This window comes from Nycticebus coucang, chromosome 6 (genome assembly GCF_027406575.1).
Source record: "Nycticebus coucang isolate mNycCou1 chromosome 6, mNycCou1.pri, whole genome shotgun sequence".
In the NCBI taxonomy this organism is placed as follows: domain Eukaryota; kingdom Metazoa; phylum Chordata; class Mammalia; order Primates; family Lorisidae; genus Nycticebus; species Nycticebus coucang.
This window is the reverse complement of record NC_069785.1, coordinates 2,700,958-2,757,779: the sequence shown is the minus strand read 5'-3', so window position 1 is coordinate 2,757,779 and position 56,822 is coordinate 2,700,958. Positions and strand designations below refer to the sequence as shown.

Here is a 56,822-nt window from a genome sequence, read left to right as displayed (position 1 = left end):
CACTTGGCCTGGGTCTGCTAAGCAAAAATAAATAAATAATAATAACTATATCAGCAGATTTCAGATATTTTAACAGTCTTCTGTATAAGAAAGCTATATATTTTTTAGCCTATATATATATATATATTTTTTTTTTTTTTTTTTGTAGAGACAGAGTCTCACTTTACCACCCTCGGTAGAGTGCCATGACATCACACAGCTCACAGCAACCTCCAAGCTTTTGGGCTTACACGATTCTCTTGCCTCAGCCTCCCGAGCAGCTGGGACTACAGGTGCCCGCCACAATGCCCGGCTATTTTTTGGTTGCAGTTTGGCTGAGGCCGGGTCCCAACCCGCTACCCTCGGTATATGGGGCCGGCGCCCTACTCACTGAGCCACAGGCGCCACCCTAACCTATATATTATTTTCAGCCATAAATTTTTTTTTTTTTTTGAGACAGAGTCTCACTTTGTTGCCCTCGGTAGAGTACCGTGGTGTCACAGTTCGCAGCAACCTCCAAGTCTTGGTCTTAAGTGATTCTTTTTTTTTTTTTTTTTTTTGGCCGGGGCTGGGTTTGAACCCGCCACCTCCAGCATATGGGACCGGCACCCTACTCCTTGAGCCACAGGTGCCGCCCTTAAGTGATTCTTTTAAGAATCCCTCAGCCTCCCACGTAACTGGAACTACAGGTGTCCACCACAATGCCTAGCTTTTTTTTTTTTTTTTTGCAGTTTTGGCCAGGGCTGGGTTTGAACCTGCTACCTCTGGCATATGGGGCCGGCGCCCTACTCCTTTGAGCCACAGGCACCGCCCCATGCCTGGCTATTTTTAAGAGATGAGATCTGGCTCTGGCTCAGCCTGATCTTGAACTCATGAGCTCAGGCAATCCTCCTGCTTCAGCCTCCCAAGTGCTGGGATTACAGGCGTGAACCACCTCACCCACCCTTACAGTCAACTATTTTAATTTGCACATGAACTTTATAAACACCCTGTATACAGATGTGTTTAGGACCAAAATCAAAATGAGATAGTATCTATTAAAACAGTGGTGTTCCCGAATAGTGATCACCTTTAAGCAACATTCACATTCCTAAAATGAAGAACATGAGTTCAGAGAACTGAATTGTCCACTGTCTGAATTATAAAGGGTGAAGTCAAGCGCTATAAAGTGGTAAGTCTGTCCCAGTCATCTCTATTACTTGACATTTGTCTTTTCTTGTGTGCAAAAATATCTTTTAAGTTTTGAATTTAAGCACCTGTAGTCCCAGCTACTTGGGAGGCTGGGAAAAGAGAATTGCTTTAGCCCAAGAGTTTTAGGTTGCTGTGAGCTGTGATGCCAGGGCACTCTTCCAAGGGTGACAAAGTGTGACTCTGTCTCAAAAAAAAAAAAGTGTTTAATTTAAGCTACATCAAAAGGTTTTGGGCCTGGAGAGGTGGCTCACAACAGTATTCCTAGCACTCTGGGAGGCCGAGGCCGGTGGATCCCTTGAGCTCAGGAGTTCCAGACCAGCCTGAGCAAGAAGAAGACCTGTCTCCATTAAAAACAGAAAAATTAGCTGGAGGTTGTGGTGGGTGCCCGTAGTCTCAGCTACTCCAGAAGCAAGAGGATTGCTAGAGCCCAGGAGTTGCAGGTTGCTGTGAGCTGTGATGCAACAGCAGTTTACCCAGGATGAGAGACTCTGTCTCAAAAAAAAAAAAAGAAAGAAAGAAATACAGTATTTGGGCATTACAGTTACATATTGTTAATGTGATTCTCTAACAGTACACATTTTCTTTTCTTTTCTTTTTTGCAGTTTTTGGCCGGGGCTGGGTTTGAACCCACCACCTCCGGCATATGGGGCTGGCGCCCTACCCCTTTGAGCCACAGGCGCTGCCCCAATTCTTTTTTTTTTTTTTTTTATTTTTGAGAGTCTCACTTAGTTGCCCTTGGTACAGTGCCTTAGTGTCACAGCTCACAGCAACCTCTGACTCCTGGGCTTAAGCGATTCTCTTGCCTCTTTCTCCCCAGTAGCTGGGACCACAGGCGCCCGCCACAAAGCCTGGCTTTTTCATTGTTGTTGTTTTTGTTTGTGGTGGTGCAGTTTGCCCGGAGCCGGTTTGAACCCGCCACCCTTGGTATATGGGGCCAGCGCCCCACCCACTGAGCCACAGGCACCGCCCCCAGAACACATTTTCTTTCTTTCTTTTTTTTAAGAGACAGAGTCTCATGGGCCGGGCCTGTGGCTCAAAGGAGTAGGGTGCTGGCCCCATATGCCAGAGGTGGCGGGTTCAAGCCCAGCCCCAGCCAAAAAAAAAGAGAGACAGAGTCTCACCCTCTAAGAGTACCTTAGCGTCACAGCTCACAGCAACCTCCAGTTCTTGGGTTTAGGCAATTCTCTTGCCTCAGCGTCCCAAGTAGCTGCGACCACAGGTGCCTGCCACAATGTCCAGCTTTTTGTTGTTGTTGTTGTTGTAGTTTGTCTGGGGCCAGGTTTGAACCCACCACCCTCGGTAATATGGGGCCTGGGCCCTACCCACTGAGCCACAGGCACTGCCCACATTTTCTTCTTCTCATTCATTACACATTAATACTAGCTAGTTCATTTATGTTGCCATAAAGTATTTAATTAAAAACTGAACTCGGCTCGGCGCCTGTGACTCAAGCCACTAAGGCACCAGCCACATACACCTGAGCTGGCGGGTTCGAATCCAGCCTGGGCCCCCCAAACAACAATGATGGCTGCAACCAAAAAATAGCTGAGCGTGGTGGCTGGCGCCTGTAATCCCAGCTACTTGGGAGGCGGAGGCAGGAGAATTGCTTGAGCCCAGAAGTTGGAGGCTGCTGTGAGCTGTGATGTCACAGCCCTCTACCCAGGGCAACAGCTTGACAAGGCTCTGGCTCAAAAAACAAAAAAAAATTGAACTGGTTACTCTGAAAAAAAACTGAGACTCACAGAAAAATGGAAGGAATAATGACATAATTTCCCATATACTCTTTATCTAGATTCACCCATTTTTAGCATTTGCCACATCTGCTCCATTCCCCTCTCCATATATGTGTGTCAAATAACTTTTTAATATTTATACATTAGTATAAATTACTGATATAATCAATATAAATATTTATTTTATATTCCTGTATTTTTGTTAATTTTGTTTAGACTAAACCACTTTCAGTTTGAAAAAAAACAATACTGGCGGCGCCTGTGGCTCAGTGAGTAGGGCATCGGCCCCATATACTGAGGGTGGCGGGTTCAAACCCGGCCCCGGCCAAACTGCAACAAAAAAATAGCTGGGCATTGTGGCGGGTGCCTGTAGTCCCAGCTACTTGGGAGGCTAAGGTAAGAGAATCACCTAAGCCCAAGAGCTGGAGGTTGCTGTGAGCTGTGATGCCACAGCACACTACCGAGGGAGATAAAGTGAGACTCTGTCTCTAAAAAAAAAAAAAAAAGAGGGGCGGCGCCTGTGGCTCAAAGGAGTAGGGCGCCGGCCCCATATGCAGGAGGTGGCGGGTTCAAACCCAGCCCTGGCCAAAAACTGCAAAAAAAAAAAAAGAAAGAAAGAAAACAATACGGAAATACTAGCAAAACTGGTCAGGTAGATGTCCGGCTGGGCGTCCCGCGGGCCCACATAACCCAAAGGAAGGGCAAGGGGAAGGGAGGGCTGCAGTGGGAGGGCTGCCGGCGGGGGGTGGGGTGGGGGCGGAGGGGACCTGGTGAGGCGGGAGGAGCCTGTGGGGTCAGCCCCGGGGCGGGAGGACGACTGCAGGGGGCGGGCTCGGGAGGGCAGTTGGGCTGCAGGGGGTGGGTTAAGGGCGGGGTGCGGGGGTTGGAGGCTTGCCAGGGGCGGTCAGGGTGCGGTCCAGGGGAGGGAGGAGGCTGCGGAGAGGCGGGTTAAGGGGCGGGGCGGGGGAAGGGCAGGCGGGCTGCAGGGGGTGGGTTAAGGACGTGGTGCGAGGGGGAGCTGACAGGGAGCAGTCGAGGGGGCGGGAGGAGACTGCGGGCGGGCGGGTTAAGGGGCAGGAGGGCAGGCGGGCTGCGGAGGCGGGCTGGAGGCCTGCGTGGGGCGGGTCCGGGAGCGGGAGGAGGCTGCGGAGAGGTGGGTTAAAGGATGGAGCGGGAGGGCAGGCGGGCTGCAGGGGTCGGGTCCGGGGGGCGGGAGGAGGCAGCCGAGAGGTGGGTTAAAGGATGGAGCGGGAGGGCAGGCGGGCTGCAGGGGTCGGGAGCGGGAGGAGGCCTGTAGGGGGCGGGTCCGGGGGCGGGAGGAGGCTGCGGGCGGGCGGGTTAAGGGGCGGGAGGGCAGGCGGGCTGCGGAGGCGGGCTGGAGGCCTGCGGGGGGCGGGTCCGGGGGCGGGAGGAGGCTGCGGAGAGGTGGGTTAAAGGATGGAGCGGGAGGGCAGGCCGGCTGCAGGGGGTGGGTTAAGGGGCGGGGTGGAGGAGCAGTGCTGGGAGCGGGTCCGGGGTGGGCCGGGCGCGGGCTGGTGGTCCCCGCCCTGATGAGCTCGGAGCAGGCGGAGGTGCGGAGCCGTGTGGGAGGCGCCGCGGCTTCTTGGGCCGCTCCCCCTCCTCCCTCCAGCCGGGGGGTGCTTCTTCTTGGAAGCGACGTCTCCTCAGCGGGACGCTGTCAGGGGACAGCTGGGGCGCGCCTCTTCCTTGGTAGGAGCGTCTGGCTCCCGGGAGGCACCGCACCAATACGAGGCTGCAGAGCTGAGCCCGCGGCTGCCGTCCCCGCGGACCCCACTTCCGGCGCGGCCCCCCACACTCGCCACAGCCTTGCGGGAAGCGAACGCCGCGAGGGTTTTAAGGGCCCCGGGCTGGGCGGCCCCCCGCGTCCGGAAGCTTTTCCCGCGTTCTCCTGGGCTTCCCGCCTCTTCCCGTGGAGAGCTTCCAGGGCAGGAAGGACCCGCTGCGTCCCGCCGGCTGCCCTCCGCCGCGGGGCCGCCTTTCCCTGGGCTGTCGTGCTCAGCCCCCGGCCCCCTCGTCGTGGCCTGGGCGCGACTGTCCCTCGCGGGGTCAGCCCCCAGCGGCCCCGGCACTGAGGCAGATGGGCCCGGGTTGCGGCCGCGATTGCTGCTGCTCCGCGGGAATTCGGGGCGGGGAGGAGTCCCGCGCCGGCGCAGAGGCCTAGATGGAGCCCGGCTCCGCAAGGCGGTGTCAGCGTAGGAGCTGCGGATACGGGATGCGAACTGTGGTCCCGGGGAACGCGGAGGTTTGGCCCGGCCCAGACGTGGGCTGGGTGGGGGTCGGTGGGCTGTAGCGGGTCCCTCGCCCTGGGGACTCGGCGGCACGTCTCCTGGGTGGCATCTGGGTGTCGGGCGGGCGTGGGGGCGGCGCGGGTTGTGTGTCGAGCTCCGAGGGGGGACGCGAGTATAGACTGGCAGGGTCCCTGCAGACAGACACAGCGGTGGAGTCGGGAGGGTCCCTGAGCAAATGCAGGGGCGGAGCTGTTCCGCCCAGTGAAGAATTGGTTTTGGTGTCTGCCTAGCTCCCCATTCGGCATAGATCAGTCTGATATTTGGCTACCACCCCTCCCCCGAAAGTAGTGGTGGCCTTCCAGCTGTTCTGAAAGAAGTTCCTGTTAGAGGGATTATCTAGGTCTTCCTTCACATCTCAAGATGTTGCTTTTTTGTTGTTTTTGAGACAGTGTCTCACTTCGTCTCCTTTGGTTGAGCGCTGCGGCATCACAGCTCACAGCAACCTCAAGCTCTTGGGCTCAAGTGATCCTGTTGTCTTAGCCTCCTGAGTATCTGCGATTAGAAGCGACTGACACATCGCCCGGCTGTTTTTTAGAGACAGGGGTCTCTGGCTCAGGCTGGTCTCGAACTTACCAGTTCAGGCAAGCCACCTGCCTCGGGCTCCCAGAGCTAGGATTACAGCCCCTCCCCACACACACAGGGTGCTGCATTTATATCATTACTGACTTGAGGAGTTATGCAAGCTCCCTGCCTGTCGGGATTTTACTGCCTTTCCTAAATCTTCCCACCAGAATCATGGGTTGGCTGCAGGGCCCTTGAAGAGAAGTGAGATCCATATAGCCGTGCGGATGAGCTTCCCAGGACCTAGATGATGTAGCAGAGCCATCCTTGGTGTCCCTGAAGTTGATGATGTAGCACCAGCTCATTGTTGGGTGTATTGAGACTGCAGTTTGTCCTGGTTGCTTTTCCCCTTCCGAGATGGAGGGAGTGAGAGAGAGAGAGAGAGAGAGTGTGTGTGTGTGTGTGTGTGTGTATAATTAAGTCTTACTAAACAGCCTTCAGTCCAGTCTTCCAGCATTGAGACTCTTCATATGGGGAGGTACTGCTGTATTTTTCAGAACAAATAACTTGCCTCTCAGATATCCTTTGTCCTTACAACTTATGCAGTCACACCAGCCCAAGATGTTAGATTCCCAAGGGTTATGTTCCTGAGAGGGGTGAGTAATGCAAACGATAAGGTGGGACTTGCAGGTTGTAAGATGTCAACTAGGTGATTGAAATTAGTAGGTTTGACAAGGATTAGACTCTTCTGGGAAGTGATGGCACCTGTGGCCTGTTTCTGTAGAAGGAAGGTACCAGGTACACATCATGCCAAAAAAAAGTATACAAGTAATTTTCCCTGAAATTGATTCATGGTTAATAACTCCTGAATGAGGGCCGGGGATGGTGGCTCACACCTATAATCCCAACATTCTGGAAGGCCGAGGCGGGCGGATTGCCTGAGCTCACGGGTTGGAGACCAACCTGAGGAAGAGCGAGACCTTGTCTCTAAAAATAACTGGGGGTTGTGGCGGGCGCCTGTAGTCCCAGCTACTTGGGAGGCTGAGGCAAAAGAATCACTTGAGCCCAAGAATTTGAGGTAGCTGTGAGCTATGATGCCATGGCACTCTACTGAGGATGACAAAGTGAGTCTCTCTCAAATAAAAAAAAAAAAAAAGTAATTATCTGGATAGTTGAAGTTGAATTATCCTCATTTACCACAAATTTTACATCATTGGAAACAGCCCTGAAATATATATGTTTATATGTCACCCAGAAAAAAAAAAACTATTGTTTTAAGTTACAGGGGAAAAAAAGGAATATTTCTTTGAAAGGAGGGAGTCCCAAATGGGTAAACATATAAATTTACAACAAAATTTAAAGGTTCATTAAATCTTTATGTGAGAACAAGTCTCTGTGCCTTTGCTCAAAATATATTTTTCTCCCTTTCCTTGTCTTTCTTGAAGGCCACTTGGGATGTGCCCTGCCTGAGAAATAGAGTAGTGCCTACGGGGATGACACTTTGGCGAATAATTAAGAGAATCCAAGCCAGGCATGGTGGCTCACGCCTGTCATCCCAGCACTCTGAGAGGCCAAGGTGGGTGGATTGCTTGAGCTCAGGAGTTCAAGACCAGCCTGAGCAAAAGCGAGAAAAACAGGCTCAGTGCTGGTAGCACAGGGGTTACAGCACCATACACATAAACCGAGGCTGGCGGGTTTGGACCCAGCCCAGGCCAGTTAAACAACAAGGACAACTGCAACGAAAAATAGCCGGGGCACAGCGCCTGTAGCTCAGTGAGTAGGGTGCCAGCCACATACACTGAAAGTGGCGGGTTTGCGCCCAGCCTGGGCCTGCTAAACAATGACAACTGCAACCAAAAAAAAAATAGCCCGGCATTGTGGTGAGCTCCTGCAGTCCCAACTACTTGCGAGGCTGAGACAAGAGAATCACTTAAGCCCAAGAGTTTGAGGTTGCAGTGAGCTGTGACGCCATCTCACTCTACCAAGGGCAACACAGTAAGACTGTCTCAAACAAAAAAAAAAGGGAATCCATCCCTAGCCTTTAGCATAATCAATGATTATGGTTATGATGGTGTTTTTCCCAAATACTGTGATCAACACTTAATTTCTTTATTCTCTGACCATAAATTACTCACTGCTTATACCACTTTTTTTTTTTTTTTTTTTTGGTTTTTGGCCAGGGCTAGGTTTGAACCCGCCACCTCTGGCATATGGGACCGGCGCCCTACTCCTTGAGCCACAGGCGCCACCCTATATCACTTTTTTTGTGCTTACTGTGCTATTTTTTTAGACTTTTCTATTTTTTTCTTTTTTTTTTGTAGAGACAGAGTCTCACTGTACCGCCCTCGATAGAGTGCCTTGGCGTCACACGGCTCACAGCAACCTCTAACTCTTGGGCTTCCCCAATTCTCCTGCCTCAGCCTCCCGAGCAGCTGGGACTACAGGTGCCCGCCACAACGTCCGGCTATTTTTTTGTTGCAGTTTGGCTGGGGCTGGGTTTGAACACGCCACCCTCGGCATATGTGGCCGGCGCCCTACTCACTAAGCCACAGGCGCCACCCTAGACTTTTCTATTTTATTCAATTTATTTTTGAGACAGAGTCTCACTGTCACCCTGGGTAGAGTGCTGTGGCATCACAGCTCACAGCAACCTCAAACTCTTGGGCTTAAGTGATTATCTTGCCTCAGCCACCCAAGTAGCTGGAACTACAGGTGCCTGGCTATTTTTGTTGTTGTATTTGTCATTGTTGTTTGGCAGGCCCAGGCTGGATTTGAACCCGCCAGCTCTGATGTATGTGGCTGGCGCCCTAGTCACTGAGGTATAGGCGCCAAGCTGACTTTTCTATTTCAGACGTTATAGTTTTACCTGCATAATAAAAATGTAGGCTCCTTAATATTCAAGGACAGGCAATACAAACTTGTTGGATTGAATTGAAAGTCAACCCATGCTTACTTTACAAACCACATGGTCTTTGTTTATCTTTCCTCAACAGAAAATGAAAGCGTTGGTAGAAAGGAGGAGTATTCCATCTCTTCTCCCACTGAAGCCCTGCAAGAACAGCCTAGAAGCAGCAGGTGAGCACAAGCTTTTGTACACATCTGGAGTGTGCTCAGAACTTTATTAGATGAAGAGTTTTTCACATCACTTTGTGGATGTTGTTTTTTTATTAGCACCAACATTCTCTGTTTAATAATAGAGAATAATAACCTCTGTGCTGAGGTAATTTACAATAGAACCTATTCTTTGTGGGAATCACAAAACCATTTAGAGCTGCTGTATGTGCTCACTTGGTTTAAAACTGAAAAGTGAACCTTGCTGGGTGCAGTGACTCTTACCTGTTATCCCAGCACTCTGGGAGACCGAGGTGGAGGGACTGCTTAAGCTCAGGAGTTTGAGATCAGCCTGAGCAAGAGGGAAACCCTCTGGGTGGTGCCTGTGGCTCAGTGAGTAAGGCACCGGCCCCATATACCGGAGGTGGTGGGTTCAAACCCAGCAAAAAAAAAAAAAAAAGGGAAACCCTCATCTCTAAAAAAATAATACCCAGGCATTGTGGTCAGCGACTATAATCCCAGCTACTCAGGAGGCTGAGACAAGAGGATGGCTTGAGCCTAAGAGTTTGAGATTGCTGTGAGCTGTGATGCCATGGCACTTCAAGGGAGACAGAATAAGACTCTGTCTTCCCCCCCTCAAAAAAAGCAAATCTTACATCACATATTACACGAACGTGCAAAAATGCAAGTTTCACTTTTTACCAAAACTTATTTGTAGAAACAATTAGAAATCAGAATACTGAAAAGTGAAATTTTTTTTTTTTTTTTTTTTTGAGAGAGAGAGCCTCAAGCTGTTGCCCTGGGTAGAGTACCGTGGCATCACAGCTCACAGCAACCTCCAACTCTTGGGCTCAAGAGATTCTCCTGCCTCTGCCTCCCAAGTAGCTGGGACTACAGGCACCTGCCACAACACCCGACTATTTTTTGGTTGCAGCCGTCATTGTTGTTTGGTGGGCCTGGGCTGGATTTGAACCCGCCAGCTCAGGTGTATGTGGCTGGAGCCCTAGCCACCTGAGCCACAGGCACTGAGCCAAAGTGAATGTTTTGTTATGCCCCAAACTTTGCCTATTTTTTATCATAAGGTGATGCCCGTTCATGGGTTAGGTAATTTTTCCAGTTTTAAATATGAAAAAGATTACCAGATTACGATTATAAAAAATGGGGTGACGCCTGTGGCTCAGTGAGTAGGGCCCCGGCCCCATATACCGAGGGTGGCGGGTTCAAACCCAGCCCCGGCTGAACTGCAACCAAAAAATAGCCGAGCGTTGTGGCGGGCGCCTGTAGTCCCAGCTGCTCGGGAGGCTGAGGCAGGAGAATCGCTGAAGCCCAAGAGCTAGAGGTTGCTGTGAGTCCTGTGACATCATGGCACTCTACCGAAGGCGGTAAAGTGAGACTCTGTCTCTACAAAAAAAAGATTATAAAAAATGGAATATTGGTTTCTTTTAGGTATTATTGGTTAAATCAGTGAAATTCATAGGAGAAATAGGCTAAATATTAAAGTGGCCATTTCACCTATTGTGGCTAATTACTGTTTAAGTGGATATTTTAAGAGTCATAATTTGTAGAAACTGAATAGTCATCATTCACTCATTTTTTATTGTTTTGAAAGACAGTCTTGCTTTGTCACCATCGTAGCATCATAGCTCATAGCAAGTTCAAACTCTTGGGCTCACGCGATCCTCTTGACTCAACCTCCTGAGTAGCTGGGATTATAGGCACTCACAACGCCTGGCTATGTGTTTTTAGAGACAGGGTCTCACTCTAGCTTATGCTGGTCTTGAACTTTGAGCTCAAGTGATCTACCCATCTTGGCCTCCCAAAGTGCTAGGATTACAGCCGTGAGCCACCGAGTCTGACCCTCATTTATTTTTAATTGGTATTAAATGGCCCAGGAGTTGGAGGTTGCTGTGATCTGTGTGACGCCACGGCACTCTACCGAGGGCCGTAAAGTGAGACTCTGTCTCTACAAAAAAAAAAAGTGACTATTTTACAGCCATTTGTTGCCATACATGCAGACTCGAGAAATGTAAATTTTTTTTGTTCGTTTGTTTTTCTTGAGACAGAGTCTCAAGCTGTCACCCTGAGTAGAGTACCATGGCACCATAGCTCAGCAACCTCCAACTCAGAATGAAGCAATCCTCTTGCCTCCAGTTTTTCTATTTTTAGTAGACATGGGGTCTTGCTTTTGCTAAAGCTGATTTCAAACCCGGGGAGCTCAAGCAATCCACCTTCCTGGGCCTCCCAGAGTGCTGGGATTATAGGCGTGAGCCACCACGCCCAGCCTCACCAAACGTTTTAAAGGCCTTCTTGGGCCAAGGTAGCCAATTGTGTTACAATTTACTGTGCTAGGCACTGAAGATAAAAACAGCAAATAAGACGTTTATCACAAGTACAAAACCTCTCATAAAATTTAAGAAACAAAATAACAAGAGGTCCTTTGTGGTTTTTAATCTCTCTAGGTATAACAATAACTTTAAGATGAAAAACAAAATTAAATTAACTGGTACGTAGACAGCAGCTGTGTGGATGAGGAGGGAGAAGGCAAGACCCAGGCTGTGAAGCCCTTTGTCCTGGGCTGGCCTACTCAGAACTTTGTGACCACTTTCAGGTAAGAACCACAGTTTGGCCTGTATTTATCTTGTTTAGCTAGTGTGGTAATTTGGAGTATGAGAGAAAAGATTTTATTCCCCAAATTGTTAGAAGGAAAATATTTTATTCTGATTACTTATATAGACGTCAGTAACTCAGGTGGTGCCTGTAGCTCAGTGGGTAGGGTGCCAGCCCTATACACCCAGGCTGGCAGGTTCGAGCCCCGCCTGGGCCAGCTAAAACAACAATGACAACTGCAGGAAAAAAATAGCCAGGTGTTCTGGTGGTCGCCTGTAGTCTCAGCTACTTGGGAGGCTGAGGCAAGAGAACCGCTTAAGCCCAAGAGTTTGAGGTTGCTGTGAGCTGTGATGCCACAGCACTCTACCATGAGGGCAACAAAGTGAGACTGTGTCTGAAAGAAAAAAAAGTCAATAACTCAAACACATACTCAGACACAAACACCCAACCGAGATATTTATGTGGCTTACATTTTTCCCAAAGAGCTTTTATTAAGACATATGAAAATTGGGCGGCGCCTGTGGCTCCGTGAGTAGGGTGCCGACCCCATATACTGAGGGTGGTGGGTTCAAACCCAGTCCTGGCCAAACTGCAACAAAAAATAACCAGGCGTTGTGGCGGGTGCCAGTTTAACTCACTTAAGCCCAAGAGTTTGAGGTTGCTGTGAGCTGTGATGTCACGGCACTCTACCAAGGGTAACAAAGTGAGACTGTCTCAAAAAAAAAAAAAAAAGACATGAAAATTAATGTAACTATTGGGAACTCTTACAGTTGTTTAATTTGGTTTGACTGTTGAGTTTTATAGGGGCTCTACTGACACAATGGGGGGGTGACAGGGGGCGAAGTTCCAGGAACACGGAAGGGGAGTAACTGGTCAGACCCTTAGGACTCCCTCCCCAACATCCCCTTTCCTAGTCCCTAGGTATTTGTTTTACATATCAAACTTTTGCGTCTTACCAAACTACTAAAACAACCTTCATTGAAGCAAATTTTCAATTAAATAATTATTAAATTATTCCAATTAAATAACCTAATTAAGTTTAAACAACTGTTTATACTCCAAAATTTTCTAAAGAAATAGTGTTGTTTTTTTTGTTTTTCGGAGACAGGCTCACTTTGTTATCCTCAGTAGAGTGCTGTAGCATCACAGCTCACAGCAACCTCAAATTCTTGGGCTCAAGCGATTCTTTTGACTCAGCCTTCCAAGCAACTGGGACTACATGCACCTGCCACAAGGCCCAGCTATTTTTAGAGACAGTCTTACTTTCTTTTTTTTGTTGAGACAGGGTCCCACCCTATGCCCCTAAGCAGAGTGCAGTGGGCGTGGTAGCTCAGCGCAACCTCAGACTTGAGCTGCGGATACCCCGCTGCCTCAGCCTCTGGAAGCCGCTGGGATTACAGGCGCTCGCCATGCGCCCGGCTGGGTTTTTTCATTTTTTTAGGAGTTGGGGTCTCACTCTCGCTCAGACGAGTCTCGAACTCCTGAGCTTGAGCAATTCTCTCTCCTCAGCCTCCCACAGTGCTGGGATTGCAGGCGTGAGCCACAGCACCAGGCGAGACAGTCTTACTTTTGCTCAGGCTGGTCTCGAACCTGTGAGCTCAGGCCAGTCCACCCGCCTCAGCCTCCCAGAGTTCTAGGATTGACAAGGGCAAGCCACCTCACCTAGCCCAGGTTTTGATTTTACATCTAGAGATGTGATAATGAAGAGCAAACTTAAGATTTTCAGGAATAGGTTTGGCGCCTGTAGCTCAGCCAGTAGAGAGCCAGCCACATATACTGGGGCTGGTAGGTTCGAACCCAGCCTGGGCCTGCCAAACAATGACAACTACAATCAAAAACTAGCCAGGTGGCAGGCACCTGTAGTCCCAGCTACTTGGGAGCTCTTGGGGGCAAGAGAATCACTTACGCCCAAGAGTTGGAGGTTGCTGTGAGCTGTGACGCAACAGCACTCTACCCAGGGCAACAGCTTGAGACTACCTCAAAATAAAAAGAGATTCAGCGTCTATTACACGCACAGGATGCTCTCACTCTGCTTCGCTGCCCTGTAGCACAAGACTGCTCAGTATCACCCTAAAGCCAGATAACTAAAATTTTCCAAGCTCTTAATCTTCTCTTTTTTTTTTCTTTCTTTCTTTCTGAGACAGTCTCACTTTGTTGCCGTGGGTAAAGTTGCTCATACCAACCTCAAACTCTTGGGCTCAAGCCATCCTTTTGCCTCAGCCTGCCCAATAGCTGGGACTACAAGTGCTTACCACAACTATAGGTGCCCAGGGTGTTTTTAGAGACTGGGTCTTGCTCTGGCTCAGGCTGGTCTCGAACTCCTGAGCTCAGACAATCCTCCCGCCTCAGCCTCCAAGAGTGCAGGCATTATAGGCATGAGCCACTGTGTCGGCTCTTAATTTTTTTTTTTTTTTTTTGTACAGAGTCTCATGTTGTCACCCGCGGTAGAGTGCCCAGGTGTCATAGCTCACAGCAACCTCAAACTCTTGGGCTCGAGTGATTCTCTTGCTTCAGCCTCCAGAGCACCTGTAGTCCCAGCTACTCATGAGGCTGAGGCAAGAGAATTGCTTGAGCCCAAGAGTTTAATGTTGCTGTGAGCTGTGATGCCACAGCACTCTACTGAGGGTTACAATATGAGACTCTGTCTCAGAAAAGAAAGAAAGAAAGGAAGAAAGAAAGATACTGTGATGGTACATACCTGGGACAATAGTATATCTAACAAATGCAAACATTGTAACCTAGTTCTTTGTATCCTCAAATTAACCTGAAATTAAAAAAAAAAAAAAAAAAAAACAGGGAAAGACTGAGATACTGTCATAGATGAATTATTAAGGAGACATAATAATTACATATAATGTGGATTCTGGACTGGCTCCTAGAACAGAAAGGGCATTAGTGGAAAAACCAGTAAGTGGATAAAGTCAAGAGCTTTGTTCATAGTGATGTACAGGCGGTCCTGGAGTTACAGACATCCAACTGGCAACTCACATTCTGAACAGAGGCTATTATAGGTCATAGGTAAATGTCCTTGTTTCAACCAGGTACAAATTCAACTTAAGAACAAACTTGCAGAACCTCTCTCATTCGTAACAGGGGACGGCCTGTACCCGTGTTGGTTTCTTAGCTTTAACAAATGGACCGTGATAACGTAAGAGGATAACATGATAGGAAACTTAAAGTGAGTGAGAGATATACCAGGGCTCTCTGTATTATCTTTGTAAATTTTCTGAAAACCTAAATTTATTTCAAAATTAATATTTTTTTTAAGAAAGTAAGGTGTTGGTTTGGTGCCAGACCACAGTGGTTAGCGCACCAGCCATATACACCGAGACTGGCGGCTTCCAACCCAGCCCAGGCCTGCTAAACAATAATGACAACTGCAACAAAAAATAGCCGGGCATTGTGGCGGGCGCCTGTAATTTGAGGTTGCTGTGAGCTGTGACGCCATTGCAGTCTACTGAGGGTGACGTAGGGAGACTGTCTCAAAAAAAAAAAAAAGGAGAAACTGATAACTGTGAAATCCAAGACTGACAACTGCCAGAATTGAAGAATTCTCAACTGAGCCGAACTGGGAAAGGAGCAAGCAAGCGATGTGAGCTTTCTATGCTTCACTCCTGGAACAGGGCAGATAGTCATGTCTCAAAAAAGGCCAGAGGAGTTTCACGTCTCTGTCACCACCCTTACTCTGATTCACAACCTAGGATTTATGTGCACCAGAGCAATGGGTGCTGCCCCTTGATTTTACTGGTAATTCTGTGACATAGTGGGGACATTGTTTAAAACACATAGGAAATACTTACATCTGATGGTCATCTATCTATTTACAAGAGTAATTAGAAGAATATTTTAGCTTATGTACCTGTTGTGAATCTTAGGCTGTAAATTCAAGTGTACCTATTGATTTAGAGACCAAATTAAGCCTTCATTTTCCCAGGCTAGTGGGAAATCAGATGTTCTTCTTTACCGAGACTCCTGTTTTTTTAAGGGATTATCAAAATACAGAGACTTATGAGACGCCTTCAAAACAGATAAAAGGCTTCTGAAACTTGGTCTACTGTGGTCACTGCTGACAGCATCTTTCTCTGTACCTACAGTTGTCCTTGTACATCCGGAGATGTTCTGCTTCCTTGCCTCGTGTGGTGTGCAAGTGTCTTTGCTGATGTAAACCTTGCTGCCAAGAACTCAGGTTCCCTAGTTGCTCCTTAAAACCTCTTCCTATAGGGCCTTTGTTTCCTTAGGACACCTTAATTGAGTAACATGGTTTCCAGCTCACTCTGAAAGATGACACACCTCTATTCCCCTCATAATGTGAGAGAATCTTCCAATATGCTGTGCCCTTTCTTTTTCTTTAAGATACACTGCTTTGGCTCGGTGCCTGTGGCTCAAGCGGCTAAGGCGCCAGCCACATACACCTGAGCTGGCGGGTTTGAATCCAGCCCGGGCCCGCCAAACAGCAATAATGACTGCAACCAAAAAATAGCTGGGCGTTGTGGTGGGTGCCTGTAGTCCCAGCTACTTGGAAGGTGGAGGCAGGAGACTCGCTTGAGCCCAGGAGTTGGAGGTTGCTGTGAGCTATGATGCCATGGTACTCTACCCAGGGCGACAGCTTGAGGCTCTGTCTCAAAAAAAAAAAAACAAAAACACTGCTTTTAGGCCGGGCACGGTGGCTCACGTCTGTAATCCCAGCATGCTGGGAGGCTGAGGGAGGTGGATCGCCTGAGCTCAGGAGTTTCAGACAAGCCTGAGCAAAAAAAAGAAAGTGAGATCTCGTCTCTAAAAATAGCCAAGTGTTGCGTTCTCAGCAGCAAGGTATTTTGTTGTTGTTTTTTGTTTTTTTGAGTCAGAGTCTCCAGCTGTCACCCTGGGTAGAGTGCTATGGTGTCATAGCTCACAGCAACCTCCAACTCTTGGGCTCAGATGATCCTCTTGCCTCAGTTTTTCTATTTTTAGTAGAGACGAGGTCTCACTTTTGCTCAGGCTGGTCTCCAACTCATGAGCTCAAACAATCCACCACCTCAGCCTCCCAGAGTGCTAGGATAATAAGCGTGAGCTACCTCGCCTGGCCTGGTAGCCAGGTTTCTATATCAGTAAAGATACCTGCACACCACATGTGGAGAGGAAGCAGAAAATCTCTGGATGTAGGGACATCTCATATAGCCTGTAGTCCCAGCTATTGGGAGGCTGAGCAAGAGGATCACTTAAGCCCAAGAGTTTGATTTGATTTGAGTACTCTATATTTGATAGAATAAATACCAAGTCTTTAATCGCAGTTACTATGTATAATTGATGGCTGATATTGTATTACTAAGAGTCAATTTGTTATCAATGATGAATAACATGGAAACTTATGAATATTTTTATGGCCCTATGGACTATCCTACTTCACTGCACCTCTAAAGCACACAAAATTAGTTTTGCTTATAGAAAATGTGTAGGCTCAGCACCCATAGCTCAGTGGTCAGGGCGCCAGCCACATACACCGACCCTGCCCAGGCCTGCTAAACAACAATGACAACTGCAACAACAACAACAAAAATACAGCCAGTGTTGTGGCGGGTGCCTATAGTCCCAGCCACTTCAGAGGCTGAGGAAAGCGAATCACTTAAGCCTAAGAGTTTGAGGTTGCTGTGAGCTGTGACTTAACAGCACTCTACTCAGGACGACATAGTGAGACTATCTCAAAAAAAAAGAAAATGTGTAGTACAAAATGGTTACGTTTGGCCAAAAGCAACAGTTAAGGAAATGTTCCAAGACCTGAATGGCAGATCACTGCTTGAGGGCAATACTCAAATTCTTACGGTATTAAACTACAGAGATCTTCTGTAGCAGAGTAGGAAAAAACCCAAACATGGTTTCTGCTGCCTTTAACTCAGTTGTGTGGCAGTTGTCTGCTCTCAGGATGTTCATGGCCAAGTCCTTGAATGTTCTTAACACTTTCTTCTCAGTGTATGGGAAGTGTGTTCTGAGAAAGGACTAAAGTCCCACTCTAATTTTGGAAAAGACAAAAAGATATTATTGGGTTGGGTGCTCTGCTTGTTTTTGGTTTTGGTTTTTTTCAGAGACAGAGTCTCATTTTGTCGCCCTTCGTAGAGTGCTGTGGTGTCACAGCTCACAGCAACCCCCAACTCCTGGGCTTAGGCAATTCTCTTGCCTCAGCCTCCTGAGTAGCAGGGACCACAGGCGCCTGCCACAACACCAGGCTATTTTTTGTTGCAGTTTGACTGGGGCAGGGTTCAAATGCGCCCCCCCCCACCCTCCGTATATGGGGCCGGTGCCCTACTCACTGAGCCACAGGCGCCGCCCCTGTGCTCTGTTTTTATCACTAGTACCCTGGATAAGTCAAGGATGATTTTTTTTTTTTTTTTTTTTTTTTGAAACAGAGCCTCAAGCTGTCACCCTGGGTAGAGTGCTGTGGCGTCACAGCTCACAGCAACCTTCAACTCCTGGGCTTAAGTGAGTCTCCTGCCTCCACCTCCCAAGTAGCTGGGACTACAGGTGCCCACCACAACGCCCGGCTATTTTTTGGTTGCAGCCGTCATTGTTGTTTGGTGGGCCAGGGCTGGATTCGACTGCGCCAGCTCAGATGTATGTGGATGGCGCCTTAGTCGCTTGAGCCACAGGCACCGAACCAGTCAAGGATGATTTGACATGCTCTGTCCTTTGCTCTCTGAAGCAGATTTCATGGCAGGAATCTCTCTTGGGGAGCCCTGCTTACAGAGTTATTCCCTCAAATAGGAGTATGTGTGGGGGGAATATTATTTTTGCCTTTATTAGCCACAACCTGTTGGTGAACTGTGCCAACATATAACAAAATAGCACATTTTCAGTTTTGTCTGTTTATTTTTTGTTATTTGTTTATTAGTCAAAGAGCTTTATCTGCTAAAATTCATTTGTTTTCCAGAAACGCATACAGAAAAATATGCTTTCTATAATTACAATTTTGAACATATGTGCCTACTACTAAAGAAAGTCATTATCGGGCGGCGCCTGTGGCTCAGTGAGTAGGGCGCCGGCCCCATATACTGAGGGTGGCGGGTTCAGACCCAGCCCCGGCCAAACTGCAAAAACAAAAAAAAATAGCCAGGCATTGTGGCGGGCGCCTGTAGTCCCAGCTACTCTGGAGGCTGAGGCAGGAGAATCGCCTAGGCCCAGGAGTTGGAGGTTGCTGTGAGCTGTGTGACACCACGGCACTCTACCAAGGACGATAAAGTGAAACTCTGTCTCTACAAAAAAAAAAAAAAAAACAAAAAAAGAAAGTCATTATCTTAGAAACCAGGTAATTCAGAGGATAGATTCTTCAATTTTATTTTTTTGAGATTCTTTCATTTTCAATAGAATTGGTACAGTGGCTCATGCCTGTAATCTTAGCACTCTGGGAGGCTGAGGCAGGTAGATCGCCTGAGCTCAGGAGTTTGAAACCAGCCTGAGCAAGAGTGAGACCCCATCTCTACTAAAAATACAAGGGCGGCACCTGTGGCTCAGTGAGTAGGGCGCCGACCCCATATACCGAGGGTGGTGGATTCAAACCCTGCCCCCGCCAAACTGCAACAAAAAATAACCGGGCGTTGTGGCGGGCGCCTGTGGTCCCAGCTACTGGGGAGGCTGAGGCAAGAGAATCACCTAAGCCCAGAAGCTGGAGGTTGCTGTGAGCTGTGATGGTACAGCACTTTACAAAGGGCAATAAAGTGAGACTCTGTCTCTACAAAAAATAAAAAATAAATAGAAAAAAGTAGCCAGGCATCATGGCAGGCAACTGTAGTCCCATCTACTCAGGAGGCTGAGGCAAAAGGATTGCATGAGCTCAAGAATTTGAGATTCCTATGAGCTCTGATGCCATGGCACTCTACCCAGGACAGCAGAGTAAGACTCTGTCTCAAAAAAAGGGGCGGGGGTGGGGGCAGGCCTGGTGGCTCACTCTAGGAGGCTGAGGCAGGTGGATTGCCTGAACTCACAGGTTTGAGACCAGCCTGAGCCAGAGCAAGAGCAAGATCTTATCTCTAAAACATAGCCGGGCATTTTGGCGGCTGCCTGTAGTCTCACTGTGGTGGGTACCTGTAGTCTCAGCTACTTGGGAGGCTGAGGCAAGAGAATCGCTTGAAGCCAAGAGTTTGAGGTTGCTGGGCAGCTCCTGTGGCTCAGTGAGAAGGGCGCCAGCCCCATATACCGAGGGTGGTGGTTCAAACCCCACCCTGGCCAGACTGCAACAAAAAAATAAATAAAGGCTTTGTCTCAAAAAAAAAAAAAAAAAGACTTCATGAGAATGTTTCTTTAAATTAAATGGAAGTGGGCTCAGTGCCTGTAGCTCAGCGGCTAGGACGCCAGCCTCGTACACCAGAGCTGGTGGGTTCAAACGCTGGCCGGGCATTGTGGGGGGCACCTGTAATTCCAGCTCCTTAGGAAGCGGAGGTAGGAGAATCGCATAAGCCCAAGAGTTTGAGGTTGCTGTGAGCTGTGATGCCATGACACTCTATCAAGGGTAACAAAGTGAGACTGTCTCAAAATAATTAAATTAAATAAATTAAATGGAAGTGTTTTTATTTATTTTTTTTGTGACAGTCTCACTATGTCACCCTCTGTAGAGCACTTTGGCGTCACAGCTCACACCAACCTCAAACTGTTGGGCTTAAGGGATTCTTTTGCCTCAGCCTCCCAAGTAGCTGGGACTACAGGTGCCTGCCACACCACCTGGCTAAGGGCCTTCGTTTTTAATCAGAATTTAAAGGCAGGCTTGGTGCCCGTAGTACAGTGGTTACAGCGCCAGCCTAGGGTGGTGAGTTCGAACCTGACCTGGGCCAGCTAGACAACAATGACAGCTACAACAAAAAAAGAAGAAGAAAAGAATTTATAGGCAAGAGCAAAAAATATTACCAACAGATTTATCTGTTCTAGCTTCATTTAAAACAAAATCTTGTTTTATCTTTCCTAGAGGATTGAGCAAAATCTGTATAATTTAGTATTTTTCCTTCAAGTGGGATTTAGAGTTGCTGGGTTATAATTCTACTAGTGAACGATTTTATTGTTTTCCATGACTGGGCCTGCTCTCTAGGTAGAATTCTTATTTTTTCTGTTCCTAGGATTGGAATTACTCAACCTAAAGCTAGTGCAAACTGTGCCACCTACCTATCCCCCAAAGCGTCTTAGTCATTCCTCTCCTGCTCAGAAGCAGCTAAGCTGATAATCAGTTTTTGACATTTACTTTTTCATCTTAGCCACAGCAGTCTTTGTGATTTGTGGCTTTCTGGATAACAAGGTTGTCTTTGCAGGGGCATGTTGGAAGTTAAGTCCAGTATTCTCTGAGAAGTTTGGAGACACTAGCATTAAGTCCAGACTCTAAAGAAGAAATTATTTATTTATTTTGAGATATAGTCTCACTATGTCGCCCTGGGTAGAGTGCTAGGGTGTCACAGCAACTTCCAACTCTTGGGCTTAAGTGATTCTCTTGCCTCAGCCTCCTAAGTAGCTGGGACTACAGGCACCCACCACAAGGCCGGCTATTTTTTTGTTTGTTTTTTATTGTTGTTGCAGTTGTCATTGTTGTTTAGCAGGCATGGGCTGGGTTCGAACTTGCCAGCCCCAGTGTATGTGGCCAGCACCCTAACCAGTGAACTACGGGTACTAACTGAAATTAACCTTTTAGAACCAGGAGGTTTGCTCTTCCTTTGAAAAAAGGGTCTGCCTACAATTTCCCATTCCATGGCTCCCTGTACAGTGGGGCCTGGTTCCACTGCAGCTTGTGGGCCCCCAGCCATCACTGGAGGGAACACACAGGACTTCTGGGGCCTCTGCTGGAGTTCCTCCTCCTCTTTACGCCTGAGATTCCTTTGAGGTGTTTTCCATCTTTGCATTCTCAAGGACAAATTAAATATTAGAAGTTAAACTCCTTCAAGAGAGATTAGCCACCACACGTCCTGAGGCTGTGGCCGCTCTTAATGCGGATACAAGTGCTCATTATTTTTTTAATTGCTTATTTGTCACAATCAATGGTAACATTTTCTTTCTTTCTTTCTTTTTTTTTTAGAGACAGAGTCTCATTCTGTCGCCCTCAGTGGAGTTGACGCGGCATCACAGCTCACAGCAACCTCCAGCTCTTGGGCTTAGACGATTCTCTTGCCTCAGTCTCCTGAGTAGCTGGGACTACAGGCGCCCGCCACAACACCTGGCTATTTTTGTTGCAGTTTGGCTGGGGCCGGGTCCGAACCTACCACCCTCGGTATATGGGGCAGGTGCCCTACTAACTGAGCCACAGGCAATAAATAAATAAAACAGGTTTATTTATTTATTTATTTTTTGAGACAGAGTCTCAAACTGTGGCATGACAGCTCACAGCAACCTCAAACTCTTGGGCTTAAGTGATTCTCTTGCCTTGTCCTCCTGAGTAGCTGCGACCATAGGCGCCCGCTATAACACCCGGCTATTTTGTTGTTGTTATTGCCATCGTCATTGTTGTTTAGCTGGTCTGGGCCAGATTCAAACCTGCCAACCTCAGTGTATGGCTGGCGCCATAACCACTGTGCTGCAGGCGCTGAGCTTAGGAGCCACTTTTAAATGGGAGGAAATGGTTGCTATTCAGGGGAATGAAGTGAAGCGTGTGCCTTGGAGATGTTCCGACAGTGCACTGGAGAGCCCAGATGACTCTGTCCCATGAGTGGCACTCACATGTCCTTGCCAGACAAGGACGACAGTCTATTTTTGAACGCTTCTTTAGTTTTGCACTTTTGACAAACTAAAATCCAGGCAGGAGATGACATTTCCCAGGGGCGGCTCCTGCCCAGTGGTGTGGCAGTTAATGTTTGGGATGGTCAGAGTTAAAGCATCAGTGTGACTGCGGGAAGGCTGAAAGAGGACAGACTGGGCTGGTCTGGTGTCGGGGGGGGGGGGGGGGGGGAGGAAAGGAAGTCACCCGGTGAGGAGGAGCAAACAGAAGGGCTGGTTTAGACAGTGGCATCTGAGGAAATGGACGAGAGACTGGAGATCGCCTGAGACCTATCTTTGGGCCAGTCTCTCAAAGAGGAAGCCAACTCGCAAGGCAGCTCTAGGAGCAGAGCAGAGGGCAGAATGGACAGTGCAAGGAGCCCTTGGTGAGCGCATAGGAAGCACTTCGCCAGGAAGTGCCCTGGCAGGAGGGGGGGAGGTGCCTGCAGTGGGACCTGGGCGGCTGTGGAAGGTGCCTTTCATTCCAAAGCAGGACCTCTTATAATCCACTTTACCCAGATGTCAGAACCCTGTTTAAAAGTCCGCTGGGGGGGCAGCACCTATGGCTCAGTCAGTAGGGTGCCGGCCCCAGCTGAACTGCAAACCAAAAGATAGCTGGGCGTTGTGGTGGGTGCCTGTAGTCCCAGCTACTCGGGAGGCTGAGGCAAGAGAATCGCTTAAGCCCAGGAGTTGGAGGTTGCTGTGAGCTGTGTGACGCCACGGCACTCTACCGAGGTCAATAAAGTGAGACTCTGTCTCTACAAAAAAAAAAGTCCGCTGGGGGCCAGGCACAGTGTGGCTCCCACCTGTAATCCAGCACTCTGGGAGGCTGAGGTAGGTGGATTGCTTGAGGTCAGGAGTTTGAGACCAGCCTGAGCAAGAGTAAGACCCCCATCTCTAGTAAAAAGAGAAAAACTAGCTGGGCATTGTGGCAGGTGCCTGTAGACCCAGCTGTTTGGAAGGCCGAGGCAAAAGGATTGCTTGAACCCAAGAGTTTGAAGTTGCTGTGAGCTGTCACACCATGGCACTCTACCCTAGGCCCAGAGTAAGACTCTGTCTCAAAACAAAACAACAAAAATGAACTGGGAAGCGTGGCCTAGTAACATAGGCATGTGTCATTGACCTGGGCAGCCTGACTTCCACACTCTCATTTTGTGAGCTCGGGACAATAGCTCAACCTCCTAGGCCTGCCCCCGCCCCCCACGAAGTCTAATTGAGAAATAATAGTATCTGATTCTGGGTGCCTAGATGGAGTCCCCTGACCGGCAGGCTGCAGCTTGCTCCGCCCTTTAGACAGAACACGCACCAACCCTCTTCTTGCCCCTCCCCACACAGCCTGGGCACTGAGGTCCTTGAACAGTGTACTTACTCTCCAGCTCTCAGGAGAGGACGCTGCCCAGGAAGTGGAGACTAGGTAAGGAAATTTCCCCGTTTCTAAGGTTGAGAATTCTAGCCTCTGAACCTGCTGTTAGGAGTTGACAGGCCTCTGCCGCTGCCTCTCTGGCCCAGAGCCCTCACAGGTATTCTGGAGAACAGGTGAGAGCAGTGAACTTGGGCCAGAAGCTCCGACAGATGAGGACCCTCCCCTGCCCTTCTTCCCAGACAGGCTGCCCCGGCCTTCACTGCCCCTGCTCCTGTTGGCTGACTGCCTTAAGTTAAGGTTATTTGTCCTTTGTGTCTGTCGGCACCATCCTCCGGAGGATGTAAGCCCCAGGGGACTTGGGACAAAGGTCCCTCTTACTGTATTCCAAGTACTTATAATAGTTCCTGGTACATAGTCCAAGAGAGTATTTTTTTTTTTTAATGATAAACAGGCAGGAGAGACCTAGGAAGGGGTTCACAGTCAAAAGCATTCCTGAGGTGACCCAAGGAGGCCTAGGGATGAGACAGGCAGCAGCTGGGGCAGGTCCTACTGTGGCTGGTCCTGTAGCCCCTCCAGCCCTGCCCTTTGACAAAGAAGACCCAGACCTGGAGGGCAGGGCATGGGTGGCACCAGGGTTCCCAAGCTGGTATGGTTGGTTTCCAACGATGCCTGGAAACCACACAGCAGTGCAGACCGTGCGAGTGGGGGGTGAGTGCTGTGGGCACAGAGGTGATCCTGCCTGGGATGGACCGGGATTAAAAGCTGAAGTGGAAGCCTTGAGCCTTAGTCTGAAGCCTGTGCCACACAGAGAGTCACGTGGCACTTGTGTTTGGATTGCATCCGGGGCCAGAGCAGCCGCTCCAATCAGCAAGGGGTCATGCCACTTGAGCTGCAGCCCTCAGTTCCCACTGCTGGATGCTCGGTGGGTCCAGGTCCCTGGGGAGTGACAGGAAAGCTGGTCCTGAGGGTGGAGGTGAGGGAAACCAGGCCATGTTAGGCATTTTGTTACTTGGCTTTGGTTTAATGCCTTAGTTGATATGTTTTTAGTTCACTTTTGTTGTTTGCCCAGTGGGGCTGATGGGTTGTCAGTTCTGAGGTTCTCATTTTGTCAGCTCCCTGAATACACACAGCCATGGCTTTCAGCTTAGTGATGCTTCTCCTTACCAACTGTGTTGATAAATAGGGGGCTGCATGGAGGTGTCACTGACAAGGACAACTAGGTGTGCTGGCTTCACTGAGGGGCTCTTCCCTGAGCTGGTACCTGGTGTAGTGTCCTGCCTGATCCGCTTTCCCCTCACTTAACCCTCCTCTAGGAGTTATTTGAAAATAGCGGGTGGCGCCTGTGGCTCAGTGAGTAGGGCGCCGGCCCCATATACTGAGGGTGGAGGGTTCAGACCCAGCCCCTGCCGAACTGCAACAAAAACAAAAAAGCTGGGCGTTGTGGCGGGCGCCTGTAGTTCCAGCTGCTCGGGAGGCTGAGGGAGGAGAATCACGGAAGTCCAAGAGCTGGAGGTTGCTGTGAGTCCTGTGATGCCCTGGCACTCTACCAAGGGCGGTAAAGTGAGACTCTGTCTCTACAAAAAAAAAAAAAAGAAAGAAAGAAAATAGCATCCCAGGCTCAGCACCTACAGCTCAACAACTAGGGTGCCAGCTGCATACACCGGAGCTGGTGGGTTCAAACCCACCCTGGGCCTGCCAAACTGTGACAACTACAACCAAAAAATAGCCGGCCGTTGTGGTGGGCACCTCTAGACAAAACTACTCAAGAGGCTGAGGCAAGATAATTGTTTAAGCCCAAGAGTTTGAGGTTGCTGTGAGCTATGACACCACAGCACTCTACCCAGAGCAACATAGTGAGACTGTCTCAAAAAAAGGGGGTGGGGGAATAGCATCCCAGATCCATCTGGAGCAGGAGGCTCCCCTTGCCCCAGGCGCACCCCCTGCGCAGGGCCATGTAGTCCGGGTTGCTCTGGCAGCTTCTGGACTTGCCTGGTGCACCCCGGCCTCTAGCCTGCCTAGAGCTTCAGCTCATCAAGGTGCAAATATTTGAAGATTTGTGTTCCCTCCCTGAATTTTTGTTTCTCCAAGTTAAACTGTTCCAGAACAATACAGGACTTGCCGTCACTCTTCATTCATGTGCTCATGCATTGGCAGGCATATTTGGGGGAATTAAGGTAGGAGAAGCGACCTGGGAGGACCTTTTTGCTGAGCCCTGGAGACACAAAAGTAAAGTCAAGCCCTATGTCACCAAGAAGTGGAGGAGAGGGATGCTGAGGGAAACTGAGATGGGCTTGTGCTGGGTGCAGGGACACCCAGACTCAGGCTGCAGGGAGCCCAGCCTAGGCAGCCTGGTGGCCTGGGGAGGTGGCAAGGTGGCAAGCCTGCACAGTAGACAGGGAAGCAGCAGCACGTGCAGAGGCAGGCGCCAGGGCATTGTAGGGCCACAGGGGCAGGGGCAGCGGCTGGGCCACGAGCTCCTGGGAAGGCTCTATCTTGTCGCCATCCCAATAAGGTATGATTGGAATAATGCACCTCTGTTAAGGGGCCTGAGGTGCCCAAAATTTCATTAGGAGTGACCCAGGGCAGAGCTGTGCTGCTGCCAGACGAAAGCAGACCCTGCCACATAGCAGCCAGGAGGGCCTGGGCCCCAAGGAGCCTGGCATGAGGCTGCCTTTGCTGGCGCCTTCCGGAGCCAGGTCTGCACTGGCTGCCTCCCTCTCCTTTTGGGAGGGAGCTGCCAGCAAGCGTGGGTAGGTGTGAGCACATTCTCAAAGCATCATGCTTCTCGTGGAAGTCAGCTGGGAAGTAGGGCTATGTGCAGGCATGTTTGTGAATACAGCATCCGCAGTCCCGGGAGAGGGGTGATCTGCTGCCTACCCATCAAGTGTCCTGCTCCACCGGCCTCTCCTACTGCAGCCAGCTCCTGCTCACCATCAGCTTGAGGCTCACTTGTCCCTGGGTTTGTGATTCTCACCCCAGCCCACTGCCCACTCCTCCCCTCTGTCCGATGCTGGCCCTCTGCATCCTCTTCCCCCACCTGTGAGCTCCACAGGCCTCCTGAGCATCGCTCAGCCTGGCACAGGGGTGGGAGCGCCTGTACCTGAAGTGGCCAGGCTGTGCATCCCTCTGTCTTGACGTCACTCAGTGTACAGCTGAGTACACTGGGCTGTGTGTCCCTCTGTCTTGACATCACTCAGTGTATAGCCGTGTTGCTGGGCTGTGTGTCCCTCTGTCTTGACGTCACTCAGTGTACAGCCGTGTCGCTGGGCTTTGTGTCCCTTTGTCTTGACGTCACTCAGTGTATAGTCGTGTCGCTGGGCTATGTGTCCCTCTATCTTGACATCACTTGGTGTGCTGGGCCCTGTCGCTGGGCTTTATTTCCTACTACAGAGTGAGTGTCCCTTATCTGAAATGCTTGGGATCAGAAGTGGTGCGGACTTTTGGAACACAGTAGAATCTCCATAGCTGACCACCTCCTTAAGTTGACCTAATCATAGACTGACATGCACATATCAGTACAGTCGGCCTGGTACCTTATATTGACCACCTCCATGTGGTGACCAGTTTGGTACAGTCCTTTGGGAGATCATGTTACAGAGGCTATCCTTCATTTGCATTATACTTACCAGTTGAGCATCTCAAATCCAAAAACCTGAAATTTTCCCATGAGCCTTACATTGGCATGCAAGAAATTTCAGGTTTTGGAGGCCAGGCATGGTGGCTCACGCCTGTAATCCTAGCACTTTGGGAGGCCAAGGCAGGTGGATTGCCTGAGCTTACAGTTTCAACACCAGCCTGAGCAAGAGCAAGACCCCATCTCTAAAAAAAAAAATAGCTGTGCATTGTGGCAGATGCCTGTAGTCCCAGCTACTTGGGAGGCTGAGGCAGAAGAATCACTTTAGTCCAGGAGTTTGAGGTTGCTGTGAGCTCTGACAGCACAGCACTCTACTAAGGGTGACAAAGTGAGACTCTGTCTCAAAAAAAAAAAAAAAAGAAAAGAAATTTAGGTTTTGGAGCATTTCAGATTTTTGGATTTAGGAAGCTCAGCCTAGACCAGTCATGGTGGCTCATGCCTATAATCCCAGGACTCTGGGAGGCCAAGGCAGGTGGATTGCTTGAGCTAAAGAGTTAAGACCAGCCTGAGCAAAATTAAGACCCCTGTCTCTACTAAAAATAGAAAAGCTGAGGCAAGAGGATCACTTGAGCCCAAGAGATGGAGGTTGCTATGAGCTGTGATGCCACAACACTCTACCCAGGGCTCCAGCTTGAGACTCTGTCTCAAAAAAAAAAAAAAAAAAGATGCTCAGCCTATAGTATACCATTAATAAGTTTAACCAAAATACTGAACCTTTGCTAAAAAAGCAAAATCATGTTATTTCATGTCCTCAAGGCCTTAGAAGAATGGAGAAGAAAGGAGCTTTTGCCTCTCTGACCTCTGAAAGGAAATGAGGGGTCGGGCCTGTGGCCACTCTCTTCACAGTGATGGTATCTGCTGCTGTGACTTGAGACAGATTTCTTCCCAAGCAGAGTTAAAAAGTCCGTTATGAGCCAGCCCGCTGGCTCACGACTGTAATTTCAGCTCTCTGGGAGGCTGAGGCAGGAGGATCCCTTGAGCTCAGGAGTTGGAGACCAGCCTGAGCAAAAGCAAGACCCCATCTCTACTAAAGACAGAAAAACTGAGGCAAGAGGATTGCTTGAGCCCGAGTTGGAGGTTGAAAGTTGCTGTGAGCTATAACGCTATGGCACTCTACCCAGGTGACAGCTTAAGACTCTGTCTAAAAAAAATAAAATAAAATAGGGGCAGCGCCTATGGCTCAGTGAGTAGGGAGCTGGCCCCACATGCCGAAGGTGGCGGGATCAGACCCAGCCCCGGCCAAACTGCAACAGAAAAATAGCCAGGCATTGTGGCGGGCGCCTGTAGTCCCAGCTGCTCGGGAGGCTGAGGCAAGAGAATCGCATAAGCCCAAAAGTTAGAGGTTGCTGTGAGCCGTGTGACGCCACGGCACTCTACCCGAGGGTGGTACAGTGAGAGTCTGTCTCTACAAAAATAAATAAATAAAATAAAATAAAATAAAAAATAGAAAAATTAGTTGGGCATTGTTGCAGTCACCTATAGTCCCACCTACTCAGGAGGTTGAGGCAGGAGGATATCTTCAGCCCAGGAGTTTGAGGTTGCTGTGAGCTATGATGCCACAGCACTCTATCCAGGGTGACGGAGTGAGACTTTGTCTCAAAAAAAAAAAAAAAAAATGACATCAGGTACAGATGAGTAGGTGCCATCTTTATTTATTTTTGAGAGTGTGAAACATTTATTTTTAAAATTGTTCTTTGTGTTTTATGCTGCAAGTGGATAAGGGAGGTGTAATACATTTGAAGTTGGGCAGTGTGAAAGGTGTTCACGTTAATTTCAATGGAAGTTTCTGGAGTTGTGCTATAAGTTGTATATTTCTGGAATAACCTTGTCATGAGTTAACACAGACCACCTGTACCAGTAGTGGCTGCTGCCCAGCACAGGTGGGATGGGATTAATGAAGGAAGACCCAGACTCTGCCCTGGGGGCAGTTAAAGTGATGGCAGGCAAAGCCCAAAGAGAACAGCGTACAGACCAACCTTCATCCAGAAAGGAAGTCTGGGGCAGGCAAGGCCGGCTTCCTGGAGGCGACTTGGGCAGATAAGAGGAAGCAGAGAAAAGACATGCAGGAGGGAGCCCTGCGCCAGGGGAGACAAACAGCAAACACAAGCAAATCCGGGAGGCACTGGAGCCACTACATTAGCTTGCTCCTTGTGGGCCCCCCTGAGTAGGTGTCGTGGGTAGGCCCAGAGCCGGGCTGTGCTGGAGCCAGTGGACTGACTCCTCTCCAAGCTGGACAGGGTCCTGAGCCCAGACCCACACTGCAGTGCTGCTTATGAGCTGCAGAGCAGGAGCACAGCTCCATTCCTGGCACCACAGCAGGAGCGGCACAGGCACCACTTACAGGTGCTTCTCCCTGTCACGCTGAGGACGGCCTTGTCCTCACAGCCAGGGAAGCTTCTGGAACACTTGGGCAGCTGGGCACACATGGCTGCAAGGGAGTTTTGGAAATGTTCTCCTAGAGCCAGCGGCTGCATGCAGGCAGGCTGTTGGAATTTGTCACTGCAGTGAGGAGAAATGGATGTTGGGGGACCAGAGGTATCTACTGCCCTGGTGGATGAGAAGCGGCAGAGCTGGCAGCCATACTCCCGTCTCTTCTGGGTCTTAAGGCTTTTTTTTTTTTTTTTGTGGTTTTTGACCGGGGCTGGGTTTGAACCTGCCACCTCCGGCATATGAGACCGGCTTCCTACTCCTTGAGCCACAGGCACCACCCTTAAGGCTTTTTTTTTTTTTTTCTTGATTCTCCTGTAGCCTCGAGGACATGGCATAACATGATTTTGCTTTTTCAGCAAAGGTTCAGTATTTTGGTTAAACTTATTAACAGCATACTATAGACTGAGCATCTTTTATTTTTTGAGACAGAGTCTCAAGCTATTGCCTTGGGTAGAGCACTGTAGCGTCATAGCTCACAGCAACCTCCAACTCTTGGGCTCAAGCAATCCTCTTGGCTCAGTTTTTGTATTTTAGTAGACAGGGGTCTTCTTTTGCTTAGGCTGGTCTCAAACTCATTAGCTCAAGCAATCCACCCACCTCTGCCGTCTAGAGTGCTAGGATTACATGTGTGAGCCACTGTGCCTGGCCTTTTTACGGTTAGTCTTCAAGTCAAATCTTAAGTTTTGGTAAGTCCCAACCTTGAGAAGGGTGTGAAAGTCAGGACTTCTGAGCAACCCCCCCCCAAAAATCTTCACTTTGTTTTGTCTTTAGGAGAGCAGAACCAGTTACATACAAAGATTTGCAGAGAAAGGTGGTCCACTCAGCATGCAGAACGCCTCTGAAAACCAGAGCTTTGCTGTGCAGTCCACATGTAAAAATCTTCAATTCTCTGGGCACTACCAAAAAGCCTCCCTTCTCTAAGCTGAAATACTGTCACCTCCTCAGGGGAAGCCTCACAGCCAAAAAAGATGGACTTTTTGCCGGTCGAGATGGTTTTCTTTTTATCTGTGGAAATGGAAATTAGCTTTGCATCCATGGGAGTGCAATGTACAATCCCCAAGGATACTCTAGGGGGCTTTGTTAGGTTCTAGGCTGGCTCAGAAATAGAAGCCTACCAAGCAATTGCAGCCTTTGAGCTACTCATAAGAGAAGAAGGTCCTACCTGTGGGAAGTCTGGAATTTTCTTTTTCTTTCTTTCTTTTTTTTTTCAGAGACAGAGTCTCACTTTATCACCCTCAGTAGAGCGCCATGACATCACAGCTCATAGCAACCTCCACCTCCTGGGTTTAGGCGATTCTCTTGCCTCAGCCTCCTGATGTAGCTGGGACTACAGGCACCTGCCGCAACGCCCAGCTATGGAAGTCTGGAATTTTCTTAAAACATTCTTTCTTTTTTTTTTTTTTTTTTGCAGTTTTTGGCTGGGGCTGGGTTTGAAGGGGTAGGACGCCAGCCTCCACCTCCAGCATATGGGGCTGGCACCCTACCCCTTTGAGCCACAGGCACCACCCCCTAAAACATGCTTAACATTCTATAATGTTCTTAAAAGTCAAAGAGTGATCAAAGAGGTCAGGACTTGGAACCAGGTGAACCTAGGCCAGTCTTTTCTCCTCTCTGAGCCTCAGTTTCCACATGTATGGGGGGTTCAGGGTCTGATGGTGAAGTTGTACTGCTGCCTTGGTGGGCTCCTAGGAACTGTGACACATTGGAACATTTTTTAACACCATTTTAAAAAATTAATTTGGCTTATATAAGTAATACATGTACACTGCAGAAAATTTGGAAAATAAAGTATAAAGAAGGAAATCACCTGTTACCCCACCACCCACAGCTGACTGCTGTTCTTTGGGGTTTTTTCCATACATACTCTGTGTGGGATCTCAGAGAACAGGCTGTTTTATAACCTGCCTTTGCACTTGAGCTTTTTCAGCACGTCACCATCTCACTAGATTCTTCACACCATTGTGCATATCTGTATGGGACCCAGAGGCGTGTGGGGTTTTAGCCAAACCTCTATGGCTGCACACAGTCCTTACCAGTTTTCCTCTAAGTAACACATAGTCTTGATTCTTTCTATAGGGCAAGGATCCTCAGAAGGAAGGAGATGTGATGTTCCCAGGGGGCACTTGGAAAGTAGTGCTGGCACAGAGGGGCTGCAGGCCAGGGATGCTGGGAGCCCTGCTATGCCACGTGTCCTAGCCAGGACATGGCTGAGTTCTGGAGAAGAAACAGACTGCCCTACAGGGAGATTTACACTTCACCCAAGGTGCTTCCAGCATCCTGACCGTCCCTGGTACTGGCCTTTGGTAGGCTGTAGTTTCTAGACAGTGTTTGACTGTGATTTCAAGGAGAATTAAACTCACCCATTATAGTCTCTGAAATTCAGAGAAAGGAAGTTGGCCTGTGGTTGGAAGCTGTGTGGAACTGGTGAGCACAGGTAGGCAGGACTGTCACTCCCCTACTCAGGAGTGGCATGTGTATGAAGCCCTGCCTGGTCCCAAAAAGAACAGCAGGATAGAGTAGAAAATAAAAATGAGGCAAAGGGAGGATTATGAGGAGAAAACAAGGGACCCAGGAGAGCAGCAATGGCTCTAATCTAGGATAGCGCTGAGCCCCTGGAAGCCAGCTTTTCCCCGCAGGTCTTGGGCAGCAGTGGCTGAGCTCACCTGACTTAGCAGGGTCAGGGGAGAGTGGGAGGGCCTGGGGGTGGTGCACCTGTGGCTTGGAGTCCCTTCGTACTCAGCCCTTCCTGGTCAAATGTTGAGAGCCCTGCGCGGATAGTTTGAAGTTTCAGCTCACTTGACCACTGTGGTTCTCTCAGAGTGCCCTAGCCTGAGAGTCCACAGTGAAAGGGAGCATTGAAACACTATCAAGAAGCGATTCTGTAGGCCCCTTGGTGGCTGTGTCCACCTGGGTGTAGGGCGAGGTCCATGCTACCCAGGGACAGCTGGGCTCTGAGCTGGCTTCCCCTTCCACCATTCCTCCCTCTCCCCCCACCCCCGTTGATGCTGAGGGGCCCTGAGCCAGCAGGAGGCCCTTCAGCCAGAACCAGCTGCTCCTGGAGAGAAAGGTCACGGAAGGGGTGCAAGCAAGGAACCCCCACCTCACTGCCGCAGGGAGCCTCATATGGTGACACAACAGGTCTGGATGGCTTAGCCAGCCATGTCCCCACTGGGACTGCTGCCCCTGCCTCACTGCCCTAGGCCTCCCCTGTGCTCACCTGAGAAACTGGGCAGTTTCTTTCTCCCCAGTCGCCAGACATGGCAGCCTACAGCAGGGCTGCTGTACAAAAGGCTTAGCCAGGAACTGGACCCAGCCACGGGCTGGGAGGGGACTGAATCCAGGTCCCAAAGGACAGATGTAGAGACGACTCAGCCTTCTGCAACAGGGGACCTGCCCCTTCCTGTACCCAGCCCACCCTCCAGGTCAGCATCACCCTTAGTGCCCCAGGACTCTGGGCCCAGCTTTCTCCTGGTAAAGGCTCCTCAGAGCCCTCCCCAGCCTGGACACTGCCTGAATGGAACCCCCAGATTGATGCCAAAATACACCTTCAATTCATGTCCCATGGCTGCCTCCCACCTGCTCTGCTGGCCTACATGTGGTTCCAGCCTTTGCACAATCTTTGGTGGGCAGGGGTGCAGTGGGCTTGGAGTTGCCAGGGGAGGCCTACCCAGGGTAGTGCATAGAGTAAGCATGTGCCCAGCCCCTGATGCCCAGGGATGGGGGAGGCCCTGGCCAGCAGGTGGCAGCACAAACTGTGTCCTCAAGAGTTAGATGCTGCAGAAGGGTGTGGAACAGGATTCCCAGGCCCTGGCTGGCTCTGCCCAACTGTCTCCACTCCCCAAGGCCTAGCTGAGCCCTTCAGATTCATAACCATGGTAGAACCTTCGGAAGCAGAGGTTGGATGGGGATGGCAGATGGAGACTGTTAGGTACAGGGACCAGGGGACTGCACCTGAAACAGCCCCAATCCCTCCCCTACCAAAGCTGCAAAACAAGACCTGACCGATGGCCCTTGAGGCTGCCTGGAAAGAGCTGGAGCTGGGCCTGGAGGCCAGTAAGGGGGTGGTTCAGCCTGGGGATGGAGGCAGGAAGAAAGTAGAAGGGAGAGATTTAGGAGACTGGAGTCAAGGAATGCTGAGGCCCAAGTTAATGGTGGAGAAACAGAGTTGCAAGGAGACCAGAAAACTATCAAGTTTCTGGGCTTTAGCCCCCCCAGTTGTCCATGTCTTCTTCACCCTGCATGATAGGGCTGAGGAAAGTGCCAGACTCCACCCCCAGCTCCTCCTTCCCTTCCCCCTCATCAGCCCTGAACAGAATGTTAAGAGGGGAGGTAGAGTAGGACAGGGCAGACACAGGAAAGAGACCACCTCTTGTCTTATAGAAAATGGGGCAGGATGGGCCAACCCAAGACTGAGATCCCCCATGGCCTGGCTGCTGGCCCTGCCAGCCCACCCCTGGGGAGAGGAGGCATCACTCAGACACAGGGCAGGCCAAACCCTAGTTTATTTCGGCATCAGCAGTGTCTTAGCCATCAAAAAAATAAACTCTACCAAGAGCGACAGAAGTCTCTACAGCGAGGCTAAGAACTAGCCAGGCGGCGAAATTGGGAGGTGTGGCGGGCACTGCCCAGGCAATAAGTTAGGAAGCAGCGGGGCTGGCGGTGGGCAGGCCAGGCTTCACTTCTGGGCAGGCATGAGGTCGTCGATGGCCTGGCCCTGCTCCAGCCGCTGTTCCATCTCAATAAGCAGCTGCACACCGTCTACCACCATCTGTACCAGCTCCACCTCCGAGAAGCCCAGGCGGTCTGCGTTGGAGACGTCAAAGACTCCACCCACAGCAGCCGTGTCCACACCACCTGGGGAGATAGCCAGCGGTCATCAGGGCCAGAGGGAGAGAACAAGGCTGATCCTGGGGGAGGGGACCACTCACCTGTGCCTCGCTTCTGAAGCCGCAGCCGCTTCAGAACCTCTGGGAACTTCTCATGCTTGCCCAAGTGGGGAAGCTTGATGTGCACACCTGCCCTCAGCCCCGTCCCCAGGTTGGATGGGCAGGTGAGGATGTAGCCCAGGTGAGGGTTCCACATGAATTCATAGTTCTTGGACTTGAAGAGAGTTTCAATCTGGAGGTAGAGAAGAGGGGTGATAGGGAAAGCCTGCCTGATTCCTGCAAGGGACCAGCTAGGAAGGGTAAACTGAGAGGCCAGGGCTCCCCAGGGTGACTGACGGGGTACCCACATCCCTGCCTGGGCTCCAAGGTCGGACCCCAAGGCAGGAGCAGCCAGGCCTGACCTGGGTAAGGCCGTTGCAGAAGCGGGTGAACACCTCCTTCATGTTGCCCCCCTTCTGCATGGAGATGACCCGCAGGTGGTCCTCCTCGTTGATCCACACCAGGAAGGTCTTATTGTCATTGTGCCTGGGGGAAGGGCACAATCAAGCCGAGGCTCCTCCCAGACTGTGTGGTCTGGGCACATCCAGAAAATACTCTAGGGAACCCCAGACTCAAGGAGCCTCACAGGTCCCTGAAGTGCTAGTTACACCTGTCACTGAGAGCGCAGGCTGCTGCCAAGACCCCAGCCCCAGCAGCACCTGCAGGAGGCAGGAAGATGAGGCCACTTCACAGAGGATAGGAAGGGCCCAGACCCTAAGCTGCAGCGGGGCCTGGGGCGCGAGTGGGGCCAGAGCACCACCTATGGGGTTAGGGGCTGGGGCTCCCGGGTAAGACTTGGGCGGTAAGACTGCCCTGACTCCCCTTGGGGAAACGCCTGCGTCACCCAGTTTCTGGCAGGCTCCCAGCAGGGGACAGGATGAGAAAGAGAAAAAACAAGAAGCTCCAGCTCCCAAGAGGGAGTGAAGGAGAGACCCAGTGGGACCGTCCCCACCTCTGAGGTCTCAGGAGCTTGAGGCCTCCACTGAGCTCTTACCGCACCAGCTCCGCCAAGGTCACCTGCGTCACCTGCATAGGACCTGGCGGCCCCAGACCCGGAGCCAGACCCCTGCCTCTTTCTCCGGGACTAGACGGGCGGCCCCACCCCGGCGAGGAAGGGAAGTGGGGGGCCACACACCAGATGCCGCGGGCGTCGGGCCAGTCGCGGGCCATGCCCGAGGCCAGTAGCAGGGGAGACACCGGCTTGTCAAAAAGGAAGTGGTCATCGATGAGTTGCTGCTGCTCCGCCTCGGTCATGCTCTTGAGCGCGTAGTACCTGCCGGCCAGGTCGCCGTCCAGGCTGGACAGGGCTGCGGGGGTGGGGGTGGGGGCCGCGCTCAGACGTCGGGGCGGGCTCCGAGGCTCGGCCCGCCCCTGGGGGATGTCAGAGCCCCGGCCGTCTAGCTTTGGGTAAGTCTGGCCCAGGCGCTGACCCCGGGCCGGACCCCGCCCTCCCCGGCCCCCGGGCCGCAGTGGGCGCGGAGCTGGGCCGCGGTCCCTTCGGGAAACCGAACCGGGTGCACGCGGGTAAGAGCGCGGCCGTGGCGGCTCGGATGACCGATAAACAAGGCCGGCGGGGACCGGCCGAGCGGCGGCCTTCGACCTACCTTCCACCGCCAGCTTCTCGATGGCGCGGCGCTCCCCGCGGCTGCAGTGCGGGGGGAGGCAGAAGCCGCGAATGCTGCGGCCGGTGCGCACCCGCGAGCTCAGCACGTAGTTGGGGTCCAGGTCGTCGCCGCCCTAGGGGCGCGGGGGAGTGAGCGCCAGGCCCGGCCCGCCCGCCCGCCCGCCCGCCCGGCCGCCCCGCACCTGCAGGTTGCCGGGGTTGAGGTCGGTCTTGTGCTCGTCGCCCGGCTTGTAGCCTCCGTGCCGATCCTCGATGATGGGGTCGAAGAGATCCTTGAACACGTCGTACGACTCCTCGTCACCCGCCACGCAGCCCACGGTCATGATGAACGGGTGGCCTGGGGGGGGCGGCGCGGGACGGGGACAGTGACGTCACCGCAGGCCCGCGGCGGCCCCCGCGGCGCGTGGGAAGGGCCGGCCGGGCAGCGGGGCGCGCACCTGGGTTGTCCACGCCGGTCTGGATGACGTCGTCCACCGTGAAGCCGCTCGGCGTGCTCTTGGCGCGCAGCTCGCAGTACAGCTCGGGGGTCAGCACCTTGGCCATGTGGTTGTTGTGGCCGCTGAGGTCGGGGAACTCGTCCTCCGCCGGGAAGCGCAGCTTGAGCGCGTTGTGGCTGTTGGAGAAGGGCATGGCGGCGGCGGGCTGCCGGGAGACGCGGGGTCAGCGGGGACCAGCGCCGCGGGCCTCGCCGGGCCTGCGAATGGACCCCGGCCCCGGCGCCCCGGGGACGTGGCAAGGTCAGCGGGGGCCGCAGCGCGCGCCGGGGACGTCTGCACCACCCAGGACCCCCGACCGGTCCGGCGCGCGCTCCAGATGACGCGACCCAAGCGCGTGTGGCCGCGGTCCCTGCGGCCCGTCCGCGTGCAATGACCTCTGCCCAGCATTCCCCGGACCCCCGAGCCCCGAGCCCACTCACCGGGCAGCCGAGCGAGGGCAGGGGCACTCCGCTGGTGCACAACTCCGGGCGCGGCGCAGGCGGACAGCCGCTGCTCCGCGCTCCCGCGGCTCTTAAGGGGCGCAGTGCGGGCCGCCCATTGGTCGATATTTATAGCCCATTCATTCCATTGGGCGGCGCTGCAGGGTGGTACCGCCGCTTTGTCCGCCGCCGGCAGCCCCCAGAAACCCACCGGCCGCCCACTCGAGCCATCCCCTAGCTGGGACTCTGGGCACCCTCCTGGCGCCCGCCCAAGACCCCGAAGCCAAAACTCCAGGTCCTCGGATATCCGGATCCTCCTCACACACACGGCCTGCGGGCGGGGAAACTGAGGCCAAAGAGCCTGCAGGCATTTGAGGACTCTGGTTCGTCAGCACCTGGCTCCTGCATTCACGAGTCGCGCCAGTCCCCAGGGTGGCGTCTAGGAGCCGGGAGACAGCGCCTGGGGCTTCCGCAGCAGGTACTGCCACAGCCCACCCGGCCGGTCCAAGCTGGACAAGAGCGGCTGACCTTCCTCAAGGTGCCCGCGGGCACCTCCTGGGCGATCTTGGTGCAGAGGGAAGGCGCGCGGGAGGCGCAGTCTGGCTGTGGCCCAGCCTGGCGGCACCCGGGATACCCTGACCTTGGGCGACTCTCCGGGCTCCAGGGTATCCAAGCCGAACTGGAGACCCTGGGGCCCAGCCTCTTTTGGTAGACACAGGAACACTCTGACTCTGAGAGGCCGCTGGTAAGTGCGCAGTCTCAGTTTCCAGACACCAACCCTGGACCCTCTTCTCCGGGGACAGGTTAGTACCATCCACCCCCAAAGGCAGTCTCCAGAAACAGGAGGAGAGATGGAAAGAAACACTAATAATCAATAGCACATGTGAGGTTTATAAGCTCACCTTACTAATAATCAGAATCATGCAAATTAAGATAACAATGACTATACCTTCCCTACCCTGGTTGGCAAAAATTGTAAAAGATTGACACCAGCCACTTCTGGTGTGGAGAGAGGGACCTGCCAACCCCTACATCCTGTGTAGAAAGGATGGACTTGGCAGCATCTGTTAAAATTAAAAATGTTCCGGGCAGCGCCTGTGGCTCAAGGAGTAGGGCGCTGGTCCCATATGCCAGAGGTGGTGGGTTCAAACCCAGCCCCCGCCAAAAAACCACCAAAAAAAAAAAAAATTAAAAATGTTCCAACTCCATAACCCAGCACACCACTTCTAGGAATTCAGTCTGTAGAAAGGAGTCTCAGTTCTCTCTGCAGATAGACCAAGAGACGTGTCGGGCTAAAAACAAATCTGAATAAGACCCTATGCTTGTCACTGGAGCACCGGCCCAGGGTAGTAGGCATCTCCCTACTGTGGAATATTATGTAGCTGTTAAAAAGAGGGAGGTGCCTGGAAAGAGAGTGTCACTTGAACCCAAGAGTTCAAGACCAGCCTGGGCAAGATCCCATCTCTACAAAATAAAAATACATTTAACAAAAAAGCGAGAGTAGTGGTGCTAGCTTCGGCAGCACATATACTAAAATTGGAACAATACAGAGAAGATTAGCATGGCCCCTGCACAAGGAGGACACGCAAATTTGTGAAGCATTCCATATTTTTGCTTCGCCTTATACCAAAAAAAAAAAAAAATGAGTAGTGCTGTGTGGTTAGTGGCCATCAGTGACCACTCACATGTTTCTCCATGAATAAAGCAAGGAAAGGGGAACTCTTCTGTGTATTTGACAAAAAGCCTCCAGTGGCAAGTACCTGCCTAGGGGTATAGCAGGCAGCAGGGTGCACTGTGCCCCATCAGGAGCAAGCAGCCTAGCAACCCCATAGCATTAGGAAGTAAGTGCCAGCCAGGCACGGTGGCTCACGCCCATAATCCCAGCACCTTGGAAGGCCAAGGCAGGTGGATTGCTTGAGCTCACAGGTTTGAGACCAGCCTGAGCCAGAGTGAGACCCCAGTCTCTACCAAAAATACAAAAAAACTGAGGCAAAAGGATCGCTTAAGCCAAAGAATTAGAGGCTGTCCTGAGCTATGATGTCGCCATGCTACGGCACTCTACCCCGTGTGACAGCTTGAGACTGTCTCAAAAAAAAAAGAGTACGGTGCTGTGGCTCAGGGAGTAGGGTGCCATCCCCATATACCGAGGGTGATGGGTTCAAACCTGGCCCCAGCCAAAACTGCAACAAAAAAAGTCGGGCATTGTGGCAGGCGCCTGTAGTCCCAGCTACTTGGGAGGCTGAGGCAAGAGAATCTCCTGAGCCCAGGAGCTGGAGGTTGCTGTGAGTTGTGACACCACAGCACTCTGCCAAGGGCGACCAAGTGAGACTCTTGTCTCTAAAGAAAAAGAAAGAAAGAAAAAAGAAGGAAGGAAGTGCGGCTGGGAACTGGGCAGGGGATTTAAGGGATCCACACAGGTACATCTGAGGAGAGGGCGCTGGAGTTGAGACTCAAAGGACAGGAAACCCCTTTGCTCTGCCTGTGTGAACTTCAAGGATACAGAGTGCCTATGGTTACTGCAGAGGGGACTCTTGCCTCTTCCCTCCCCCTCATCTTGGCTTGCTTTGAGACTTTTTTTTTCTTTTGAGACAGTCTCACTCAGTCCCCCTGATGTACAGTGTCATAACTCACAGCACTCTTGGTGATTCTCTTGCCTCAACCTCTTGAGTAGTTGGGACTACAGGCACCCGCCATAACATCCAGCTATTTTTAGAGACCGGGTCTTGCTCTTGCTCAGGCTGAGCAAGCAATCTGCCAGTCTCAGCCTCCCAGAGTGCTGGGATTACAGGCGTGCACCACCTTGGCCTGGCCTCCATTTTTTTTGATCATTAAACAAACCAATATAAAAAGGCAAATGGGGGCGGCACCTATGGCTCAAAGGAGTAGGGGCCCAAACCCAGCCCCTACCAAAAACTGCAAAAAAAAAAAAAAAAAGGTGGTGCCTGTGGCTCAAAGGAGTAGGACGCCCCATATGCCAGACGTGGCAGGGTAGCAGGTTCAAACCCAGCCCCAGCCAAAAACTGCAAAAAAAAAAAAAAAAAAGGCAAATGGCCCTGTGGGCTGTTGAGACAGCAAGTGTTCCATAAGCCTGGAATTCCTGGACTTTATGCCCCCTACAGCCCCTTCCCCCAATTTTAGAAATATCTGCAGCTGCCCACCCCACCCTCTATCCCAAAAGCCTGAAGGGCTCAAGTTTCCATTTCTAGAAAGGGGAGCTGCTGTCCCTGGAGGCAGACTTGGCTTCCAGACTGGGGGTGGGGTGGCATGCAGAGCTTCCTTTTTGTCTTCAGCCACAAACCTTCTCAAAAGACACCTCTCTCCTCCTCCAGCCTCCCAGCTGAGGCCTGACCTGCTTCCCAAGGTTCCCCTAAGGGAAAGCACCCCCCTCCCTGCTCCCTCCACAGGCAAGGTGAGGTTCTGAGGGCAGGGCTGCAGGAATGCCTGCAGTGAGCACCTGCCAAGGTTCCAGGATGGGGGGAGGCTACTGCCTGGGGCCACAGCGATCCTCAGTCTTCCAAGAGGGTATTTCTATACCCACTTGGCAGATGAGCAAAGGAAGATCAGAAGCTGGAGAAAGAGGTGTTTGGGGGCGGCGCCTGTGGCTCAAGGAGTAGGGCGCCGGTCCCATATGCCGGAGGTGGCGGGTTCAAACCCAGCCCCTGCCAAAAAAAAGAAAGAGGTGTTTGGTCACAGGGCCACCAACCTCTCCATGGTCCCAGAGCACCCCGCCCTGTGCTAGGCTGACCAGGGCTGCCCTTGAGACACTGACTGGCAGTGGAGGATGGTCAGACAGCTACAATCGGGACGAGGGCAGCAGCAGTGGGCAACAAGAAAGGACCCTCCAAGACCTCTACACCCCGATGTCAGCTGAGGTTCCTACCAGCCAGGGGCTGCTAGGGTGCCTGGTAGACCCCAGAGCAGGGAAGCGGGGGGAAAGGGCCTGGAGGGTGCCAGCCTCCCTCTGGGGAGCACTACCTCTGGCTGACCTAGCTCTGTGGACTCTCCCCTTTCCCCAGGTCCTTCAGGACCCAGTTTGGCAGTGTCTGGGCAAGAAGCAGGGTGACATTATGGAGCCAGTTTATGGTCCAGGTTTCTCAGAAATCACACCTGGTTACATAGTAACCATCAGGCCAGGCCTTTTATACACAGAGCCTTGAGAAGAGGCACAGAAACAGGCTGCATGGGTAGAAGTGGGTGAGGTGGGAGGGCAGGGCCAGGCTCCAGCCAGGGCACCAGGAGCCTTGCAGAGTCTGTGCCCAGAGTGTGACTGGGGCAACATTGCTTCCTCCTGGTACCCTTGATCCTGAGCTCTGCAGAACTCAAAGGGGAAGTGAGCTGGTGTCAGGAAAAGAAACAGGGCCTGCCTTGGGGGTCACAGAGCACAGTGGGGTAGGAGGCTGTGCCAGCCACAGAAGAGGGGACCTCAGTCACTCAGTCCCTGCAGTGGGCATCCTTAGCTTCTTCCTTTCCCCCAGGGCCTCCTTTCTGCCTGTTCTCCTCTTTCTTCAAATTGGCCATTGCTTCTCCAAAGCCAGGTTTACCGGCTTTAAATCACAACCCCACTTTGACCTCATCAGCTGTGTAATCTTAGGCAAGTTCTTTAAGCTTTCTGAGTCTCAGTTTCCACATATGTAAAATGGTCCCTCCTTCATAGGTTTGTGGGAAGAGTCAATGAGATGACATTTAGCTTGACAGCAGTTCTCGTTAGGGAAGTCTCAACAAACAAACTGCCCTGGGAAGGGGCCTATACTGGGTAATCAGCTGAGGCCTGGGGGAGGCTAGTACTGCTTGAGGACTCAAGCTGAGGGCTGGGGCAGATTCAGGAAAGCAAATGGGCAGGGCTGGGAAGGCTGTCTGGAGGAGAGGGCACTGGAGGAGCTGGCTAGCCAGTGATGGACAGGGAGCTAAGTGGGAAGTCGGAACCAAGGGAAACCACCAAGTCCCTAAGTCTTAATTTAGGCTTTTAGTAAACATCTGATCCTGTTTCCACACTGAGGCAGAGAGGCTGGGGAAGAGGAACCTCCAAGAAGAAGTGGAAAATTGAAATCGCCCAGGAAAGCAATTAGGAGTGATTCAGGTGGGTGCATCATCCAGGCAGTGAAGCCCATAGTTGGAACAGAGGATGGGAGCCATGGGTGGGGCTAGGTTGTCTCAGTGTTAAGAGCAGAAGGCAGGGAGGCCATGATGCAGCTGTATAGGCAGATGGTGGCCAGAGCAATGGCCCCGCAGGGCAGTGAGCCCACAGATGCCACCAAAGACCTCTCATCTCTTACCCTCTGTCCCCAGGTCTCTCAGCCCCAGGGTAGGGTCATGGACTGAGTTCAGGCACCAGTGTTTCCATGATGGACCTAGAGGGACCCATGACAAGGGCCACAGACACCTTGGTCTAGCCTGGCCCTGAAGGAGGAAGAGCTAGCCCCTCTCTCCAGGGGCCTGGATGCCCCTATTTACCAGGCTGTAGTTACCTGGGGTCTGGGGAGTGTGGCCTGAGTTTAGACCCCCACCAAGACCTGGCTGAACCCTAAGATGGGAGATTCTCTATTCCCTACCCGCCCCCAAGACAAACAGGACAGGCCCAATCCTGGGAGCTAAGGACTAGAGAAAGACAATCCAGGTCCTCTGTCCTACGCACTCACACTCCAGCTTGGGTCTTTTCCTTTGCCAGAAGCTATGGTGCTTTATTACTCCTTCTGTATTCCTTTCTGTCTAATAAAATTCTACCTTATCACTGATCTATGGTCCCTGGGTTCATTCTTTGAATCCCCCAATCCTGCAAACAAAGAACCTACTGAAGAAAAAAATTCTGGTAACACAGTTTCCACTTCCCTTTTCTACCCTGTCCTGTAGCTGCCCTCCCCCAATCCCCAACTCAGGCCCCTCGCTTGTCCTTATCCATATCTCACTGTGTCTTGGGTCCCAGGAGGGGGACACAAGACCCCACTTCCCTCCTTGAAGCAGCTCTGCACTCAGAAAAGTGTGCCCCTGTTGGAGAAGGCAGACCCTTCCAGGTGACCATCCCCTGTGCCTCTGGCTGACCCTAACCCCTTGGGACGACTTGTCAGTCCATTTTCTGACATTCATTCTGGGCCCGCGCAGGGGTGTTTCCAGAGCACATTGCGAGGACAAAATGTCCACAGCACGGTATCCTGGCAGAGGACTGGGCATCTAGCCGTGGGCCGGCCACCTGTGGATTCCCGGGCGCCAAGGCGGCCCTTTATTAATCGTGTGTTTGGATAAAATCTAAAAGGATGGCAATAACCTCAGCCAGGGCCGTCGCGGCTGATGGGACAGGAAGACTTATTCTGTCTCCCGACCTCTCGTGGAATGAGCACGTACACACACAGGGACTCAGGTCAGGGAAGAAGGCGACCAGGGAACGACCTCCAGGAGGCACGCGAAGGGCAGCGGGCGTTCCCAGGATCCCGCGCGCTGCGGGGCTGCGGGCAGAGCGACGTCATCAGCGGGCGCGGGCCCGGAAGTGCTGTGGCTGCTGCTGCTGGTCGCTGAGGCACGTGTGGAGCCCTGGGAGCGTCGCGGGTGAGACAACGCGGGGTCCGCGGTGGCAGTGCGTGGGTGCGGGTTGCCTGGGCAGGTCCTGCGCTGCCCCTCCTCCCTCGCGTGGCCGCCCCATCCCTCTGCCACCCTGGCCTGGGCTCTTCCTGCCTCTGCACTGGCTGGGCGGCTGTTGCTGTTTACCGCCTGCTCCGCGTCCCCAGCCCTTCCTTGGGGAGCCCTTGACTGTTGCATACCCCACCCCCTTCCTCCCAGAATAGCGCTTGGGGGAGATTATGGGGACAGGGTTCTGCGGATGAAGCCTGGCGTAGAGATGACCTCACAGGTCGGTAAGGACAGCCCCCAAAGGCCGCTTTCTTGTCTCACATTTGAGGAATGGGGGCAAGGCTCCGGATCGGGTTCTTTATGGGAATCCCTGGGTCCGACCTTCGCCATTGCCAAGTCTCACTGTCTTCATCTCTGATTTCACCTTATAGCCCCTGTCTCTTGTCCTAGACCAAGAAAGGCTTCAAATGTCAGCCCTGACTTGAATGCAGGCCTATTGGGCCACCCTGTCAGACAGTGCCTGGGGCTGAGCTAGCCATACCCCACACCCCACACCCCCCACTGCTCAGGATTTGGGCCACACAGCCTTTTTGTGTGTGTGTGTGTGTGTGTGTGTGTGTAGAGACAGAGTCTCACTTTATGGCCCTCAGTAGAGTGCCATGGCATCACACAACTCACAGCAACCTCCAACTCCTGGGCTTAAGCGATTCTCTTGCCTCAGCCTCTCGAGTAGCTGGGACTACAGGCGCCTGCCACAATGCCCAGCTATTTTTTGGTTGCAGTTCAGCCGGGGCGGGTATGAACCTGCCACCCTCGGTATATGGGGCCGGCACCTTACCGACTGAGCCACAGGCGCCGCCCCCACACAGCATTTTTTCCATACCCCAGGTTGACATCCTACCTCTTGGCCTCCTGGCCTACTGCTCATGCACACACATACCCTTCCTCAGGTCCCTGGCACTTGCCAGACACCAGCACCATGAGCTTCGTGGCATATGAGGAGCTGATTAAGGAAGGTGACACAGCTATCCTGTCACTGGGCCATGGTGCAATGTTGGCAGTGCGTGTGCAGCGTGGAGCACAGACCCAGACCCGGCACGGTGTACTGCGGCACTCAGTTGACCTCATCGGCCGCCCCTTTGGCTCCAAGGTGACTTGCGGCCGTGGTGGCTGGGTGTACGTGTTGCACCCCACACCTGAGCTCTGGACGCTGAACCTGCCACACCGCACGCAGATCCTATACTCCACTGACATTGCCCTTCTCACGATGATGTTGGAACTTCGTCCTGGCTCTGTGGTCTGCGAATCTGGTGAGTTCCTTGGGCCACCTCAGTTCTAACTGAGAAATCAATATGAAGATGGAGGTCAAAATGACGTCCAGGCAGCTCCCAGCCTGCCCTACCTGCAGACAAGCATGGCTACTCAGTTTCTGTTTTCACAGCTTCCTTTTGGGGGCTGACTGCAGGGAGTGAGGGTGGAGGCAGGGGAGCCTGTTAGGTGGTTGGGGCTGTAATCTGAGAAAGAGGTGGTGGGGGACTGGCCTCAGATAGCCAAGGAGGAGGTGGTGCCTCATCCTGCTTGCCTTGTGGTCTGGGGCTAGAGTGTTGCTTGGTGCTGACCACGGTGCTGATGGCTAGTTCCTAGTCGCCTTGCTGAGGAGGGAAAGAGAGGTATCGCTTTCAGGAGGGAGTTCAGGACTACTCCCAGGGGCTCATGGTAGGCAGGGAGCCTGCCCCGTTCTTATTCATGGCTACATCCTCACCTACCACCGATGAATGTGAGCTCCATTGTTGCTGAGCCATGGGTGTGTGGTGTAGATACTACCCTGCCACACACACGTACACACACACAGATGCTGGGGGTGCAACTGAAGTCAAGATGGGTTCTAGCTCAAAGTGAGCCGAGATGGTGGTGTGTTCTTCATGGGCTAGGGAGCTGTGGGCCAGGGTCATGAAGAGTCCTAGCACTGCTGCTGTTGACTTTCTCAAGGTCCCTGGAGGGTGGGCGGTGGAGAGGTACTCAGCCAGCTCCAGCAGCCACTGCTCCTTGTGCTTCCTGTGGCCAGCATGCTGGCCTCTCACAGGCCCTGGCTCCACTCCTCTCCTGGGCTCCTCTGAGGTGCCAGGTTCCCATTGTTGGGGGAGAGCACAGACAGGAAGCCCAGAGGACCAGCTCAGTGGTGCTGACTGCAGTGAAGCTTGTGGGCCTTGGCTGCGTGTTTGAGGGTGACTCAGAGTGGGGTCTCTGCAAGTAGGGAGTCAGGACTGTGAAGAAGAGATTTGAGTTGAAAGGAGAAAGTGCCTAACAAGAGCAAGGGAGAGCTGTGTAAAGGCCCTGACGTGGGGCCATGCCACGGGGCTGGAGTGGTGGGTGGGAGCAGGGTACAGGACGTCAGGTGGGAGAGGAAACAGGGTGCCCTCAGAGGGTTCCCAGAGGTCTGACTCTCCTTCAGTGGGAACGGCCAGGTTGTGCAAAGGGGAGTGTCGCCATCTGACCAAGGCCAGAAAGAATGCCATGGCTGTAAAGGGACAAGATCAAAGGTGACCACGGTGGTGGCTGTCACGAGAGCCCTAGAGAAGGGCTGAGCAGGTGTGGTGGGCACGTGGGAGGAGGGTCGGCAGGATGTGAGATGGAGGTGTTGAAGGCGCCTCTGTGGAGTCTGGCCAAGCACTGGGTGTCCTCAACTGGCTCTGGCACACCCCAGAAGGGTACAGATTCAGGCTTGTTGGTGCTGAGCGCCGTTTGAGTGTTGAGGGGGAGGTGGCAAGTGTGCAGTGGGTGCTGTGGTAGAATCTGGGGTGGAGGCACGTGGCATTGGCAGTTGTCAGGCAGCTGGCGTTGGAAGCTGTGGGGTGGGGGCAATAGGCCCAGGTCCGAGTCTTGTAGAACAGGAAGTCGAAACTAAGGTGAGAAATGGAGAAGGGTCCTGCGAAGTGGGGGCAGAGTACAGTCTTATGTGGTGGGGGTGGGCTGCCTCACGGGGGAGGCACTTTGTGGGAGGCAATGGGGTAAGGGATGGGACAGAACCAGCTTCTTTGTCCCTTTGGGGAAGACTTGCTGTAAGGCCCCTAGCTGGGCTCCCCCTCAGCCCCTTTACCTTCTGCACCAGGCTGGGATTGGGTAGGTGGCTTCTGTCCTCCCCTCCCCAGGAGCCTGGATGCAGCCTCAGCTTCCCCAGCCCAGGGCTTGAGACAGCCAGGGCCACAGGTGGCCCAAGGACTGATACCTATATATGGCTGGGGGTCAGCTGCCCTCCCAGGCCCTTTGCAGGTCTCTCCAGGGTAGGGAGGGGTTTGCTTCCTGGGTGGCTGTGACATCTGAGCAGTCCGCCTGATGCCTGCCTGTCTCATCCTGTAGGCACCGGCAGTGGCTCTGTGTCCCACGCCATCATCCGCACCATTGCTCCCACGGGCCACCTGCACACAGTAGAGTTCCATCAGCAGCGGGCAGAGAAGGCTCGGGAGGAGTTCCAGGAGCATCGAGTGGGCCGCTGGGTGACCGTGCATACCCAGGATGTGTGCCGCAGTGGCTTTGGTGTGAACCGTGAGGCAGATGCTGTCTTCCTCGACATCCCGTCACCTTGGGAGGCTGTGGGCCATGCCTGGGATGCCCTCAAGGTTGAAGGTGTGTGGGGGTTCCAGAAGGATCCAGCCCTGGGGGTGTGGGACTTGGCTACAGAGAGGTTCTGAGGCTTCCTAACTACACGGCAGAATGGCCAGGCCAGGCCAGGGCCCCTTTGTGGCCTGTGGTGAGGAATGGTTGAATTGGCTAGGGAGTTTGGGTTAGGGGGATGGGGCTGGCCTGGCCTGCTTCTGGCTCTGCCCTGGTCCCTGCTAACTAAGGCAGGAGTGGTCTGAGGTCCCTGGGGAATGTGCCCCCACAAGTGCAGAATGCAAAGTAGGCCCAGGGCAGAGGTTGGAGGGCAAGGGCAGCCGCTGTCCCCAGCTGTTTCCTGCAGTCTCCCTCTCCCCCCCATCTCACAGCCCAGGGAGCCAGCCCCTTTTAGGGAAGATGCTGGGTGTGGGGGTGGAGCAGCCTATGGAAGGTCGGGCCCCAAGCCAGGGAGGCGCTCCTGAGGCACAGGGTTTTTCCTTTTCTGGAGAAGAAGCAGGCTGGTGGGGAGGGCTCCTCCCAGCTGAGAGTTGCAGTGCGAGGTGGGAGGCAGGATGAAGGCCCTGGGGAGGGCCAAGGCCTGGCTTGGATAGCAAGGCAGTCGCTGGGGATCCCTGACTGCTGGCTTAGGCTCTCCTAGACTGCTGAGGTAGCCTTGGCCTGAGGGAGGGACAGCTGCTGGAGTCTCCCCACACCTACACCCCCTGCAGCTTTGCCTCTGTATACCTGTGAGTTCCAGCTGTCTGGGGACCCTGGTGGGCTCAGGGCCTAAGTCCCTGCAGAATCCCACTCGGCCTCCTCCTTGCTGCAGTGGCTCTTCCTCCGTGGCTCCAGGGGATCTGCATCCATCTGTTGTCCCCTTGTTAGGTCCCTGTAAATTCTCCTCTGGGCCCTTTTCCTGGCTCTGCTGGATCTGGGCCCAGAGGATCCTGACTTATCCTGGGCCTGGCGTTTTCTTTTCTTTTTTTTTTTTTTTTTTTTGGATACAGCCTCAAGCTGTCGCCCTGGGTCGAGTGCTGTGGCATCATAGCTCACAGCAACCTCCAACTCCCGGGCTCAAGCGAGTCTCCTGCCTCCACCTCCCAAGTAGCTGGGACTACAGGCGCTCGTCACAACGCCCGGCTATTTTTTGGTTGCAGCCATCATTGTTGTTTGGTGGGCCAGGCTGGATTCAAACCCACCAGCTCAGGTGTATGTGGCTGGCACCTTAGTTGTTTGAGCCGCAGGCGCCGAGCCTTTGGTGTTTTGTTTTGTTTTTTTTTTTTTGAGACAGAGTCTCACTTTCTTGTCCCTGGTAGAGTGCCATTGTCATAGCTCACAGCAACCTCAAACTCTTGGGCTCAAGTGATCCTCTAGCCTTAGCTTCCTGAGTAGCTGGGACTATAGGTGCCCACCACAACCACCTGCCTATTTTTTAGAGACGGGGACTCAGTCTTGCTCAGGCTGGTCTCAAACTCTTGAGCTCAGGCAATTCACCCACCTTGGCCTCCCAGAGTGGGGTCTGGCATTTTCTGTTGCTCGCCTGCTGTGGGACCCCTGGGAAGGAGGTATGTGGTGTGTTCAGCTTTGGCGGTGACACTGAGCCTTATTTGGGCTGGTGTCATACGGCAGGCACCTCCCCTACCCAGAACTCCCTACAGCCCTGTCTCAGGGTATGGCTGAGGGGAACAGGCCTCAGGGATATTTGAGGCTTGCCGTGGCCACATTCACCCCCCTGCTTTGGCTTCCCTGCACCCTCCCTGCAGGGGAGGGACCTGGGCTGGACTCATTCACCCAGGGCCAGGCTAAGTGAAGCCTGTGGGCTGCCCTGGTGGGAGGGCTTGTCATGCTTGGCTATTAAGCTCTGCTCAGAGTGGGTGCCTCCTGTTCCTGGGAGCTGGCGACAGCCTCTAATTTCCTGTGACAGCAGCACCCCCACCCTGGCCTACACAGCCCGCCCTGTGCTACTGGATTCTCAGAGCTGCTCTGATGCCCTGCCCTCACCCTGACCCCCGACAGCCTCAGGGAAGGCAGGATGGTGGTGCCCACTGTAGGCAGAGTAAGATCAGAGCTGTGTGGGTTCAGCCTAGTGCCTAGAACATGGGAGGGCTCCGTCCTGGGGCCAAGCTGGTTGGAGTGAAATGTGGTCCTGTGTCCAGGAGGCCCCTAGGCGGCTCTCTGGTAAGGACCGGGCCTATGCATGGCTCTGTGGCCTGAGGGTTTGAGTCCAGTGCGATGACTTAGGCTGGCCTCAAGCCCCATTGCCAGAGTTTGGGGATGCTGAGTGGGGACCTGGGGCTCTGCCATCCTCTGCCCTCTGACCTTGTGTCCTGCTCCCTGCAGGTGGGCGCTTCTGTTCCTTCTCACCGTGCATTGAGCAGGTACAGCGCACATGCCAGGCGCTGGTGGCCTGCGGCTTCACAGAACTGAGCACCCTGGAGGTGCTGCCTCAGGTCTACAATGTGCGCACCGTCAGCTTGCCTCTGCCTGACCTGGGAGCCAGCACAGGCCCCCCTGCTGGCCCTGATGCCAGCCCCTTCCGCAGTGGCACGCCCATGAAGGAAGCTGTGGGCCATACCGGATACCTGACATTTGCCACCAAGACCCCAGGCTAGTGGCTGCTACCTGGGAGCACCAGGGAGCTGGGAGAGCTGTGGGCCCCAGGCAAGGAAGCTAGAGGCCACCTTATATGGTCAGCGGATGCTTGCTGGGCCTGTGTTCAGAAACAGATTGTAGGGCAGGGCTTGGGCGCCTCCCAGGTTGCTGAGTGGTGGAGGGGCATCTGTTCCCCTCACCCCCACCACTGCCCAGCCCCCAGCCTGATCCCCAGCTGTTCTTTGTTGCCAAAACGAAGTCTGCACTGCCACAGGCTCTCCTGACTGTCGGGGACCAAGGAGGCAGGATCTGAGCCCCTGCCCCAGTGGCCTGAGCAGGAAGGGATGGAGGAGGGGCAGAGGCCCCCTGTCTGTGCCCCTACTGCTGTGGCTGCTCCCAGGCTCTTCCGTGGCCAAAGCTCCACACTGGTGTTCCCTGGGCGTGGCCAGAAGCTGAGATAGAGCTGACTAGAGAGCCCTGCCCTACCCCTCTGCCTTCCCCAGTGCCGCGGGGGACCAGGAAAGGTGACCCTGCTCTCTGGCCTCCAGGCTGACTCCACAGCATTAGGCACTGCCTAGGCCTAATGTGTCCCCTCCTGTCCGAGGGGCAGGGTGTATTCCCCATTGGGCCAGGTCCCTTAATGTGTCATCAGTGAGGTCATATGTCACACAGAGGAACAGAGAAGGACAGTTATTTGCTTCAAGTGACCTAGCAAGTCCGTGTTGGAGCTGGGGTTTGGACCAGCCTGGGCATCCCAGACCTACATGGGTAGCCCTGCCCCTCCCAGGACCCTGGGGCACTCATCACTTTTCCTGCCATGTGGCTCTGCACCTGGGCTCCCTGTGGTTAATAGCAGCATCATGGGAGGACCAGCACCTAAGTCAGGCCGTGGCACAGCTGTGCAGCTGCCACTGCTGCATGGATGGCCTGAGTGTGTCCCCTATGCTGGGGAAGGAACCTTGGGCACTGTGTGGCACCAGGCCAGTGTGTATGACAACAATAAACATGCTGCTCCCATGTGCTGACCGGTCCCCTGGCTGTGGAGAAGCCTCCCCAGCTCTGCCCCCCCCATACCCTGCTGTTGCTTCTCCTTGACCTAGGGAGGGTGCTGGTAGGGCCCTAGGCTCCAGGACCTGGGAGCTCAGTGGACAAAGGGGTATGTGGCCACTCCAATCCAGCTCTGGGAAGGGCCATTTGGGTGAGAGTTGGCTTTTAAGAACACTGGACCTTCCTCCACAGACCCCAGGCCTTCCTGGGTCCCTACAACTGTAGCTCTGCTCCAGGGGCCTTGTCCCTCTCTTTTCGGACCTGGCCTGACCTACCCTTACTCCTAGCCCCCAGGCCAGGCTCAACATGAAAGTGGGTGGCCCCAGTGCCAGGAGCTCCTGGAGGGTCATAAACTGGGCAGCCACTCCACCACTCACATGGTGCTGGGCTCCCCCCAAGCCTGCCCTGCTTTGCCCAACCTCAGCTGCCTGGCCTTGGGGGAGTCTCACAGGTGAGGATCAGGAGGTACTTTGGAGTACAGCTTTCCGTGATTTTCAGAACACAGACTGCAAGTCCTGGATGTGTCCATTTTCCAGATAGGGCGGAGGCTGGCAGCCCAGACAGTGGACCTGGTGCATTACCATCATCTGTACTCAAAAACTGGAGGAACAGTGGGGACCAGGGTTCCTGTCCATCCTCAGTTGGCACACAAGACCGGCCATTCTCCTGATCTGGGATTCTTTTAGCCCCAGCCCTGTGCTGTACTGCTCGCACACAGGCCCTCATGTCTTTCCCAGGCTAGCGGTCCACCCCCTGCCGCATAGCCCTCTGGCCTCAGCTCAGCTTCACCCATTCCATGAACCAGCTGTGAACTTCTACATGTCCTTCAATACCCCACTCAAATGTCCCTCAGCATGCTTTCCTTGACCATCTTGGTGCCACACCCAGGCAGAAGCAGCCTGTACACCCATCATTTGCTCTCATGTGGCCTGTGCTGGGTATTCTCGTGCTGCTCCTATCTGGAAGCCCGACAGCAGAGTAGTAGCGGAAGCCAGGCAGTCCCCCAGTTCTGTAGGTAGGGAGCCTGACTCCCAGAGAAGCAGGGCTGGGGCCTGTGGCCAGTGACCAATCAGGCTGCTGGTGGTCACCTTGAGTCAGCAGCACAGGCTCATCACGGGGCAGGAATTCACCGGGAAACTCCTACTTAGTGTCACTAACCTCTGGCCCTCTTTTCCTTGGGCAAAGGCACATCTGACTCCCTGGAAAGCCCTGGGCCTGGCTCCAGCCACTTCCCCCATGGAAGCCTCCTCCCGAGTCCCTGTGAGCTGCTCCTGGGCCTCAACCTTACCTCCCCTGAGGACCCCTGTCCCCAACCAAGAGTGCCTGGGGCCAGTCTCTGGGTGAGTGTATTAGGGGAACCATGCTATGGGGACATGCCCCTTAGAAGAATGAGGAGAGCTCTGCTCCTGGTCTCCATGGAGCTCTCCTGTCAGCCATCTGCCAGGGTCCCCAGCCCACGGTACAAGTGGGGAAACTGAGGCCTGGGGAAATGAGGCTTACTGGGATCCCAGCCATAGATGGTCCCCCAAAATGATCACAAAGGCTGGGGTGGGTTTCTGATGGGTTATGGAAAGCTCTTAAGGACAGGGGGTGCTGGGTGGCTGGCGCCTGTGGCTCAGTGAGCAGGGTGCCGGTCCCATATACTGAGGGTGGCAGGTTCAAACCCGGCCCCAGCCAAACTGCAATGACAAAAAAACAATAGCCAGGTGTTGTGGTGGGTGCCTATAGTCCCAGCTACTCAGGAGGCTGAGGCAAGAGAATCGCCTAAACCCAAGAGCTGGAGGTTGCTGTGAGCTTTGACACCATGGCATTCTGTCAAGAGAGACAAAATGAGACTCTGTCTCAAAAAAATAAGAGCGTGTGCTGGCTCAGCACCTGTAGTGCAGTGGTTACAGTGCTGGTGACATGCACCGGGGCTGGTGGGTTCAAACCTAGCCTTGGCCAGCTAAACAACAAAAGTAGCCAGGTGTGACTGTGCCTGTAGTCCCAGCTTCTTTGACAGGCTGAGGCAAGAGAATCACTTAAACCCAAGAGTTTGAGGTTGTTGTGAGCTGTGCTGCCACAGCACTCTACCAGGGTGACATAGTGAGACTCTGCCTCAAAAAAAAAGGGAAAAAAAAGAAAAGGGCGGCAACTGTGGCTCAAAGGAGTAGGGCACCGGCCCCATGTGCCGGAGGTGGCGGGTTCAAACCCATCCCCGGCCAAAAAACTGCAAAAAAAAAAAGGGGGTGCTTGTGCAGAATGGGAATATGGGAGGGTGGGCAGCCTTCCAGGAAGGGGGCAGCCCAAGACAGTGAGGTGAGCACAGGTGAAAGGTACCCCAGAAACAGTGGGCACAGAGAGTGTTGTTTGCAAGGCTAGGGCCTGGTGCCTCACTGCCCAGGGGCTGTTGGGCTCACTGTCCCTGCCATGGGGGAAAGGGGCACTTATACTCAGCAGAAGTTGATGAAATCTGCTGTGTGCCAGGCTCCTTCCTGGGTGCTGAGGGCCTATCCAGGGCAGCCCAGGCCTGCTAGGAGGGCTCCTAGGAACTGGACACAGATCGGGGTACACAGGGCAGGTGAGACGAAGAGAGCAGGAACTGAGCCCCTATGCTGCTGGCCACGGTGGGGGAGGGGCCCTTTCTGTCTCCATGGCCCATTTCTTGGACATTGGAGCTAGATTAACCTGAGGGTTGGTGGCAGAGACTAGCTTAGAGCTGGGGGTCCATTGGCCCAGAGCCTGCCAGGCTGGCAGCAGGGTAGGGGGTGTCTCTGCATAAGAGGTGGTGGCAAGCAGGGGAATGGGACTGTGGAGGCCTGCCGGCCAAGCCCACCCAGTATGCTCCCCACCATGTCGAGTCTCAGCCCAGAAGAGCCTGTGTGGCCCAGCCTGGCGCCCGGGACGAGGGCGTTTCAAAGTCAGGCTGCCTCGGAAGTGGTGGCGGTAGCAGGAGAATAACTTGACTCCCACCAGGCTGAGAATAGCTCGGAATTGGGTCACGCTCACCCAGCACTCCGGTCACAGCCTCCAGCCTTTGACAATAATCAGCTTTCTCCCAGACATCTGTCCCTTTGGCTGGTGCAGGTTTTTACAAGGAGCAAAGTGGAGGGGCTGTGGGGGAGGGGCCTTCCTGCTGCCCTCTTCCTTGCTTCCTTTGTTCTCCCTGCTCCGGGCCTCTGTGCCAGGTCACCTCCTCCTTCCTGCCCACCCCCTTCTCCCCTCCACTCCCACAACCCACCAATCTCCTGCCCCAGGCAGGAGAGGAGGCAGGTGGGGTCAGATGGAGGTAGTGGGCTGTGCCTTGCCCCAGAGCCCTGGCCAGTCCTGTCCTGCCTCTCCTGAGGGTCAGGGTCCACATACTACTGCCCAGAGTCCCCTCCTCTGACCCCCTCCAAACCCCTCCTGGGTTCTTCTCCCTTTTAATGCAGATAAAGGGGCATTCAGGAGTAAGCCACCCTGCTTCACCAAAGACGCTGGGGACCCATGTCTCTTCAGACCTCAAACTTCCTCTTGTTTCCTGCCCATTTTTCCCAGAGTTTTGCCCTCCTCCTCCCAGAGTAGCCTTGAGAGGATGGAAGAGCTGGGTGATGTCAGAGGCCTTCACAGCCCGAGTCCATGCTGCCACCAGATGGTGTGTTAGGGTGCCAAGCCCATCCTTGTGACAGCGTAGCAGGTACTACTTGCGGAGGTCCCAGCATGCCTGCCAGGCACACTGTCTTCAGTTCTTTAATGTTTACAGACCCACAAGGCACTACTGTTCTGGGTGACACCTTTCCTAAGCTTCAGCCACAGGCATGTTCTTGAAATGCCCATGAATCTGAGGTTCTGAAAAAGTCCCTGGACCAGCTGCTCTGTGTCACCTGGGAGCGCAGTGGAAATGCAAATTCCTGGCCTCACCCCAGACCTGAGTCAGGAACTTGGGCAGGGCCACCCATGTTCAACAAGCCCTTCAGTTCAGAGTCACTGCTGGGAGAACCTGGAATCTGTCAAACTGTTCCTTCCTCTTAAAATGAAAAACACCTTTACTAAGGCAGCAGCAGTGCTGGGAGCTCCCTGCACACAATGGGTCCGCTGTTTCTGAAGCCAAGTTGTCGTTTAGACAACTAAACGACTTGGTTTGGTTGGGTGATTGCCTCAGAGTCCCCACATCCTTCTCTTGTGTCCCTGACTCTCCTGATAAACAGGAGGCAGCCTTGGGAACTGTGTGTGGACCTCTTTGGGCTCTGATTTGCACAAACCGAATGTTTTATTTTATAAAATGGGACAACAGGAAAACTTGAAGCCTGTGTGGGTGTTTGTGAGTTTAAGGAATGACAACACCTTTGGGTGTGTGGATGGCCTCTGGAAGGGGATGTGGAGGAGGGAGAAGGGGACAGAGATGAGGCTGCCCTCAGAGTCCCTGGCTCTGGGGCCTGCTGGACGATTGATTCTCTCTGCTGATGCATTTCTTAACATTTTCCAAAATAAAAAGGTGTTTTTTTAAAGGGCAGATGCCCCAGGCTTCATCAACCCTTCATTTGTTGTACATGCACCAAGGGCCCTGAGCTCTGCTGTGCAGTGGACGGACTCAGAGCTCCTTGCACTTCCTGGGCCTGGGGGCCACTGCTCCTAGCCTTGCTGTCCCCAGGGTACCCTCACATCAGGAGACCATGGTATGTCTCTTGGGTTCCCCAGTGTTGGAGTCTGGGGTGGGCCCACGCTGCAGGCAGGTGAGAGAGATAGGATAGCTCTGTCCCCAGCAGAGACAGCTGGTGCTGTCCATACACTACTCCTGGTATGGACCCACAGACCTAGGAGCAGGTATGCTGGGGCACAGGACAGGTCTCTGGAGTGGCTTAGCCCTGGAGGCAGGAGCAGGCTGGGACCATTCTCACTTCTTGCCCTGAGGCCATCCTTCAGGCCTCTCCAGGACCAGGTGACCTTCTACCTCCTTACCTCTGCCTTCCAGACCTTCCCAATGCCCTGCTTGCTCAAACCCCACCTAGTTGCCATCAGCAGGCCTGGCTGTTTCCCTTGTCCCAGAAAATAGGTTAAATGTCCAGCCTATTGCAGTTTCATTTACAGGCAGTGTCTGGCTCCAAGAGTCCTGACCAACATATGTGCCGAGTGACCACCTCTCTGCCTCTTGATACCCCACCGTTAGGCAGCCACCAGCTGCTTCCTGCCACTTCTATAGCACTTGCCCAGGGTGAGTCTGTATAAGGGGGTGTGAGGCAGAGAGAGGACCAGGTTTCTCAACAGAGACCATCTATGGCTTTTCAGAGAGCACCACCATAGCAAGGAGCTGGCACATGGTGGTCAGCAGTGCCCTGATGCCTGTCTCCCAGGGCGCTGAATGTGGCCTAGGCCTGCGGAGGTGCAGCCCTGCCTAGGAATGCTGGCGTGGGGTGGGGATGGTGGGACAGCAGAGGCTTGTTGCTAAGCTACGGGTACAATGGACATTCCGGGTGCCAGGCAACGGGGAAGGAGACAGTTCTTGGCAGGGGAGGGCTGGGGATCCCAGACCATGCTTGCCCCCAGTTCTGTTGTGTGTACCCCCTGAGACATCCAGGCCCACAGGTCATCTGGCCCTCAGGTGAACTGCGGCCCCCTCCTCCCTCCTGACTATGCTTGCCTTGGTCCCCCAGTCCCAGAGGACGGGGGGTCATAAAGTCCAGGGCAAGGCCAGATGTTCCGGTGGGACCTCTGTCCCCTCACACTACCCTAGCCCTTGAACTCAGCAGCCCCACCTACACCCTGCCCGGCTGGCTCTGCTGCAGCCCCACCTGCCAGTGAGGCCACCAGGTGTCCAGTGGGCCCTCACTGGCTTGTTTTACCCACTTCAGGCCTCACTTCCTCTGGATCAACTGTGAAGGAGCTCTGGGGCCCAAGTGTCCAGCCTTGTAAGAGGGAGGGTTACTGTCTGCTAGCCGTCCCAGGCCTCCTGGCGCTTGGCTGGTCCTCCTCACCCCAGTCACTGAGCTTCTAGGTCCACCCTGTTCCCTCCAAAGTAGGAAGGGGGTAGAGTGCCTGTCTCTGCATCTAATGGGGGCTCTTAGGGTCCTAGCTAACCGGCACATTCCCATGGGCCAGGCATTCGGTTGGGGTTAGCACT

At 53.1% G+C, this 56,822-nt stretch overlaps 2 protein-coding genes and 1 non-coding gene across 4 annotated transcripts; 2 read left to right on the top strand and 1 right to left on the bottom strand.

The window, feature by feature from the left end:
* Positions 1-33,973: 33,973 nt before the first annotated feature.
* CKB (creatine kinase B) lies at positions 33,974-37,298 on the bottom strand. The gene is made up of 8 exons (XM_053593056.1): positions 36,956-37,298; positions 36,477-36,681; positions 36,222-36,376; positions 36,020-36,152; positions 35,551-35,722; positions 34,778-34,901; positions 34,419-34,608; positions 33,974-34,344 (listed from the first exon to the last, which is right to left on the bottom strand). Exons 2-8 carry the CDS (start codon positions 36,667-36,669, stop codon positions 34,166-34,168), a joined length of 1,146 nt encoding a protein of 381 aa, XP_053449031.1. The 5' UTR covers positions 36,670-36,681; positions 36,956-37,298; the 3' UTR covers positions 33,974-34,165.
* Positions 37,299-38,461: 1,163 nt separating this feature from the next.
* On the top strand, positions 38,462-38,568 carry LOC128589324 (U6 spliceosomal RNA). Its single transcript, XR_008380919.1, has one exon. It is a non-coding gene; the product is annotated as a U6 spliceosomal RNA (small nuclear RNA).
* A 4,776-nt stretch (positions 38,569-43,344) lies between these two features.
* Positions 43,345-55,213, top strand: TRMT61A (tRNA methyltransferase 61A). Of its 2 annotated transcripts, none has more exons than XM_053593059.1 (4): positions 43,345-43,492; positions 44,464-44,823; positions 46,871-47,137; positions 49,448-55,213. In XM_053593059.1, the coding sequence occupies exons 2-4, from the start codon at positions 44,493-44,495 to the stop codon at positions 49,717-49,719; spliced, it is 870 nt and encodes a 289-aa protein (XP_053449034.1). In that variant the 5' UTR covers positions 43,345-43,492; positions 44,464-44,492; the 3' UTR covers positions 49,720-55,213. The 2 variants fall into 2 exon arrangements, with proteins under 2 accessions (XP_053449034.1, XP_053449035.1); XM_053593060.1 differs by lacking the exon at positions 43,345-43,492 and adding an exon at positions 43,503-43,793.
* Positions 55,214-56,822: the final 1,609 nt, after the last annotated feature.

Coding starts and splice junctions, on each gene's coding strand:
- CKB (XM_053593056.1), bottom strand. CDS start 36,669: ATGCCCTTCTCCAACAGCCACAACGCGCTCAAGCTGCGCTTCCCGGCG. Junction 34,902..35,550: donor CCCGACGCCCGCGGCATCTG/GTGTGTGGCCCC, acceptor CCCTTCCCCCAG/GCACAATGACAATAAGACCT. Junction 34,345..34,418: donor GCTTCAGAAGCGAGGCACAG/GTGAGTGGTCCC, acceptor CTATCTCCCCAG/GTGGTGTGGACACGGCTGCT.
- TRMT61A (XM_053593059.1), top strand. CDS start 44,493: ATGAGCTTCGTGGCATATGAGGAGCTGATTAAGGAAGGTGACACAGCT. Junction 44,824..46,870: donor CTCTGTGGTCTGCGAATCTG/GTGAGTTCCTTG, acceptor CTCATCCTGTAG/GCACCGGCAGTGGCTCTGTG. Junction 47,138..49,447: donor GGATGCCCTCAAGGTTGAAG/GTGTGTGGGGGT, acceptor TGCTCCCTGCAG/GTGGGCGCTTCTGTTCCTTC.